Source organism: Porites lutea, chromosome 3 (assembly GCF_958299795.1).
Source record: "Porites lutea chromosome 3, jaPorLute2.1, whole genome shotgun sequence".
In the NCBI taxonomy this organism is placed as follows: domain Eukaryota; kingdom Metazoa; phylum Cnidaria; class Anthozoa; order Scleractinia; family Poritidae; genus Porites; species Porites lutea.
In genome coordinates this window covers 31,728,895-31,786,443 of record NC_133203.1, presented here as the reverse complement: position 1 = coordinate 31,786,443, position 57,549 = coordinate 31,728,895, and the positions used below count along the sequence as shown (strand labels likewise).

Below are 57,549 nucleotides of genomic sequence, written 5' to 3'. Positions count from 1 at the left end.
CCATTTTGAATCCCTACTTACCCCCAAAATCCGAAAATTTGCGACCCCATTCTAGTAAATCTGTTGAAAATGCGCCCCCATTATAGTCAATCCAGTCGTGAAAATGCGACCCCAAGTCTGGCAAGTCCCCGCAACCCAGCCATGAGCCCCCATAATTCCAGGTACCCGTTACACTGATGAAACAGTGGAAGGAAGAAAAATAAGGCATGGGAGGGGTTGGGGGGGGGGGGGGGGGGGAGAAGCTAAATGAACCGCTCCACGGACAACTGCACAAACGTTCTACGAAGAACTCACAGGTCCTGGCAGTGTACAAAGCTACCACGTACCATGTGGGCCTGCACTTATGGGATTGGCCTCTGGATGCCCGCAAAGCTCGTGGGCCGCTTGACCGCTAAGCTTGTGGACCGGTTAACCGCTAAGCTCGTGGTGGTTAGTTAAATTAGATTTAGCCAAATTAAAATTTAGGTAGAAATTAAGTCATGATGTTTAGACTAGAGCTCAAACAAAAAGATTTCTTAAATTCCATTTCCAAATTTGCATATAATTTACTCTTTCTGTTTGATTCACTTGGAATTGGAATGACAAATACGTTCACTTTATACACTCCCCTACTGTAGTTTTCTAGAAAAACCATACGACTCTAGACCAAAATGAGGAAAATCTATACTCGTTTTCAGACCGAAACAGCGCAAAAACCATACCCTTTGAAACGGCACATACCTATGTGGCTTATGTAAGGTAGTAACCCCCCCCTCCCCCCCGGGATATTATTAGCGACAAATTTTTAAATTATTTCCTTTATTTAGTTGCTTTCTATCAAAGACGAACTGTTGAAGGTTAGTTCTGAGTTTTTTTATTTAAATTCCAGAATGACTGTAACAATATAATAATTGTTTATTATTGTTTATAATTGAAACAGCAAATAAATGATAGATTGCTTTAATGAGACTTACTTTCATTGATCGCCCCATGTGAGGGAATCCAAGACAGTATTGGGCGTTTTTTTTAATCTTTTAAAAGCGTCTCTGATTCAGCGTTTATTCAATGGCGTCATTTAATACTTCAAAATCACATTGCTTAAGTTACTGACAACAATCACGGAGAATTGAAAGATGCTTTAAGAGTTGAATGTCTTGCTGTTGTTGCTGAGGTAGAAGCTAAGTGTGTAAATGGTGTAGATTACAAAATTGTGCCAAATTGTTTATTTTTTGTTGTTGTTGTTGTTTTCTTTATTTTTTTTTTCTTTTTTGTTTTCTTCATTTCTTATAATCCTCGAATAAAGGCCGCATTCGTCAAACTGGCTGCGGCTTTTATTGGTAACTTTGCTTCCATCTGCGGCGTTTAATCGAGGGCTTAAAGGTATTTTAAAAAGTGACTCTGCTGTGTGCCAACATGAGAGACGAGCGTACAAGCCATAAAATTCATGTTTGGCCTGGAAAAATACAAAATAAAAAACAACAACAACAGCAACAACAAAACAAAATGAAACAAGAACAAGAAGGGCGACAATGTTTCGCTTCACTTTTCTTTACATTGTCGACGGAAATTTTATTAATATGGCACTTATTTTTGTCTTCTTTCTATTTTTACTTCAACAGCAAACAAAGGGAGCTTAATGTGGCTTTACAGAAACTCGTACTCGTTGGGATTCAAGTAGATGTAAACGGTGCTTCTTTCTTTTTTTTTTTTTAGCAGTGAAGCATATTTGGATAAGTACAATACAATATACAATATTAACAAACAAAGAATGACATTACAGAACTAAAATAAAAGGAACAGACAAGATACAACTGGTTAATAGGATATTGCAATTATTAAGTACAAGAATGAATAGTTAATAAATAATTACGAAAGGGACAACTGCACCGCCTTCACTGTCTCCTATCTCCTCAGCCCACGGCGAGTATTTTTTTCTTTTTCTTTTCTTTTCTTTCTTCTCTCTTTTTTTTGCATCAGTTTTGACGATCTCTGAACATTACGAGCCTGGAGCCTGGAACGGGCTAACTCCGTTTTTAATTAGTAGAGGGATGCCTAAAACTACATCAATGCAACTGTTGTGCAATTCTTACATTTCTTATCTGCAATGGTGAATGGTTGGCTCAAGAGAGAAAAGTGCTGAATTGGGAGAAGCTCTTCTCTAAAATGATGGTGAGTATTGATTTGATGGTGCATGAATGTATACCGCATCTTAAATATTAAGCAATTAAGAATATCTTTAACAGCATGTCACTTTTCGTTGAATTCGATAAACCAAGACAAAGATGAGGGAGAGAATCAGTCAAATTTCCCTGGAGGTGAAATCTTTAAGAGCTAATCCGTAATATGGTCTTTTTCCGCCAGCAGCCCTCAGTTTTCCAAGAAAAAGATAAAGGCGCCATTTCGGACGGGCGACGACGATCCCTTCAGTGATGTTGAGATAGCGAGAATTACACAAAGAACCCCAAGTCCGGTCATATGACGTTCGCAGAAGCTAAGCCTGACGAGAATAACCATCATTCAGGAAATAACCAACATGAGGCGTAAGTCTAGAAAAATTGTAGAAATATTATTTTCACTCAAAGTGCTCATGGAGGCCAAAGCTTTAGAGAGAAGGGTGATCAGGTTTCCTGTGGAGTGGAAGCCCACCTTCAGAAGAAATTCAAGGGAAATTCCGTTAGACCTCGTCCACATCCGAATATTTTTGGAAACGAGGGGACTTTTTGCTTTGTTTTTGCCTTCCCACACACGTAAACATTGTTTCCTCAATTCTTGAGATTTACTCCGTTTCCGAAAATTCTTGGGAATCATTTCTCACAGGCTAAAAGATGTAAAGCACACAATTTTGATCCTTCAAAAACAGCTCATATGTAATAAATATTTTTTTCGAGCAACTACCCTACAGGTGGCCGTCTTGGTTTCAAATGTACCGAGTTTAGCCAGGGAAATCTACGTTGGGGGCGGAGAACCCAAAAAGGCCGTCCATCTAGACTATTCTTAGGGGATGCCCGGCGTACACCGAATGAAACCGAACCAAAAATCAGTCGAACTCAATCGAACCCAATCGGTCAGATTATTGTTAGGCCTACTCTGGGACCTTAAGGCGCCTAAAGTCGCCTTATTAAAGTCGCCTAAAATCGCCTTAAGTTGCCTAAAATCGCCTTAAGTCGCCTAAAGCCGAAGGTCGCCTTTAGTTACCTTAAGTCACTTTAAATCATTCAAATCTTAAAGAGGTTCAAATTGTCTTGTAGTTATTACTTTTTTAGTTTTCTATTTCCAGAATGCATGATTTCTCATAAAGTGTGTAATAACCCATGTTCAATAATATTAGCCACAGACCCAGGCCACCCCCCACCAAAAAACTCCCACGGTGACTTAAGACCCATTAATTTCTTCTCCAGCCCTCTAATCTAAACATCTCATTACTTTAGGCAATTTAATACACGTAATAATTAGTCGTAAGCAATACAAGAATAATCATTCCTGTATTGTTTATGCAAAAATGACAACATATAGTACACAACTTTATCCAATCACTTGTACAGGTATTTTATCAACTTCATCTACGAGGTTTGTCTCATATTTCTGAGTAAAAGTGTTGTTTACAAAGGCATTCAAAGGTTCAAGTTCTAGCTAAATTATATTAAACAGCATGCAAAGAGAGTAGACAGAGTAGTGTCCAGGTAATAGCCCTGGGGTACTGGATTTTATGATTGGGCTAGCTAGTGAACTGTGTTTTTAACTTGCCTGGCTAGCAAGCAAAGTTTTTTAGGGAATTTAGACTACGAGTAGTCCCCCATTTTTCCTCAGGGATAGTAGAGCCTGCGAAACTTGAGCGTGCGTGAAAATCACCCCGCCTTTTCTCGCGTGGGGTGATTTTCATGTGCGCTCGCCTTTCGCTTGCTCTCTACTATCCCTGAGGAAAAATGGGGGACTACTAACTAGTCTAAGGGAATTCGGATTATAGAAGAACTGTAATCAGTCCATTCATAAAAAAAATTGGGGTTAGTCAAAATGGCTTTCAGGCTAGTGTATGCTAGGCAAGCTGTAAAGATGAACTTTCTTTGCACCCTGACCAAATATAATTTAAAAAGTAAGTCTCTTTTCTACTGCTTTGTGAGAGTCCAACATTGAAAGACATTTCAAGTAACTAAGATCAAGCAGGGAGAAAAAAGAAACAATTATTGCCGCCACAACATTAATCCAAATTTTCTGGTAGTTAATACAAGCCTAAAGGTCTATCGAAAAAAGTGTCCATATAAATTACCGACCCAGATTTTAAGAGCAGCTAATGATAAGTTTTTTCTCCAGCACACAAGCTCTGATCGGTATTTACCGTCGAACTATATCCATCTATCATTGACAGAAACACAATCACTCTTATAAACTTAACCACTTAGCTTAGCTCATACAGTCGTCTAATTGAAGCTTTGTACATCGAAGGTGCGTAAAACTGCTCTTTGTTTATGTTGTCGTGATTGCTCCTGCCAAATGATTTGATGTAATCGACCATTATTGATGAAGAACGTAGAAAAGTGAAATAATATTGTTCTTTCCTCCACGTTATGGCCGCCCAGAAGAAAGTATTGTGTTTTGATCACGTGACTAACTGGTCTGGAGGCGGGGTAAGGGCGGGACCGAGAAACAATGGAAATTAGCTTGAGACTGCAGTGGAGTTCTGGGAGAAGCAAAATGGCGGATAGAAATGTGGTGTGCTTTGTCAATTCTACGTCGCGTTTTCGTTTGAAGATCTCCTTTTAAATGGAAATTTCTGAGATAATAATGGAAACATTTACACTTGGTACTGCCATCGGCTTAAACGTGACACATAATGCTTCCTTTTGTGCTGAGAGCGTAAACGCTCCCGCGTGGAACAGAGCGTGTGGTTGGTTGAAGCTAAGCTTAGTTGTTTCTCCTGGTGTATAAATGCACTCATGAAATCAACCCGACTGGGAAGTTTCCAAAGAGACCATGGATAAGAGAGTACGGTTCACTAGCGAAGCAAGTATTTGGAAGTGTTTTGTTTGACTGAGACAGGAAAAGAGCAATATATATATACGGCGAGAACTACAAACTTTTTGTTATTAATTCAATTGGAAAAACATCCTCTTAGCCAAACGTGTCAGGGGGACAAACATTGGCAGAGCAAATGCCAAGACATACAATGGGGATCGTCATTTCCGTAATGTGCGATATCGATAAGTGATTTTAGATGTTTTAAATTAATTACTTAAATGTTTGTTGTCAAATTATGAAAGAAAGACACTTCAATATAAAGTTTTTGCTACAAACCAGCTTACAGTATTTTACAGAGATGTATTGAAATACTCTACTTTTAGGGTCTTATTTTTTGGGAAAAGAAATGCAGGAACCATTGATTTTTTGTCCCTTGTAATGTAAAATAATGCATTTTAAAGACCAAGAGAAAATTTACCCTTTTGGTTGCTTCTAACTCAGATTTTGTCTCTGCTAATGTAATACTAAACCAACGCCCTTGATATTAGCCTGTGCCACAGATGGAACTAAACTCTGGGTTAAGTCCATCTACAAAACAGCGGTAAAATCCTAGTTCTGGCCGCCCTGTGTGTGTATCAGGATTTGAGTACATGCCAGGACTAGACCACAGGACGAAAAATCAAGTATCCGTAAACTTAAACATGGTGGAGACACGTGACTCCATTGCGGAAACACAGCGGCAAACGCGTGTTTCCATTAGCGGATACATTACGGTTTCTCATGTTTCCGTCGCTGCGTTTTCAAAGCAAAACAGAACACTTTTTTACATGTTTCCGACAGATTTCCATTTCAGGAATCACATATTTCTGCAATCGTTAACGTGTGCTTATGTTACGGAAACGCCATATTCCATACCAGAAACCTGTTATTTCGTTCGTTCTACTGGCAGAAACGTGAAGATACGGTCCGGCAACCTGACTTGTTTTTCTGTGTTTCCGTCTGTTTCCATTACTGCGTAAATATGTCAAAAAAGTTTCATATTTGCCGAAACCAGGTTTTCCAATGACAATTTTTCTTTACTCTTACATGAAATTAACCTTTGAGTATTTTTCCTGGTTAACTTACATGCAATGAAGACTTGTTCATTATATAAGTCAGACAAATAAATACCACCATAAAACTGAAATCCATCTGTGTTGCATTTAAAATTTTATTCCATTTCCTGCACATAGACTCGTATCAAACAATGCTTATTTATGGTCCTATCTCATACGCAGAAGTTGCAAAGTGAACATAATTGTAACGTGCTTAGAAGGTATAAAATAAGTACAAAGATTCAAATGCACAAATTACATCAACAAAAAATGAATGGCTAAACTTTGACATAATACAAGTACTGTTTTTTGAGGCAAATTAATTGTATACTTCACAAATTGAAAACCTAGCCTTTTTTCAACATACTAACAAATTTAACAGACACTAATGTAATCTTGAATTCAAATGCAGCTTATGGCTAGTGATAGTTTGTATCCTATAATATTTCAGCAAAGTGGAATATGATTTGTCTGGTGAATGTCCTGAGTAGGACTGTTGTTGACAGCAACTGACGTTTTATCAACAAGGTGATCATCAATTTCATGGTCATTGTCAAAACATCAGTTCCTGTTTGATCATTTTCCACTTTCTTATTTCAAATGAATCCTAGCGTTAAACCATTCAGGATAACAATAAAATTATTATAATAATTGTGTCAGGAAATATTCTTACTCTTCTGACATGGTGTTCTAAACTACTTACAATTCTCTACGACCAGTGCAAAGATTCAAATCCAAAAATACACCAACCAAAAAGTATGGCTTCAGTTTTACATAATTCAAGTCTGCTAAAATTGTTTATGTGTTTCATGTATACCCTTTTTTTACAACCTCTCACAAAAGCAACAGATACTTTTAAATGAATCTTATAAACTTGAACATAAACTCTGTTTCATTATCACACATCGATGAAGGTAATTATTATTATTTCAAGGCCTTGACAGTTTTTCAAATTGTTTAAGGGGCTACATGTATGCAGGGTGCAAAGAAAATCATTTTTACAGCTTGCCATCTGGGCAAGCTGAAGCTAGCATTTACTAGCCCAGACATCATTTCAACTAGCCCCAAAAGCTTTTTGATGAGCAGAATTTATTTCACAGTTCTTCTGTTATTTGAATTTCTCAAAAAACATCACTTGCCCGTCAGGCAAGTTAAGAACAGAATTCACTAGCCCGATAGCAAAATCCACTAGCCCTGGGCTATTGGACACTGCTTTCTTTGCACGCTGTGTATGTCACGAGGATACTGGTGTTTTAAGTCACTTCTATTCTCAAGTCATTACTTAGTGCTCAATCGCTGGATATTGGCCAAGCTCTGTTTAGTGAGGCCAATTAAGTTCCATGATCTTGCTTGCTTTGAGAGAACCTTCTGCACCAAAATTGCATACCAAGGTGATCTGACTGTTGTATGAAAAACAAAACAAAGTGCTTTTAAGTAAAACTTGACAGAGGCTATTCCCCAGGCAATCAGGGGGAGGAAAAACCTTTTTGCAGTAAGAAAACTACACGTAGTAAATGAATAATATATAAATCACAAATGTACATGTCTACAGTTGTGTTTCATAGTAATATAGTCAGGATGTTCCCTGAACAATAAGACTGTGGACCAAAGGTTTTATGCAAACAGAGGCTGTCTGTAATGCATCAGTCAATTCCAGCTGCGCCAAGCCCCCACCCCCCCAGGAATAAATGGAAGAGGGTTGTAAAGGTATGTTCTCGATTTTATGCATGCATTTCTTCATTGCATATCAAGCCAGAATTACATAGAGAAAACCAGAGCTATCGATGTGAATCAATGTCTTTTGGTTATTGAATCAAATTTCTGTTGATATTACTTCAAGAACATCCTTTCATATTTATAAAACTATTCGTAACATATAACGTTACAGCGTTCTATTAATTTTAATGTCAATAATTTTATATCAATACTAAAACCCTAAACTGGTGCATGTCATTGCGGCGTGAAGTCTTCATTAGAATCCTAGTGCTATTACAAAGGAAGACGTTAATTGGAACGAAAAATCACACATTAAAAAGCTTAAAACAAGATTATTCGACCGTGCGATCAATGAAAAATGTTGCAGTGTTGACAGCGGACGGGGCATTTGCCCTCTTTTTTTTTCCCAACCCCGGGGGATTTGACAGCTCAAGAGTCCCCATGCCCGGGAATTGACTGATGCATAATTCCTGATACCAGTAACAAAAAGCCTATTTTTCCAGGGCACAAAAGAGGAAGTTTAACCTATTGCAGGTGGCAAATTATCAACAACAGGGTCAATACCAGGAGAGGCAGGGGAAAGTAACTAGGTCTGGGACCAAGAAATGATGTTCTCACAACTTGTAAAGCAATCACCCTGGTGGGCAGCAGGGAATTGCAGTCATGTACAGTTTATAACCACCCCCCTCCCCTCGGTGTACAATGTATTACACAAAACAAAATTCCCATCAAACGTTTCTGAATACAAGCTATCAAACAATATCAAACACAGCTTTTTTGAGCTTGATGCCTGAACAAAATCAAAACACACCAAATTATATTGAAAAAAAAAATCAAATGTAAAAACTGAGTCACCCTTGGGAAAGCAAAAAAGCCAGAGAAATCTGACAAGCGCTAGATTCAGAAGGAAAATGCTTACTATTCAGGCCAATTAAGGAGCAAAGAGTAAAATTGAGATTATTTCAACTTGCAGATTTAAAGACCTTTTCCTTGGTAAACAAATGTACTGACATTTTCACAGAGAATATATATTTTAGAATTAACTCTGAAATGGAAATATTAAAAGAAGCAAGACCTTTCATCACCTAGACTACTTTCACACTGGATCAATAATTAACACACATGTCATCAAGAAATTGGAATTTAAACGTTTAATGTTGTTCCATTCAAATTTTCCTTATGTGAGTTCCACTTTGTTTGATAACTCAATGTTTGATTGACTTCGAAAATTGTACGTATGTACCCAACTTTTTTTGTGAGTTGGGTTTTGTTGAATGGCTAAGCTACATAAAACTCTTTCATGTGAAAGAGTTTGATCTAGCTTGAAAACCAAACATTCAGTGCGATATGCTGGATATACATGTAATTCCTAAACTAAAATATTTTAGCAGTGAGAGGCGTACCAACAGAGGAAATATATCAATAATGGACAAAATATCGTGCCTTTTGTTTTTCTCACTTGTATTTGTACCTTGGTATTGAAGTTGCAAGGGAAACTAAAAAACAAGTGACAGTCACTGCAACCATATAACATCTTAACCGACAACAATGCACACTGAGCTATGAGTGAGGATATCACATTACTTAAGTTGCGATGCTGATTAAAGAATTACTAGAGAAAGTGTCAAATTTAGTCAAACTAGGTCTATTCTATCTATTCTATAGAGCTTATGTAAATAGGAGCTTGCATATCTGAATAACTTTATAAAATACGATAAAAGTAAAAATTCTGCCAAACATCTTAAAATTTTAATGAGTAGATTTTGAGAAATCATCTTCTGTGTACCATTGCTTTTTTCACTGCCTTGTTGGTTTGTCTAATTTAAAACATGCACCATCACGCGAGTTACTGCTGACTGCCCTCAGAACTGTGTTTAGCCACCTTAAATTCAATGTTGTTTGCCACAAAACACTACTCCAGCTCAACTCTTTGGTGGCTATTATTAGTAACGTGTTGCATATTTCAAACTCTACAGAGGAAACTGTTTAACAGGAAATGTCTGAAAAGACACTTGAGAGTAACCAAACTATAATAAAGAGAAATAATGTCTGACCTTCAATTTCCCTTTTTTAGTTTTTTTTTTTCTCAAAACCACAGACCTTTGGTTATGTAAGGGATGATCAGTAAACAAATCTCCTGGTTGCTTTGCAAGTTGTGGGAGCATTGTTTGGATTTCATTTGAGAGAACATATAATGCACCTATCAATGTAAATCCCGTGGGGAGGAAGGGGGGGGGAGTGCGGGCAAGGGGCAGGGATTTGATGCCTGAGACTATCCCCTTTGTCAGGCTTTTGATCGTGTGAAGCGACCCCGGGGTCGGCACGTACATTTGACTTTGACCGACAAAAGCTTGGTATCAATTCAGAAGCGGTTACCAAGTCTGTCCCTCAAGGCTTTTTGAAAGTCACGCGGTTGGAGAAAGGTGTGAAGTTTTCATTTGTTTTAATTGCCGTAATCCAATACTTTAAACTGTCATCTAAACAGATAATGTCTATTGCGTGAAAGTTTTTATCTTCAAGTTCCCATCTGATTGTAAAACTCGATTGAAATCGAATTGGAACATCTGATCAACATGTCGGAACAGGTCGGATCAGTGACCCGCAAAAAATCCTCTGACTTTCATGGTGGCACCATGAAAGTCAGAGGATTTTTTGCGGTCACCAATCCGACCTGTTCCGACATGTTGAGCAGATGTTATAAAGATAAAGCATTGTACGTTTCATTAATATTATAATACCATGGTCAATCTTCGTGGAGGGATATTGTTGTTCAAAATAAGAGATGCTAGTGGAGAGAGAGGATACTTAATTACAGCAAGTAATTTAACAGAGCTTACGTTATCTTTAATAAATAAAAGTAGTAAGAACGTACTTTTGAAATGTTCTTTTATTCGTTTTACATAGTATTATAGTATTGTTTGTTTAGATTTTTTTCCCCTTGGGTGGGAGCTTTTTTGACACTTTTGATTGACCTTTCGTTTCCCACCCTGGGGAATTTGATCAAAAAATTTTAAAATTTGTCAAATCCCCACCCCTTGCCTGCACTCCCCCCCCCCCCCCCCACGGGGTTTACATTGATAGGTGCATAAGGAGTACCCCCTACCCACTGGTCAATATGATGCTTACATAGAACTGCAGCGTAATACAGGAAAATAGAAGTAGTTTTACCAGTTTAACTTCACTGCTGGTATTGCTGTCCACTGAGATGAAGACTTAAAGGGGCTGTGTCACAATTTTAGTATCATTCTGTGACAGTTGATTTCACACTATTTACCACGCCACATTGCAAAGTTCATTTTGGAAATTGGGTACCACATCATGAGGTAGCCAAATTACGTAGCGGGTTTATAGGAAATCAATTGCGAACTTTGAGATGTAGTTGTCAACTTTGGCATGGCTGAACTACACAAGTTTGCTCAACACCCGGAGTAGTCAATCAATAAAAATAGGTATCAATTTATCAATCGATAAATCAATAAAAATTGGTAAATCTGATTTGATTGACATTGATTGCATCGATCAATTGGTAGAAATCTGTGACACACTCATTTAGTTTATCGATTTATCTAGATTTTACCGATTCCAACACTTTTTATTGGAAGATACATCTGTTCTTCTGCTCATCCAAAAATGAAAACTGATTTCACGCAAACAGTGAATTTGTTGACAATTGAGTTGCAAAAATTGAGAGTCGAAGGATCAAACAATTTATTATCACTAGTCATTTAAAAAAAAGTTTTAAAAAACCTTATTTTTCCTTTAAACCTTGCTTTAAAGTCTTCTTCGGATGGCCGATATTGGCCAGGTTTTTTATTTTTCCCAGTTTTCCAAAATGTAGATCTACCGCCCATTCAAAATAACCTCAGTTCTGCATGCAGTTACTTCCCGGAGTAGCAAATAGATAAAAAACTAAATCGATAAAAATCGTTAGCGATCAAGTGATTTTATCGATTGATAATGGAAAAGGGTGAAAAGCTATCCAGAGAAATCTTTTAGTCTGAATTTTGGGCATCCCTTTGATGTAATAATTATAAAACCGAACCGTTCCTGTTATTTTGTACAAAAGGGTCCCGGTTTTAGGGAGACTCTTGTGTCTGTAATAGTTTCCACATTTCTTATTCTCATGGTTGTTGATCAGTTGTTACTCATGGATGAGTTTTCTCAGCTGCACTTATGCCAGAAAACAACAATGTTGGAAGTACTGTTATAAATTGTTAAAATCATGAAAAATCAATAATATCAATTTGACACAGCAATTTAGTTTATGGATTTTAACCGATTTCGGTTATCAATCGATAAAAATCACTTGATTGCCATCGATTTTTATCGACACCAAGTTTTATCAATTGACTACTCCCGGTCTAGAGTAACTTCTTTTCCCACTTGCATTAATCACTGAGTTCTTGTCAAAAAAGTCCCTATTCCTGGGATCACAGTTACTGCAAACATCTAAATATTCTTCAAGTTTTTCTTGAGAATTCTCAGTAAAGCATTATTATATTATAAGCACTCCTTTGGAACTACTGTCAACTTTTTGTATGAGTAAACCAAATCGAGTGTCACTACACGACTAATTGAACCTTTGCGGGTCAATAACCTAATTTTTGATGAACTGTTTTTGTATTTCCGTAGTATACATACTGTACTATTTGATCTTTGCCATTCACAAAACTCTGTGTAGGGCCTTCCTGTATGTACAAATTGATCGACGAAATTTGTTACTGTCTTTCCCGGTAAATTAAACTGGTGTACTATTTGGAATGGTTTCGAACCCTCTAACCATTTGCCTACTGTCAATCATTTCACAGGCCTCACATGGTAACCCTTGCCCTATTTAGTAAAAGGATTTGGGTTCATTTTGTTGCAGTTTTCTGTTTTTAAAAAAAGATATGAAGTTATGAAGTTCAGTAGCACCAAAGTTGACAACTACATCTCAAAGTTCGCAATTTGATTCCCTAACTCGCCATGGTATTGGCTACTCTGCAACGTAGTATCTAATTTGCCAACGAACTTTGCAACGTGGTGCACTAAGGTCATGTGAAATCAACTGTAATTACACTTAAACATGTCCATATTGCATTTGCTATGAAACTTGAGAAATTACCTATCAATCACAGCTTTGTGTCAACCAACATATGTCTCTCAAGAATTGTCAGACAGTTCGCCCCCCAGACAATTCGCCCCCAGTATACAGACAATTAGCCCCCAATGTGTCAACAAACTTCAATTACCCAATTTAAAACATCTTCGAATCACTCGTTTAATAAATGAAATGTTTTCAGTTCCTTTCTAACTGGCTAGTTTGCATTTAGAATTTTAAGAAGACTGTAATCCTAACAACAAACCCCTGAATATTTTCTACAACTCTTACTGTTTTCGTTTTATATGCCCTGCCTTTCTGTTTTGAAGGAAGTTCCAAAGCACGTGCTGAAGAACCATCACATGGTTGCTAAGCGTAGTTATGACCTAAACGGCATATCTTCACAATCATGTTTATTGCTAAGCGAATTACTGCCGGGGACGTGTTGGTGTTCCGAGTGACTACCGCCCCTTGAAAAACAAATTCTTAACTAAAGCTAAAGCAAATTACAGGCGGGGACGTGTGGGTTGTCTGAGTGACTCCCGCCCCTTGAAAAGCAAATTCTTATCTTAACTAAAGCTAAAGTGAATTACAGGCGGGGACGTGTGGGTTGTCCGAGTGACTCCCGCCCCTTGAAAAACAAATTCTTATCTTAACTAAAGCTAAAGAGAATTAAGTAAGTTCGCGATTGGAATATACTTAAACAAAGTCTAAAGTCAAACTTAAGCTAAAATTCTAAATAAGTGTGCGATTCGAAACTACTTCAACAAAGTCTAATGTTAAACCTAAGCTAAATAAGGTTGCGGTTTGAGCAAATTCAAATTCTTATATTAACTAAAGCTAATTGAGATCGCGATTAGAATCTATCAGAAATCTACTGTAAAAAATTCTAATGTCAAACTTGAAAAACAAATTCTTATATTAACTTAAGTCAAATAAGTTCGCGATTGGAATATACTTAAACAAAGTCTAATGTCAAACTTAAGATAAATAAGTTTGCGATTCGAATCTACTTTAACAAAGTCTAATGTTGAACTTAAGCTAAAGTAGGTTGCAATTCGAACCCTTGAAAAACAAATTCTTATAATCTTAAACTTACGGATACGACTTACAACGGATTAACTAAAAGAGAGCATGCCTCCAGCAGCTGTTTTGAGTTTTTCTGACCGTCTTCATAGGCTTTCCATAGGCTTTCGATAAGTCTTGCGCTGATGTCTTCTCAGTCTTCTGTCGGACACGAGTCTGATTTGAAGAGAGACAAGTGCTGCTTCCTTGTGCAGGAGCTGAATCAGTAAGTAGAGGGGCAACTGAGCTCTTCCCTTCGCTCGTCTGTTGAAGGTGTCGTGCCACCCCTCTAAGTCGTTGTTGGTTCTGACCGCTTCCATATACACGCTCCAGGTTGCTGGTGGGAAGGTACGGCTGATAATCCAGTTGTCATTGACGTATTGGCTAAAGGTTTTCAAGGCCTCTGTTGTCGCTCGTCGCTGGAGGTGATTGAAACGTCTTTCAATTTTTTCTGCTGGCAGGAATGGTAAAGCCATCATTTTTCTCACATACTCATATGTGCTAACCCAGATGTCGAGGATATTTTGCGTTCTCCAAGACCACCGTGAAGTTAATCGATAACAAAATCCATTGATTGAAACATCAAGAGAAGAGAAAGCAGGAGTATAACTGATTTGGTAAATTTTACTAAATCATAACTTACAATGTTGTGGTTTTTTAACTTTATATATCACAATGTGGTTGGGGGCTAATCGTCTAGAAAGTGGGGGCTAATTGTCCATAATGTGGGGGCTAGTTGCCGGGGGCTAATTGTCTGGGGGGCGAATTGTCCAGATTCCCTCCCAAGCATTATATCAAACATTGAAGACCACAAAAATGAAATCTGGAAAACTGTCAAGCTAACAAGTTTCAAAAGGACCAATTGCCATCCTTTTCAATTTTCTTTAATAAGTCTGTCCATCTGTTCCTCATTTTTACACTAACAAAAATCTTTACTTGTACTCATTCTTGCTCTTTGCGTTGTTACTTAAAACTTCTTTTCATATTTTGAGCAGTATTTTTATATTTCACTGAGATTGGTGGTGGTTTCCACTGCCGTAGTTTTGACAAATTTCGTGACACTGCTCCTTTAAGTTACTAAGTACTAGTAGTTATTGATCAGTGGTTAAAGAAACTTAGATTTGGTATCAGGGCAGCTTACCTCGTCGTGCTATCTGTATTGTCTATTGTCCATCACAATATTCAGTCTTGGATATCCTTGGCACAATCAAACACTCCAACTTTCAAATTATTCTTGGCCATCACGAGGTTTTTGTCTCACATCCTGCCAGTGTCAGAAAAGGGTCGCTTTACGAGGGAAGCGATCGGGTACTGAAGGCCGATGGGTCGACAAATATACATAACAACCCTTAGATGTCTTGTGGTGCAATCGGAAAGCAAAAATATACAGACTCCACGCTCCTAGAACCTACAGAAGCTGGCAAATTTGAAGCCGTTGCAATCACTTTCAAAATGGACGCCAAAAAGAACGACCGCAATGAGCATGAGCAAAAGAAACGTCCGCTGACCAGCACTCCGCTCTGTTCTAGGCCCCATTCTCCCCATTCTGACTTGTTTTCTCATAAGATGTCTAAGATCATTTTATGTTTTTATGCCAGTACTGATTGAGCTTAATCAGAATCTGGCAACTATCGACAGCTGTTGGTATTCTCTGCCATTTTAATCACTTAGAATTGAAAACAGTGGCAACCTCGCGCACTTCACAGTCGTTGCATCAATGCAACGCGCGCGAGTATTTAATGCATGAGCCTGACAGTTTAATGGCCCGATCTCGAGAGTAAATGTACCTTTATTCACCTTGATTGTACGCAAAGCCAAAATTTCTGAAACGTTTATCATGCGATCTTGGACATGGGTCACCGGAAACGTAATGGAAAGAAGAAAGAACGGAAATGTGCTAACAGAAATGTGGCGGAAACATGATCGTTCGTTTCCGACTCGGAAACATAACGGAAACGCGTCCCGTCCATGGAAAACTAGATCACCATGTTTCCGCAGGGCGGAAACGAGACGGATTTAAGCAACTTCACGTTTCAGTCGAGTTTACAAAATATGGATTGAATTCTACGCGAAGCTGTTTGCCGCAACTACACATGCACTTCTCTTACTAACAAAGCACATGATTCTCACTTACTGCTAACTTTTTAGAGATTAATAACATGGTCTGATTTGCAATCATTGTCCTTTCCGTGCAGAAAAACATTGGCCGATGAGCTTAAAATAGTCTACCGCCTCTTATGCAGTAGTCTAAGGACGTAAAATGTGTGTAATATTCTTTCATTTTACAAGTTAAAGTTACAGGGGCGGATCCAGGATTTTTTTTAGGAGGGGGTGCACTCGTCTCTTGCTCTACTTCAACACCAATAAACCACATAGTTTTTTTTTTGCTAAATACCAGTTGTATTAGAAAACCGCAGGTCATCTCAGGGGGGAAGGGTGCGCACCCCCTGCACCCTCCCCCTAGATCCGCCCCTGAGTTACTACTTCTTGTGCCATGCAGCATTATTAAATTTTGTTATAAAATGAGCCACTCAGTGTCCTTTCCTTGCAGAAAAACCTAATGGTCGATGAGCTGAAAATAGTCAGTCTTTATTGAAGCAAAACAAAGTCAGGTTTAGAGTTGCAGTCATCCATTACCTTTTCTTCAAGGTCTGCCGACTCTTTCCAGTATGTTCTAAGGACGTGGAATGTGTGTAATATTCTTTCATTTAAAGTTACTACTTCTTGTCCCATGCAGCATTATTGAATTTTGCTATAAAATGAGCCACACAGTGTCCTTTCCTTGCAGAAAAACCTAATGGCCGAATGAGCTGAAAATAGTCATTCTTTATTGAGGCAAAACAAAGCTGATTCAGGTTTAGAGTTGCAGTCATCCATTACCTTTTCTTCAAGGTCTGCCCTTCAGTGCAGAAAAACCTTGGCCGATGAGCTTAAAATAGTCATTCTTTGTTCAGGCAAAACAAAGGTGATTCAGGTTATCAGTCGCAGTCATCAATTTCCTTTTCTCATTTAAAGTCTGCCGTCTCTTTTCAAGTATGTTCTAAGGACGTGAAACGTGTGTAATATTCTTTCATTTTACAAATTAAAGTTACCACTTCTTGTACTATGCAGCATTATTGAATTTTACTATAAAATGAGCCACTCTCCCTTGACTGAATTCTACGCGAAGCTGTTTGCCGCAACTATACACATGTCTTACTACTAAGCACATGATTCTCACTTACTGCTAACTTTTTAGAGATTAATAACATGGTCTGATTTGCAATCATCATTGTCCTTTCCGCGCAGAAAAACCTCGGCCGATGAGCTTAAAATAGTCATTCTTTATTCAGACAAAACAAAGCTGATTCAGGTTTAGAGTTGCAGTCATCCATTACCTTTTCTTTGAAATCTGCCGACTCTTTCTAGTATGTTCTAAGGACGTGAAATATGTTTAACGTACTCAGTTCATTTTACGAAGTTACCACTTTCCCTTGATTGAATTTTACGCGAAGCTACTTGCTGCAAGTACACATGAAAGATTCTCTTACTAACAAAGCACATGATTAAAATAGTCATTATTTGTTCAAGCACGAAAACAAAGCTGGTTTAAGTCGTGTCTGTCGCAGTTATCAATTTCCTGTTATTTGGTCTAACACTCTTTTCAGTTTGTTCGCAGAACGTGAAATTTGTTTAACATAATTTCATTTTACAAACTTTTGAATTATCCATGCCCTGCGGCGAGCATTATTAGGTTGTGCTATAAAATGAGTCACCCTGTTTCTCAGTGACTATAATCTCCGACGCCGCTTGCTGCAACTACACTTGTCAGATTCTCACTTTTGCAACTGAGTGCTGCACGCGTTAGTATTCAGAAAGTAGTCAGACCTTTTCGTTAAAAAGTAGTTTTCGCAGTAAATAGATGTAGACCTTCATCTAACTTTGTAGACAGAAGAATGCACAACAAATGTTTCCTGTATTAGACAAGTATATTATAGTGCGTGAATGATTTTTTGATCAAGTTTCCTCACCGAAATACTGTTCGAATTCATGATCATACAGTCTTGCTTTCCCTTTGAAAACGCTAAAAGAAATTTTCAAATTGCTACATGCATACTTCAGTGCACAACTTAGCGATTACTGAATCTCTTTAATTCAGTGAAACAATATGTTTTGTACTTATACTCTAAATCACGTTCGCATTGTACACCGAGAAATTCAAAGGCCCATTTTGCCATTATAATCTGAGTTGTCAGTTACTGACGCAGAGCTGCGGTCGATAAAGTATTGATCCAACTTTATAACGTTCTTCTGCTTCTTCTGCTTTGTAGACTTCGTAGGTCTTCAATGAGTACTTTTTCATGTTAAAAAAAAAAGAAAAGAAATAGTTTGTGATCAGTTATCACAGATATCGGAAAATTATTTCTCTGTTTTACGTATCACGACTGACAAGTCCATGATCTACAGAGTCATAGCATTTAATTTTTTACAATCAAAAGTCAGGGCAAATAAAAACAGCCCATCAAGTTTCACGGAAAATACAGAAAAGCCTGATACTCAGGCTAGGAAAACCTCTTACAGCTTCTCAGATTTTGACCCTGTAAGAACCTTATTGATTTTTAGACTTAAAAAAAAAAAAAAAAAAAAAAAAAAAGAGAAAGGAGAGTGATTTGACCTTACTGCAAATTTCTTTGGACATTCCGGTTGTCTTGTGTAGCAATATCAATAAAGGAGCCATTAAAAATTCCCGGGAATTTACGAGAATTTTATGATGTCGCAAGCTTTCTCAATTTCTGAGATCTGCGACCAGATCGACATCTTAAAGCCCCAACATCTTACAAAAATATGTCTTCGACCTGGTCTCGGACTATTCGCCGATATTCACGTCGCCTGAGGCCCTTAATTGTTAAATAACATGTATCCTAGTAGTATCTCAACCAATCAGAACGCAGCATTGATAATAGACCACTAGTTGGATTTTACTAAAAGAGTTTATACATGTACAATAAACTGAAAGCTATTCGTTCTTTGTATGTTCGTCAGTTGCACATTATCTGTCAGTATTCATATATCAAGGATTCAAGATTGCTGAATAGCACTCCTGACTGTGGTCTGCAAAAGTGAAAAGGACTTCGCCATGTCTGAACTTTCGAAGAGATATGCAAATCCTTATTTCATGCAACTGGGCCTAACATTTTGTGCTTTTGAAGCTCGCCAAGATGAATCGCTTTAGATTGTCAATGTGCCTAGCACATAAGGTTGTGACTGCTTCCCTCCTTAGTCAGTGGAGACAGGTGTATACCTATAGCTCTAACAGTAAGCTTTCAGCAAGTTAATAACATAAGAAGGAAGACTGGCATCATTTAGGGAGGGTTTCTGAAATGCGGCCAGTGAAGCCACATCCAATACAAACCTCAAGCCATATTGGCGTACCAAAAGTCTCCAGTGGGATTACACTCTCTTTTCGAGTTCAAAAATTTCCTTTGTTCCCAAAAATTTACGAAGCTGATGTCTGAGCAGAGCTGTTTAGCAAATATGTTTCAAACTGATAATGATATATGAAATTTTACATGTTTCAAACTGTTCGTTCTTGACTGATTCACAAGCCGAGGCAGGAAGAATGAAAGCAGATGAGAACATCGTAAACCTTTCACTTTGTTTCAATGTCGCCCTTATGTTTACCATTTTCACAACGCGTGAAGCGTCATCATCCTTTGAAATTTCCGTGATGGGAAGCAGAGACATCAAAAATAGATAGTTATGACAACAACTTCTTGCCTTTTTCTCGTTCTCGTTACGTGTAATGAGCGGAAAAAACATCCTAGAATCAGTAGCCTCCTGCTAGAATACAATACTAATCTAAGAAAATACTTGTCCCTTCATGCCAACCATAAATTATTCACTTCCCGGTTGTCTCAACAACCGCGGGCAGATATGAATTAAAACTAAACCACATGGTTATGGGCATCAAAATATCGTCATTGTATAAGTGTTGTGATAAAACTGGTTACGGTTGTTCACGTCTTTTAGTGAATTATTTCTCTTCAAAAGGCGTTACGGTTTTTTCCTGAAACCCGAAGTTTATCAATCCTTTTACATTAATCTATTAAGTTATTTAATATTTTATTTTCTTAACAGAACATTACCCGGCAAACATGACACTGCGCATTATCCGTTTCATCATCTTGAGTGCTGCGATGTGCCTGATCCAGCCCACAACAGGTTCAGCTTTGACTTTTAACCGTCCATGTCTTAAAGATCTCTTGTTGTAGTCGCTCTGAAGTCCTTTGATCTTCACAATCGATCTCAACAAGATGCATGAGATATATTTTGTGGGCTTATTTTCTCCGCTTTAGCACATCCGCTTAATACGGACACCTCATTATTACGGATAGTTTACTTCGTCCCTTGGGAATTAAAGCCCTCACATGTTCTCTTAATTCAAGCCGCTTAAAACGGACACCCAGTTAATATGGACACTTTCTGTGGCCCCCGCAGAGTCCGTATTAATGTGGTTTAACTGTACTGTCAAATCCCCGCGCCTTACGGACACCTGCTTAATACGTCGGACTGCTCATTATTACGGACAGCTTACTTCATCCCTTGGGAAGGAAAGCCCTTTAATTTTCTCTAAATGTAACCAGCTTAAACCTTCTTTTGATAAACTGATATTTTCTGATGCAGGTAAACATGTTAGAAAGTATGATGATGGTTTTTGTGATGGAAAACTCGATGGCAATTACAAAGATCCTGATACTTGTTATGGCTACATCGCATGCTCCAATGAGATTGCATATAAAATGCCTTGTCCAACAGGCCTGATGTACAATGAGGAAAAAGATCAATGTGACTACCCCGGAAACGTGGATTGTGGTAAAGCACCGTTCAAAAGTAAGTTGACAGTCCGTTACGAGTCTCGATTCTCGACTCGATTGGCTATTCTCGATTCCTGCGCTAATCGAGAATCGAGAATCGAGTCGAGAATCGAGTCTCGCATGACAGAAAACAAACATTCATGTACATAATTATGAAGCATACATTGCATATATATGTATACCTTTTCGAACAGCAATCAACAGACATAGTGAACGGGAAACAGAAACTTACATTGGCTGAATAAGACCCCTAAAATCAATGCTCCTCACTCCCCCTCCCCACCCTCCCTCTCCCCATAGGTTTATAAGAGAAATTTAATATTCATTCTATTTTATTTTACCATTTGATTTTTGATTTCACTCTAGTTTATTGTATTTAATATACAAGAAATAAGGGCCTTGAGATATGATAGTCCGGCGTGTCTTTTTAACCAACAGAGCTCAGTATGTAGACTTTCAAAAAAAACTCATTCGTCTGATTTCCGCCTGAAAAGTTCGCTCCGCTCGCTTAGAAACTCGTAAGGTCGTCTAAGTGGTAGTCGGCTAAGCCGGGGTGAAATATGTCTTACAGATCTCTTGCTGTAGTTGCTTTGAAGTCTCATGAAGGGTTATATCCCGCTAAACTGATAAGTTTTATCCTCGTACGTACACACAAAGTGTTGCAAACACCCCCCCCCCCCCCCCCCGCCCAACCGTAGTACAAGGGAGACGGGCTTTGATAAAGGCCCTCCCTCGAGTTGGTGATATGTTGTTGCAGTATTTCGAAAATACTTTACCTACATTGAAAAGCCTCTGGTCTTCTCAATCGATCTCAACAAGATGCATGCGATATATTTTGTGGGCTTATTTTCTCCGCTTTAGCACACCCGCTTAATACGGACACCTCATTATTATACAGATAGTTTGCTTTGTCCCTGGGGAAAGAAATCCGGTCCTTGCAATTCTATAAATTTGAACTGCTTAATACGGACTCCTCATTATTACGGATAGTTTACTTCGTCCCTTGGGAATTAAAGCCCTCACATGTTCTCTTAATTCAAGCCGCTTAATACGGACACCCAGTTAATATGGACACTTTCTGTGGCCCCCGTAGAGTCCGTATTAATGTGGTTTAACTTTACCGTCAAATCCCCGCGCTTTACGGACACCTGCTTAATACGTCGGACTGCTCATTATTAAGGACAGCTTACTTCGTCCCTTGGGAAGGAAGGTCCTTTAATTTTCTCTTAATCCAACCAGCTTAAAACGGACACCCCGTTAATACTGACACTTTTTTTGGCCCCCTAACTGTCCGCGGTGTTAATGGTGTTTGACTGTTCATTTTCATTCTTTTGATAAACTGATATTTTCTGATGCAGGTAATGTTGAAAATTTTTGTGATGGAAAACTGGATGGCAATTACAGAGATCCTGATACTTGTTATGGCTACATCGCATGCTCCAATGAGATTCCATATAAAATGGCTTGTCAAGAAGGCCTGATGTACAATGAGGAAAAAGATCGATGTGACTACCCCAAAAACGTTGATTGTATCCTGCAGCGTTCATGTAAGTATTAAGCAGTCATGCACATAATTATGAAGCATACATTGCATATCTAGCCGAATTTTTGAAAACGTGCGTCGAAACTGCCCAGAATATTCGCACAGCCAGGTTTCTGGTCACTGCGGTGAGAATAAACATAGGGGGCTTCCTGTCCTGGTTGGTCTCATTGTCAAGCTCAGTCCCTGCGCTAACTCGCCATGGGGTGGGAAGGGGCCTCCATGTCAATCCCTAGGGGTGAGGGTGCTGCCAAAGCGTGGTACTGTCCGTTAATAGTCTGTTAGTCTTGCTCTGGGAGAGTCTGTGCACTCGTCATGTGTTTGCCTTAAGTTTGTCATGTCAAATTCTTTGAATGTTTGAGTCCCAGTGGCCAATGAAAGCATTCCCCTCAAGCACGCGCTAGGCTGGTGGGGGGGGGGGGGGGGGGAGTCAGGGAGGGTGATGTGGCGTTGAATTCTCTGCTTAGAACTTGCTTTAGGGTTGTCTGTGTATAGCGTGAGGGATAATTTATGGGTTTTAAAGTTAGCTTTTTGTTTTTTATGACATGTTTTATTCCTCTTTTTGCAGATGGTGAAGATATGTGAAATCCTGAAAGTACTATTGAGGGAAACATTTTTTGAGTGTCGTGTTGTGGAAAGGGATATATGTTTTCCACTTGTATTTTTTTTATGTTAGGATTTTTAGCTTCTTTTCCTTTATAGAAGTGCGATCTGGATGGCGTTTACTAAGCCGAAGTATTAGAAAAAGAGCGAGTGAGCGTAGCGTGGATATAGTGTTAACGCTTTCTTTTTGCTATTTTCTTTATTTTATGCAGACAAAAAAATGTATGATTGATTTAGTTTTTGTTTTATTTTAAATCTTGTTGTTAAGTCATTGAAATATTTTGTCGCTAACTAGTCATCGCGAAGTGTAAACTGAATTGGCACCCAGCGTAATTTGTTTTGTACCCTGGGTATGGTGGCAAGTTCGGGATCAGGAAGGAGTCATACTATCCAAAAAAACTTAAGGTTGTGTTTTGATTTTTGTAATTTAGGGAAATTTCAGTTTATAATATAATTAATGTAGTATGTTCCTAATAAAATGTGAAAAGCGCAACCTATGATAATCATTTGTTAGTAGAAACACTCTGAATATCTTAGAGGAATGAACGGTGACATTGTGAGCTTTTTTCAGCAGAAATTTGTAGCCAGCATTTATTTATTTGAAAGGTTATTTTACGGAACAAAAATAGTTGGTTTCCCTAATAAAAACGCTAGAAGCTTTGAAAACTAAAAGACTAGTGAAACTCACAATTAGAGTATTACAGCATGTTTGACGAAAGGGTTCCTTTTTTACAAATACAACTTATGTTTTGTTGTATGTTTTCACGGAAGACGGTCTAGATTTTTCATCTTTCACATGCAGCGGACTATACAAAGCTATTTTACTCCAAAATACAAACTGTTATCTTTTTTTCTTCAAGGAAAACCTCCTTTGGTCTAAACAATTTTCTCGTCTACTCCGTGAATCAATCCGCCGTAAATGTTTCGGTGCGGACTACTGGCAACTATAAAAGGCGGGAAACTCGGCGCAAAACTCCGCTCTTGCTTTCGATGTAAATACACGAAACATGTCATCTGTCTGTTTGTCTGCTCTCCTATAGATGAGCGTATATTATCCTACATTACAATTAATAAAACTCTTTTAAACCATGAAAAGAAGGTCAAAATAATCCATACAATGGTTTCAGTGCACAGATTTCAATTTCTACGGACTATAAGAGTATAGACCATAGCAAATTTACATTCTGTTTTTTTTTTTAACTCGAACAATTTTAATGTCCATTTCCGCCACGTTTTGTGAAAAATATCGTACAAGACACAGAAAAAAAATATCGCAATCGCGCCAGTTTTCTTGATTGTTAGTCGTTTCTCTTGTAAGTTTAATCGCTGTGCCGTTTGCTCTCAGTCGTTCAGTGAACATCATCACTTGCAGGGGTACCGCTATGTTGCCCAGTATCCGTACGGTACCAGTATCCGAACACTTAAAACAAAAACTCAATTTTTGAGGCGCCCTTTTCAGTTCTCGGTAAACGAAGTATACTGGGACTGGGAATAAGAATGGGGCCTGGTTGCGGGAAGTAAAGATGGCGATCCACGAGCAAGTGCCACCATAACCTGAGATCAGGCCCTATTTTCGTTTCGCTTTGAAAATTACATTTAGAGAATGTGTGAGAACCGCTAAAGCCGGGGACGAGGTTGAGGTTAGTATCACCACCGACAGGCGACGAATAGGCTCTCCAAGAAGTGAGGAAGTTACTAGAAGCGAGAGCACGGGGCGTACTTGAGCGGATGCAGAAGCCGGTCATCTCAAACACTGCTGAATCTTATTTTGACATGATTCTTTTTTTTGAGAGAGAGAGATGGTTCAATAAAACAAAGGAGTTAAAAAAAAAAAAAAGAAAAAAGAAAAAAATACAAAGATGCGCTACCATTTCAAAAACACAAAAGCGCGTGAAATAGAATCAAATCTCTTTGATCCAGCTTCCTGCTTTAATTTCAGAATTTCATTGCTTAATGAAGGAGTTTTAAATGCTTTTTTCAATAGTTTTGTCATCATCATGGAAGTGAAGTTTTTTTGTTTTCAAATTTTATTTCAGAACTGAAAGAATAATTTCTAATCATCGGAAATATGTCTTTATCCGAGATTTTGTGCAAATACTATTAACCAGGGGCTCCTTGTGGGATTTTTCAAACTCCGGCTCGGAATTTCCTTCGGCTCGTTACGAATTCCTCCTGATCATGAAATGTCATTTTCACGCCGAGGCGTTCTTAACCACAGAAAGCGACCGTCTTGGCTGTTTTAAGACGTTCCGGCCTTAAGTATGAACAGGAGAACATAAAGCAAGGCGGGTTATGGGCTAATGCTATCCCGGGGGATCTTTTGTATTTTTGGCTACTTTCTTCCACCGATCTCTAGATGTCATGAGGTTCCGTATTTCGCTCGTTACAAAGGAGTTCGGGCGCCCAAGAAGTTTGACTGTCGTTTAACTACTACATCATTGAATAATAGATTGAAATTATGCATTCAGTTTGTCTTTGGATTATCGAAAACGTTCAGAACACACTAAGTACTTGCGAAATATCAGCATGGAATTGATCTGGCCGGCGATATTTGAAGCTCCTTGTAGTAATAGAACTTGGTTTCGGGCGAGGCGTTGATGTTTCAACTGAACGGTGAGGCGAATATGGGATCGTGATTACTTATTGAGCACGGACTGTTTCACAAAAGATAACCCGGCGGGGATAGTGTGTGAAATTTGAATTCAGATATGAAGGCTTCAAATGCATATTAACTTTGATTCTGTTTGTCTATATCTTTTTTTAAGATTGGATGCTCTAAAAAGAATAAAGAAAGTTATCCAAGAAAATGCTTTTAAACAAAAGAAAAGAACAGTCGAATAAAACTTAGCCCCAGTCAGCGCTAATCGGCCTTATATTCGAATTCGCTACCCCGCTCAAACGAATATAAAACATTTATCATGTAACAAGCAACCTTAATTGGGGTGTGTCAACACGAGCCGTGTGCGACCCTCTTTATTATGCCTTCATCAACAGAATGGATGGAAATAATACAACAAACAGAATGAAAACTCGGAAATGTAAAAAATTACAGCAAGAAAAACAACCCTACAAAATGATCTAAACTACGCTCGTATAACAATGATTCAGTAAACGTACAAAACGTGCTAAACCTTTCATATAGCAGCATGCAAAAAACTACGTCTAAGAGAAACCCCTGGTCACTGGGTATTTAATTTTGAGGGCGTATAGGGACGGTCGTAAGACGCGAATGAATATAAATGAGAACAACTCGAATATATATAGCCTACCGCTAATGAAGCAATTGTAACAGCATACCATGTAACACCCCAAAGAAAAGGTTACATAACCCATGATAAATACATTTATATTCTAATTCGCTACCCCGCTCAAACGAATATAAAACATTTATCATGTAACAAGCAACCTTAATTGGGGTGTGTCAACACGAGCCGTGTGCGAACTAAAAGAACGGCAAATACGGAAAATTAAATACCCAGTGATAACGAAACCGACAACAATGAATGGACATTATCCTTAATGTAACCGTCTTTTGCCTTATCTGATTTCCAACGGCCGTGTCTTTTAAACAATCTGTCAGGCACTCGGGCATTAGCAGCAGCGGAGGCACCTCCAGCCCTAAGGCTATGGAGACCGTAGTCTTGCTTGGGAAGGCCGATGGAATCGAAAGCGCTAAGCACTATCTCCCGAGCTCTAGTATAAGACAAAGGAACGGACCCGCGCAATTTATAAGCTCCGGTACCGCGAAGGAAAACAAGAGGGCGAAAAATGAATTCTTTGCTGTCAGCTGAAAAAGAAGCGGCCACAAAATATCGTTGAACTAATAAATACGGACATGTATGCTTGAAAGTCTTAGCGATAACAACCCAAGCCCCATCCCTGTAAACGTCAGTCTTACTTCGATGAACAAAGATTCTCATAAAAGAATCCTCAAACTGAAAATCACACCTGCGTAACTGGACCAACTCGTTAAAGCGAAGAAACCCTGCATAACCTAAAACGCAGAAAGTAAGCACTCGTAAATCAGACAAACTAGCTGAAGACGATCCATACTTAGCAAATAAAAGCTGAATAGCCTCGGGGGTCACAGGCTGAAGACGATCCATACTTAGCAAATAAAAGCTGAATAGCCTCGGGGGTCACAGGCTCTTTCTTTTTAACAGGGATACTGAGAAGCCTCTTAGCAGATTCTATTAAAGGTAAAACTAACGAGGAATTACAGGGGTCGGGTAGACCTGCCAACTAGTCATGCACCCACTTGAGCCCAAAATGGACTTCATCAATAGTACTGCAAGAAGCAGATTCTTGAATCAAGCTAAGAAAAAACAATGAAGCGTACACACTAGAAGCGGGAAATATTACAATTTCTTTAAACTGAGAAGCCCATTTTCTCCACGTATTGAAGCCCTTTTCGTACTTCCTCGCGGTACTGTCGGCTTTGGATTTACTAAGAAGAACTGCGGGGAGATCTTGAACCAGTGCCCGGAGTCGCCTGTCTTCAACCTGTTGAAAATTAGGCTGCAAGGCATCTTTGAGAACTTCTACGAGGATAAGAACAAAAATATATGGCAAAATTCTTCAATACACGCACTGGGAGTCAATACAGCAATAAAAAATGGACGCTTGGTAATGCCGCTGACCGGATGCAAAACTATTTAAGGCCATATGGGCCAACTCAAAAACGAAGGTAAACAAGCCACTCGGCGAGCTAGTTTCATGCGAAACGAGAACAAATGAACTAACAAGCGGAATAAAAAACACGTGGGCCAACCTAAAGCCACTCGGCTTGAAAAAACTAAGGCCCCTTAGCGCCAATTCTGACTGCCAGGACCGCGCTGTTAAACCTGTCTGAACCAATGAGTGAATCTTTGTAACACCCGAGGGCAAAAATCTCTGAGGGGTTGGGAAAATGAATGTACTCAAGGACGTACGGTTGGGATTGAGTTGCATTTGCCAACAAGAAAGGCCAAAACACATTAGACGGCCAATAAGGGACGACTAAAGTACCAACCGCACCGCATACAAGGAGATGCTGAACCACCCTAGTAATGCAGTGGACGGGAGGGACTAGCCAATTATTCTCTCCATTCCACGAGATTGAAAATGCGTCAACAGCTTCCGTGCCGGGTACGCGAAACCTGGAATTGAATCTGGGAAGATGGGCGTTGGCAGCATTCGCAAACCTGTCGACTGTATGTGGGCCCCAAAGGCGGTCCAAGTGTGCGAAGAACTCGGGGGTTGTATACCAGTCATCGAAGTCTACAATGTGGCTAATCGCATCAGCACAAGCATTAAGTTCCCTGGGAACCCACTAGGGAATAAGTGTAATACTGTAAGCTCGACAAAAATAGAAAATATCAAGCGCAATAGAATGCAATTCTGCACTAGGACTCCCTATCTCCACAACACGAACGGCCCCTTGGCTGTCAGAATGCCACTTTACACACTTACCCCGAACCGAGGCTTTGAACGCACTTAAGGCAAATTGTATAGCCTTAAGTTCTCTCCAGGTAGAGCTCTTAGCTGCTTCGCAAGCAGTCCACATACGATGGGACACCTCATTAGTGCCCACAACAAAAGCCCCGCAGGCGACGTTGCTAGCGTCCGAATAGCTAAACAAAAGGGGAGCATTATAAGGCAAATAGCTCTCATATTAAGACTAACGATATTGTTTTTCCAGAAAAATATTTCAGAGAGGCAATCATTATGAAGCCCGATATTAAAACGGGAATCCCAACTACGGCAGGATTCTATGACCTTGTAAAGAAAACGGGTTTTGAGACGAGTCAGGTTACCCAAAACTGGCGACATGGACATAATATGACCTGCGATAACGGCACAATCCCGAGCCGTAACATAAGGTGCGGATAGAAGAAATTTGTCAATCAGAGCGATAAATTTGCAAATACGTCTATTGGTAATAGAAATGGTACCGATAACTAAGTCACAGTTTAAACCCAACCAAACAAGCACCTGAGTGGGGTTCCATAGTGATTTGGCGGAGTTCGCAACAAACCCCGCACTGCTTAAGGATGATTGCACAAACAATGAATTTTCCTTGGCCATAGGCAGTGAATCCCCTTTTCCGCACCCAACGTCGAGGAACACAACAATTTTAATCCCGTAAGACCTCCAAAATTAGTGGTCTGAGACACTTGGTGAAGACGTATGGGGCTGAGCTTAGACCGAACGGAAGTGATGCAAAACAAAAATACCGAACGGTACCAGAAAAAACCCAGGAGAAACCCAGAAAAGTTTGGTGATCCGGAAAAATATCGATATGGTGATATCCAGACTTGAGATTGAAACTGAAAAGGTAATCGCCCTTATTAACATGTGATAATAAAACTCTCCAATCTTCACACCTAAACTTCTGTTTCCAAATGAAATGATTGACATGACGTAAGTCCAGAATAAGCCTCTTCTTGCCTGAAGACTGTATCGAGACAGAGAGCGGATTAACTACATGTGGAATAAAGGGCACCTCAACGACGGCATGAGTGTGGACTAATTCAGCGATAGCCGACTCCACGAAAGACGCATTATTAAGAGCTGACTGATTGTTAGAAAAACGCGCCTGACAAGGTGTGCTAATGAATGGGATCCGATAACCGAATTTAATAGTGTCGATAACAAAACTATTGGCACCAATAGCGTGCCAATAACTTAAACAGGACCTAAGTCTACCCTTAAGTACTGGCAATGTAGAATTCTGTTCAAATTCAAATAGATTGCGATCATAATCGAAATCGACTAATGAACTAGAGTCTCTTTCCCTGAAATACTCCAAATAGGAAGGATACATGTCTAATAAATTGAATAAAGCTAATATCTAACCTTGGAAAACAAGTTTTCAATTCTGTGGTCCTATTTACCTCCAGTGCCCGAAAGACCAGAAGAACTAGGAAAGGACGGCCCCGAGCTTGAAGATCTGGCTTGAGGATTAACTTGACACTGAGACCTCCAATGACCTTGCTGGCCGCAGGCGAAACAAATATCACTTGGTCTTGGTTTGCTGAAAGCGCCAAAAGTACGAGGAATAGGTCTGGAGGATGATGAATGTTGGCCAGCAAACGCGGTGGTTGCGGTAGATGATTGGAGTTGTGAATAACCTTGCTTGGATGGCTTCGCTTTCTGTTGGCGTTGGTTGCGTTTACGAAGGGCCCTCTGTTCGGCACGGCGGATACGCTTTTCGTCCTCTGACCCGCTAGCCAGCTCGTCAGATAAATACTCGTTCACCAAATCCCAACCGGCGGCGGACTTGTCTGCCAGTCTGATAAGTTTGTTGCGCTTCTTTATGTCAGAGTCTAGTTCTTCCAGGTGAGTTTTAACAAGGTCTAATTTTCTCTTCCCGAGAGCAACTGACGCTGACTTCACCTTCTCTGCAAGGTCGGAGTTGAATTGAAACTGTTTCTTATTACCTTCGAATCTAAACGTGATCTTGGATTCTTCTTTGAGCTTTTTGGCCACAGAATCGGTATTACTGCACGACTCGTCTTGAATATCGCGCTTCAAGGCGCCCAACTTCTTGTCGAAATAATCCCTAAATAGAGAGAACGCGGACGCTATATCACTGGATTCTGAAGACTGGATTGGTACTGACGCTTCGAGAGATTGAGACAAAGGTTGTTTAGGAAACGAAGGCAGCAAAACGTCGCTGCTAGGAAAATCTGTGTTTGCTGGAGTAACGTCTTCGACATCAGACATAATTTTGAGGGCGTAGGGACGGTCGTAAGACGCGAATGAATATAAATGAGAACAACTCGAATATATATAGCCTACCGCTAATGAAGCAATTGTAACAGCATACCATGTAACACCCCAAAGAAAAGGTTACATAACCCATGATAAATACATTTCGATTCGAACAACTGGGCGAAGGTTCTCTATCGCATATGAAGTGCTTTCAAACGATAAGGTCTTTAGACAGCAAAATAAACTTTTAAACCAGTTCGTTTTGCGTTTTAACAGCGAAATATCAAGCTTCAGGTTTCAGTAAGGGAAAAAGTCCTGGGGATGAGGTGCGGCGATTCCCGTTCTTTGAGCTCGCTATTTGCTTTTGCACGTTTTGCACTCATTGCGAGCCTAACAAGATATGGGCAGCCGCTGACGGGTTAAATAAACACCGTTTCTATGGCAACGGAAGTCAAAAGAACAATCATGGCGCGGTGGCATGAACGATTTACATGATCGTTGTTTTGAGTACTGTTCGAATCACTTCCAAAGCTTAGAATGTGTAGAATGAAGTTCAGAAACGCTTACATATCGATTTCAAATTAAATTTTCACAAGATGGTAGAGAAATCTAAACCCACGGCTGCCGCGGAGAGGTTGGAGAGTCTGCCGAAACGACCAGGTAAGGCATCATTCGCCATTACTATTTTATGACAAAGCAATTATCCCTCATTGAAGGTTTTATTGACCGCTGAATTTTTTAACACTATGTTGTTGGGAATTTCTCTGTCATGTTCAGTGCATCTCTAGCCTGTTCACGGGCTCTCTGTTTGGGGAAAGGGTGAAAGCCCCTTCCCTCTCCTCGCTATTGTTTCACTCTTTCCCCACACAGATAGCCTGTTCACAGGCAAGTGCATTTCGAGCAATAAAATTTGTGAAAACATCTTTAATCGGTATCTTGATGGTACAGGATAGCGACTGTAGCTTTGGTATCAGAGTGGTGATTGAATTAAAGATCAACCAGAAGCAATAGTTTAATAAGTTACTTGTACATTCAGGGTGGTTTATACTTACACGTACTCATGTTGTTGTTATAAATATAAAGTACTTACTCTGCCAAGCACACGGCTTTTTGAAAGAGCAGTCTCAGGCCTACATCACTTTATTTACAGCGGGGTAAATAAATGTACATCTCACTTTATTTTCGTTTGATTCTGGTTTAAGATTTTAAGTTTTCTGTTTTTCCTAAAACTGGATTTTTCTCAGTGGTATTAAAATATTGCCCATTTTTGTATCACCCAGTCAAAGTTAAAACTATCAGTGTCATATATAGGGCTTCGCTTGAGATAACTAGCACAACCTAGAGGCCCCTGATACTTTACTTTAGCTCTTGGACGACTTAAAGAAATCTCAGTTTTTTTTTTAAGAAAATAATCATGTGCTGGGCACCCTTGATTTTAGAGGTTCAGAGCACTGGGCTCCCTTTAACTGACTGAGGGTGTGCACAGAGGCCATTGCAGGGAAAGCTCAGACTGAGGTTAATGCATCAAGGCGGAGGTCTGAGATTTCCCTGTAATGACCGAACAGAGGAGGTTAATAAGTTGTTTATTATATGGCCTTTTTAGTGCTATTCTTAAATTGAATACAATAAAAACAATTAAAGAACACTGGAAGTAATTTTCAACATCTGTGTGTGAGAGGTCATGTTCACTGAACCAAAACAAAGCTGGTGATGCAATCAAAACCAAAAGGCACAGTTTCTTTGACATGAGAAATCTTTGATCTGAGCCTGCATTCAATTCAAACCAATAACTGGTCAGCGAATAACTTTAAAAAAAGCATGCCACCTCAATGAGTTGCACATTTGAGCTCATGATACGTCCGCTTGACATTGGTCAGGCGATATACCTTTTTTGACAGTCAATTGACCATAAGATGTCCACTATCAAGTTAAATGCAGATTTTGTATGGTCATAACAAGACACCTTGCCCGCTTAGCAGCCAATCAGAGCAAGTGTGCTATTGTAGCCATGTAATTAATGATAAATATTGTGATTTCCCATGCACTATCTTTAGTGGTTTAGAGTCAGGAAATGCTACTTATTTGAAGATAATATACTTAATGTGAATTATTTTCCTGTTAGGACCTGGTATTCTTAAGAAATCAAGCACCTCATTGCAGCCAGTGCCTGAGTTTGCAGAGTCAAAAATTCAGAGAGCAGATTCTAACCTGGAAACTGTTGAGAGTGAGGTACATTATTTTTGCAGTATATGTAATGTGCAGTCTCACTTTTACTCTACATCTTACAGTACCTAATTAGGGGGTGGGGAGGGTTGACTTCCCTAAAAAACAAAACAAAACAAGACAAAACAAAGTAAAAACTGTTGATGATAGGTTGCTAAATTATTTTTCAGATTAACAAACATAATTCTTCAGGGCTTCTGATATTTTGCAGAAAAAAAAGCAAAATTTCGCAGGATTTTCAGGGGCAAATTTGCTGAAAAATCGGTCGATTTCGCGGGAAAAAAGTCAACATTTGCGGATAAATCGGCTGATTTCGCGGGATTTTTGCGGGATAAAAGTCAAAATTCGTTGGAAAATCGTTCAATTTCGCGGGATTTTAGCGGAAAAAAGTCAAATTTCGAAGGATTTTCAGGGGCAAATTCTTAGAAAAATCGGCCGATTTCACGGGAAATTTCGGGGGGAAACTTCGCCAAGAAACAATCAGTTAAAAACAGCTGATTTTGCTGGATTTTTTTGGCAAATTTCGCTTAAATCGATCAATTCTGCGTCGATATGACCAGCGTTGTTTAACGTTGTTTTTTTAACAGGGATAATCATTTGCTCTTTCAACAACAGTTTCCTCGAGAAATGAGCGAATGCTTAATGGTTAGTGCCCAGTTTTTCGCAATATTAATCTAAGAACACCTGGTAGTTTTGGGACGTTGCTTACTCGTTGCAGTGACAAAGTTTCAAGATAAATTTGGACATTTGGGGTGAATAAAACAGGTCTAATGGCCAAGATAAGTATTAAATATGTTTTGCCGACAAGTATTTGGAAATATTTCTGGCAGATTTCACGGTATTTCGCGTTTTTGGGGGAATTTCGCGGGATTTCGCGGAAATACCTGAATTTCGCGGGTCCGCGACCGCGCGAAATATCAGAAGCCCTGATTCTTCAACACTACATTATTTACAGATGTACATGTATATCATAGGAGGAGTATTACCATGCTAATTTTAATCATTGTTGCTCAAATTTTTTTTCACCAATAAGTATTAAGGGGTGCTAATATTTATTTTCCAACAAAAAAAACACATTGTCTAATTAAATTGGTGGGCACTGTAAATTTTTTGATATATGAATCACAAGATAGACAATTTGTGAGTTATTACAAACATTGTGATCTTACCAATTTAATTTCCCCATAATTCTATTATGAACTTTTACATTGTAGATTTGGTACTGCAAATTTTACACTGAAAAATGAAAAGCTACGTATACCATGAAAGACTATTTGCAGCTTTCTGACTGCATCTAAACTATGAAATAGATCATATACAAAATTGACCAGTAATACATACAGCTGTATACAGCGTACAATCTATACCTATAAAGTTATTGGGACACTATTTGTCCACAGAGAACTTCAACTCCACATGAAGAACAGCAAAAATTTAAGACACTGTGTGAGGGTGTACAGAATTGTTTGGCTTTATTCCAAACTTCTTTGTCTGAGGTGAGCAACTATAATAATAACTACAGTCATATAATTTCTATAGCTGTTTGGTAAACAGCTTGCGAGAGAGTATACAGACTGAGACAGTTCAAATCGGTATCTGCAAGCAATATTGTTGTTTTTTTTTTTACTGTACAATAAGTGCTAAGCTTGTGTAGCAGATGCCTGTTTTAAATTTTTGGCTCTACCAAAAACAACAACAACAACAATAAAAACAAGAAAGAAAGAACAAAAAAAACAGATCACCCTGTAATTAAGGAAAACCTCTCTGGGTAACTGAGAGAACCACATTACACAAACTCATCCATCATATGGAGACCATGATATGGAGTTGTTGCCAGAACTTGAGACCAGGCCACATTAGTGGGAGACAGTTGTTCTCAACACTGCACCACCCTTGCACTGCAAATGCTTGACCTAATTAAAAGGTGCGTAGGTGCTGTAGCCTGACTCTAATTAAATCTACGTGACATTAAATATTAAGATTGTACACTTCACAATTAGGATTTTTACATGCTGATCAATTTTTATGTGAGATACATATATCTTCAACTGGGACATTCTGGAGCTAATTGGCAATTGATTATTGTATGATGCTGTTCTTGTATGTCTCTGATACTCATCTCTCATTTAACGTTAATTTGGTCTGTCTGGTCCTTGATGGGGATATGGCCGGATATACCGGTATTATTCCAGGGGTTATTCTCGGGAATTTTTGAGGGTGAGGGTTATATGCCTTCCAGTTCTCCAAATCCTTGTCCTATTTCAGACTAAAAAAATGTTATTTTCTTCACCCCTTTTTACACCTGGTACACTGTAATTAGGTAGAAATTAAGTCATCATGTTTAGACTAGAGCTGAAACAAAGATATTTCCTATTTTCCATTTCCGACTTACGTATTACTCTTTCTGTTTGAATCATTTGGAATTGGAATGAAAAATACGTTTTTTACTTTATACACTCCCGTACTGTAGTTTCCTTGAAAACCATACCCGTTTCCAGGCCAAAATGGGCAAAATCTATACTCATTTTCAGACCAAAACAGCACAAAATCTATAAAGTTGGCACATACCTTTGTGGCTTAGTACCCCTCCCCCCCCCCACCTCCGAATATTATCAACATCACCTTATGAAGTAATATCATTATTTTCAACCTTTAGTTGCTTTCTATCAAGGATGAACTGTTGAAGGTTAGTTCTAAGCATTTTGATTTGAATTCCAGAATGACTATGATGTTCAATTTTTTTTTTTTATTAAAACAGCAATAATGGTAGATTGCATTGACATTCATACTAATTGAAAACCTACTTTGTAATATATAATTAAGTCATTCCCATTATTCATACTTTTTTTGCACAATTGGGTTTTGCAGTGTTCTCCCTAGGTAATGATAAGGATAGGCTGGGCACCTGGCGTTATTCACTGGAAAATTGTTGACGCCTGGCTTAAAAACCAAAGATTTAACCCAACAGAAGCTTAATTTGTTGACATCTACAGAACTAGGATTTAAGAGACAAAATCACTCAATAAAGTTTATGAAACACTGTCTGGTGTTGTTGTTGTTGTTGTTTTTTTTGAGGTGCGGGATTTAGATATTTCAATCTGCAAGTACATGTAGTTTTTTCCCTTGATTTAAGGTAATCCAGGTTCTGGAATCTGGGAAATTTTTTTCCAGGAGTCCAGGTCTTTGGAATCTGCAATTTAGCTCAAGGAATCCGGAATCTCATTAACGACTGGAATCCAGAATCCCTGTTCCCATCTCAGGCAGTTGTTGACCAATATCCACTCGTTTTGTTTCTTGTTTTAAAACTTACAGCTGTACATGTAATTACATTCCTTCTCAGCATGCCCTTCCACCAAGTTTGCTCTTGAAAGTTGCTTTGGTCACCGGCAAGCTATTTAGAAGGTAATTTGAATTCAGTTTCTGTAAAATATAAGTATTCTCAGTACATAATGTTGCAATTAACGGTGGTCATAATGCGATCAAATTTCATCGCTCCCAGCGAAGGTACCCTGATGGGGGGCATCGATAAGAGGCCATGGCTGTATTTGCAGGCTACCTCACATGAATTAGTGCAAAACATTTGCAGCTGATCAAAGCCTGAGCCAGTTATCCCAGAGTTGTGTAATTGTTCACTTACATGTAAGTTATGAAAGAAATAGTTTTAGGGACTAATGTTAGCTGCATTGCATGTAAATATGTGTGACCTCTCACGCGATAACGTACACTACGGTTTCTCGTTAAATGGCTGAAGCCGTTGGATACCCGTTGGGTACCCGTTGAAAACGTTTACTAAAGCGTTGGAGGCGTTGAGAAAAGCCGTTGAAATCATTTGTTCCAAAGCGTTGGAAGCGTTAGCAAAAGCCGTTGGGTTTTTTTTTAGAGGAAGACGGACTTAACCTAAATGGTGTCAATTGTTTTTAGTTCTTCAGATTTGAGTGTTCCAATCACAGAGTTGGTAAGGATGGTGAAACTATACTCAACACCATGGGAAACTAAGAGTGCTGCGCTAAAGAAGCTTCATGAAGACTACGAGAAGTAAGTAATATAATTCCTGTGATTACGACCCAAAAAGAATAACTCTGTTTTCGGGTACGCTGTACACTACATGTGTACACCTCTAGGTGAAATCCGGTCAAACTCGCCACAAAACCATCTCGCCATCAACGAAATCGCCACCAGGTGAAGTCGACTCGCCACCAACAACTAATGAGTCCACTTACCCAAGAAAATCGATATGATTGGTTTATATTTAAACAGCATAAAAAGGCGCCTCTTTCCATCACTGCAGAGCCTGATCCGCCTGCATTTTGTTTTGTTTTGTTTTTTTCCAGTCTTAAGCGTTTGTGATGCAGCGATTATTTTAGAGCGACGTTCAATACTTCAAAATCACATTTCTTAAATCACTGACAACAATCATGTAGTATAGAAAGATACTTAAAGAGTTCAATGTCTTGCTGTTTTTGCTGCGGTAGAACGTTAGTGTCTGGATGGTGTAGATTACAAAGTTGTACCAAGTTTTTTTCTTTCTTCTTTACAATCGTCAAGTAAACAGGGCCGCATTCGTCTGACTGGGTGCGGAATTTATTGGTAACTTTGCTTCCATTGTCGACGACAATTATATTTATATGACACTTTGTTTCCTTTTTCTACTTTAACAGCAAACAAAGACAGCTTAATGTGGCTTTACAGAAACTCGTACTCGTTGGGATTCAGGTATGTGAACGGTGCTTCTTACGTGTGCATTTCGCATGAATCTGCAATTTACGACAGTTTGGTTTAACTTTACGAACTTGTCTGATCTCTCATCGTTTTCCTTTTGTTTTTCCTTTTTCTTTTAATGATAGAAAATTATTGTTTTGCTTCTCAAAATTCGTGATTCAGGAATCTGTTTTGCTTGTGTAAAAATAAATACTTGTTAGACCCTGGTTACATGGAGTGGGGGACCCCGGTCTAGTGGGGTAGGTTTCTTTTGTTTTGTGTCCCCCAGAGCGTGAAAACAAAAGAAACCAACCCCACTAGACCGGGGTCCCCCACTCCATGTAAACAGGCCCTTAAAATTGCATCTTGTCTATCTCATCTTATCTATTATTTATTCATCTATGTATTTAACACTCGCAATCTATTGTAATCACCAAGCCCGGCTGTGATTTATGTTCCATTTGCTCTCACCAAAGCCAATAAAGTGTCCGCATTTGATTTATTATTACGTTTTATTATATGAAGGAGAGTGTTTTACTGGGAACTAAACCACTCGTAGATTCCATACGCCACTTCATCCGGGACCCGAGTGGCGTATTTTCCGTATGTCACCTTTGTGAGTGTCGTATCGTTCAATGGCTTCACGATTCCCGCCTTTTGCTTTTGTTGAATTGGTTTCTCCATATAATAAAAAGAACATTACATGTTGGCTCGAAGATATGAATTTTATGTTCTCGTGGCAAGAACAATATCTCACTCGTTCGCTTCGCTCACTCGTGAGATATTGTTCTTGCCACTCGAACATAAAATTCATATCTTCTCGCCACCGTGTAATATCCTCTATAAACGTCGCTTAGGGGAGGTAGATGTATAGTTGGTAGATTGTTGGAAGTGCTCTATTAGGTTCGAATTTTGGCGGGTCAGTGTGGTAGTGTAGTCCTAAGGTAGAGAGACTAGGATACGAAGATCCAGGTTCGAGGTGCGTGTTCTACCCTGGCTAACGATTTTCTTTCGTTTTAAACGGAACACTCTCAATAACCGGTCAGAATTAGAAGTGGCAGCAACAGTTTAAGAAAGGAACGACTGCACCTCATATTTCCCCATTCCCCTCGCGTTTTATTTATTTATTTATTTTCATTTGCATCAGTTTTGACGATTTCTGAACATTACGATCTTAGAGCATGGAGCCTGGAGCCTGGAACAGGCTAACTCCGTTTTTGTTTACTTAGTACATAGATACCTCGAACTAAGTCAATGTAACTGTTGTTCGGCCATGCTTACATTTCTTATCTGCAACAGAGTGAACGGTTGGCTCAAGAAAGAAAAGTGCTGAATTGGGAGAAGCTCTTCTCTAAAATGATGGTGAGTGTTGAGCTGACATTTAGTGCATGATTGTGTGCCACCTTAAATATTAAGCAAAAGTATATCAGTATTCTTAAATAGTATGTCACTTTACGTTGAATTCGATAAACCAAGACTACGAGGTAAGGCGTTAGGTACAGCCTTGGAGAATCTTGCTTGAAAAACTCCGTGTCTCTCTGTAGCTTTTAATACAGGGTGGTGTTAAACTTCAAGCAAATTCAACAGTGATACAACTGTAAACTTCCGCTTGTACTGCCTGGGATTTTAGGAGGGCTCTTAAACGGGAGGTCTTACATACGGAAGGGGGAAGAAGGCGAGAGGGCGCTTATTACCGGAGTAGAAAAGTTTTTCAAAATTGGGTACATTTTTAGCAGTACTGATCAAAATACTCTTTTGAATTTACTCGCTTTTTTAAGCTTAAAAACCGGGTGTATTTTCTTTTCTTTTTTTTTTTCTTCCTTTTTTTACAAATAGACGGGTCTACAACTGATAGCCTTAGCCACAAGTTGCTCCAAAGTTTCTAAAAAGTTGCTCTGAAATTCTTCAAAAGTTGCCTGAAGTTGCTCGACTTTTCTGAAAGGTTGATCAATAGTACAGCCATCTGTTGCCCTTTTTTTCATAAGACATTTGCCGCTGATGAAGTACAATAACGCTATTTTTAACTACTGCCTTTTGCTTTTTAAAAATGTATTTATTGTTGTTTTTGTTTGTTTTTGTTTTGTTTTGTTTTGTTTTGTTTTTTATCAAGCGCATCTACCGCGGGTGACGTTCAAATTTACAACAACTGTGTGATTCATTTGTTTTTTCTTAAAAAATCAAAGAACCATCTGATATTTCACGCTGGCAAATATTGACATAGGGAAACTAAAATTATGTGTTTTTCATAGTCCTCTTGTTATCGAAAAAACTGTATTCCCTGTTGTTTTGTTTAAGCAGACCCTTAATCAGTCAGTGTCATTTATGTAAACAGGAAGTTGTGAGACAAAAACCCTTTCAGATCATTTTTTTTTTCTTTTTGGTGTTTTTTGTAATGCAGCATTACAGTCTTGTCTTTTTATTACCGTCTCCAACAGTTTCTTTATAGTTGCGTTCTCCTGTTCTAAAGGGTCGCTTTCATGCGAGGCAAAGGAGTCGAGATGGAAATTTCTTCTCCTGAACTATCTGAAATCTCGATGTTTGTCACCAGTGTTGAAAAGCATGGTCTTATTTGCGAACCACTGACCTCATGGAGTGGGTACTCCAACTGAGGGGATGGGCGTGGGGCACAAGGTTGAGAACTGCAATTTCCTTACTAGGATAAATAAACTGTATCATAGGGCTTTGTAATTGCCATAAGTTGCTTTTTTTTAAAATTTCATTTTATTTATTTATTTATTTATTTATTTATTTATTTATTTATTAACGGTAGCATCAGCCTCTTTGCTCTCTCTTTCAGACATCAAAAGCTCATGGATACCGTTGGAAATTTCTAATTGAATCATTCAAAGAAAAAGTGAAAACTGGGTGAGAATGATTGTCTGTGGTACTTAAGTGACTCAGTATTTATCACTTAAACTCGACTAGTTTATGGGTTATTTGCATCATCATCATCATCATCATCATCATCAACATCATCGTCATCAATATCATCATTATCATCATCATCAACATCGTCACCATCGTCATTATCATCGTCACTGTCATCAACATCGTCATTATCATTATTTTGTTTAATTACTTTGTATTTCTGTCTAGTGAAGTCTACGTGGCCGGCTCAAGTACTGATGAAGAAGCTGGTATGATAAAACCGTTTGCATTAAGATCGTTTTTGTTTGCGTTTGATATTGTTGGTTGGTTGTTTTGCATGCTTTTCTTTCTGTTGTTGTTGTTGTTGTTGTTTTCTCTCTCTTTTTTGTTTCTAATTTACTATTTCCTTACCCTCTTCCAGTTGGTTTATCGAACTTGAAATTTTGTTTTAGTCTGTTTCGTTGAAACTCTGGTTGGTTCATTGGGTTGTGTGTACCTCATTTTATTGCTCAAATAACTATTTTGAAATATCGCTAAACTGTTTTAACTTTAGAACGAGAAAAGCAGAAAAGTGATCGTGCATTGGAGTTGCACCGAAAAAGAAGCATGATCAAGGACACCGCTGCTAAGAGGATCATGAGAGAGTCACTGGCAGGAACAAGCGGGGAAAAAGCGGTAAGTTTTACACGACGCATGTGTTATGGAGCTGCATCTTGACTTGGTTCGCGGCATTTCTTGGGGAAAGGGAAGGAACACCGTCGTTCGCGGAAACAGTTTCCGAGTACTAACGTCGCTTTTTATCGCTCCGTTTTGTTGATGTTTTTTATTATGTCCATTTTGAAATCGATGGTGATCCTTGCAATCTGATCGGCTCTCAGCAGTGTGATTTTATTCACGAATCACACTATTTTTTAGCTCTAAATCACATCTGTTATAAATCGCGACACTCGATCATGTTCTAAATTGCGTCATTTCTGTTTTATATCCCATCATTTTTCCTCTATATTACATCATTTCTGTTTCGAGTACAAAATTCGTGTCGTTCAAATTTGGTCTGAAATCATACTTGTGATTTCAGACCAAACTGCACTCCACTCAGTTCAATTCCCGTTATAAATCATTCCAAGCACTCGATCAAATCAGTCAAATTTCCCTGGAGGTGAAATCTTTAAGAGCTAATCCGTATATGTTCTTTTTCCTACAGCAACCTTCAGTTTTCCAAGACAACGATAAAGGCGCCATTTCGGATGACGATCCCTTCACTGATGTAGAGATAGCGAGAATTACTCAGAGAACCCCAAGTCCGGACATACGACGTTCACGGAAGCTAAGCCCGACGAGAATAACCATAACTCCGGAAATAACAAATGAGGCGTAAGTCTAAGAAAAACTTGTAGAAATACTATTTATACTCAAAGTGCTCATGCAGGCCAGAGCTTTAGAGAGAAAAGTGATCATGTTTCCTGTGGGTGCCCACTTTCAGAAGAAATTCAAGGGAAATTCACCTAGGCCTCATCCGCATTTATCCGAATATTTTTGGGAGCGAACGGACTTTTTGCTCCGTCTTAGCCTTCCGCACACACGGAAACGGCGTTTTTGGCACCAGCAAATACAAATATTTCGAAAACGGTACTCTGCAGAATGTAGTCTTTTGAAAACGCTGCCTTATCATTTTCGCCTTGTGGGCGGACTCACAGAGTAAAAGGAAGTTTTAGAATAATTATGATAATGTAATGTCATATGAAGTCATACGGCGCGTGCTCTATAACGAACGCTGAAGCATTGTTATCGCCTTTGCGTTTTCTTGTAAAAAGGCGAAACGATTCGAATACGCTAAACGTAGTTTTGGACCATTAATTATTCGTTTTCAAAATATCCACTGAGTGACTTGTTAACGAGACCTTAATCTGTTATAGTTTTAAAGTTTAATAGGGAAGCATGCCTCAGTTTTCAATGTCTTTATATTTATCAGTTTGCTTACTTAAATGTTTCAGTTACTATTCAGAGTAGCTCGGGAAAACAGCCCACATTTCGCGATGTCACCATGGGTTTCTCCGAAAATGATGTCTGAGGAACGAGGGCAGGAACTCTATACTGATGACGTGTCACTACCCAGATCAGGGTAGTGCTTGCTTGTGATTGGCTTAACCAAGTTTTCAACCAATCAAAAGCACCACCCAGATCTGGGTAGTGACGCGTCATCAGTTTGGAATTTCTATGCTCGTTTCCCCCGCGTCGTTTCGCGGAGAAACCAGTGGTGGCGTCCCGAAATGTCGGCTGTTTTTCAGGCTATTTCTATTTAGTTATTTATCTATTGTATTTTTCATTTGTCAGGAGGCCAGTGCAATCACCGACAGGCGTTAAAACTGGTAGGTTGCCGCTCTACAGTGGAACCTCGTAATAACCCAAGCGACTGGCAAAATTTGTTTACTATAACGAGGTTTCGTTATATCGACGTTCTTTTTCATATCTTTTATTATTACTGGGGTAAAAAACTTGTTTGTTTTACCGAGAACGTCCTGATGAAGAGGTTCGTTATATCGAGGTTCCACTTTGCTTTGCGAATCGCGTAAACTATAATGCTCTTGTTCGTTTGTTTTACTAGTCATACTTGATACTTCGCCGAATATAATAGTTGTGGGAACACTGACATGCTTGGTTAAACTAGAAAACTTTCTTTCGGCAACGGAGCCTTTAAATTTCTTTTGTACTATAGAACCCAAGAAATATTCTCGGCCACGAATAAAGTTCCTTGGTGCTTCTGACGACGAGGACTCAGATAAAGAAGAACAGCTGGAACAAGACAAGCGGTCTGCTGTCAAGCCGGCTGAAAAGTCGAAGCGCAAACCGGTTTTCGCTGATGAGGTGTTCAGCCGCCCAAAGGTGAGTGTTCATCTTTATAAAAGACATTCCACATGGCGATACAATTTCTTCCTTTGTTACGGACACAGTTGTGATCGTGAGAATATCCATAACCCTTTTTTCTCCAAATGCATTTTAGTGGTCCCCCAAAAATTCTTCCCCCAAATTAAATATATTTCGTACAATCTTGTATTATGGAATAAATAGTTCCACGACTCGCGGTTTGACGTAACACACCGCCGATGAATTATGTCCCTTTCTTAAGCAGGCCGGAGTTAGGTTTTTCCAGTCAGACGACGAAGACGAGGAAGAAGACGAAGAAAATGAAGGGAAACAACCAGTGAAATCAGTTCCTCTTGTTGTGAAGTTGGATAAACAATGCTGGACTCACGAACCGGAATTTGACCGGTATGTGATGTATCACTACCCTTCCTGTTGTTGTTGTTGCTCTTGTTGTTGTTGTTGTTGTTATTCGAACGATAACAAAGAACGCCACGTCAAAAGAGGACGCGAGCACGCGTGAAAAGGACCGGGCGCCACTTGGTTTAATCACTTAGCCGCTCTGTCATTGGTTTAGTCGGTTTTCAGGTCTGCATGCGCTGTTGAGACTGTTGTTGCGTTGTCTTTGCTAAGTTTGCCTGGGGCCTTTCCGGCTTCCCACTCCAGTGAGCACACGCAATGAAACCTGTTCCCGTCTCGGATGGACAATTTCGTCTAAAACACTGCATTTCTGTATGTAATTGGTGATATTAGCAAAATGTACTAAACAGCCGTGATACAGCCTCTTTGAAACAAAACACCTTGAAGAAAGCTACCCGTCGAGAGACCTTGGCCGTATATTTACACTAGAGACGCGCCAGACAGATAATACGCGTTAATTTGAAAAGGGAACGGTCATAATTTTGGATGGACAATCCGCTTGACCTTATCCATTTGTTTTCAGTCAATTTTGACGGATTTTGAAGGTGGATTATCCGTCAGACGGATAATCTGAGTCTAGTGTGAATACGGCCATTACAAACAAACGATGTGGGGGAGGGGCAGATAAGTGTGAGATCTGTGTGACAGAAAAGTGAAAAGTACTGCCATGGAAATGTGTACCAGACCGCCCCCCCCCCTCCTCGGATAACAAATAAATTTCATGGCTTTCAATATAAAAAGTCGAGACATCGTTCTATATTTGTGATTTATCAGCTAAAAGGGATGCAAAGTTCTAAACAAGGTGAGTGAAAGGGGTGCTATTTGTCAATAGAAGGTATACGAAAGGGGTCCCTATTTTCGTGAAAAAAAAAAAACAACAAAAACAAAAAAAAAAAGGTATATAAAAGGGTAAGAGGTTAGACCTCGAGACAGAGCCTCCCCGTGTAAACATTTGTTGAGTACCGCCCCTCCCGCTGGGACCCGACCTGACCTTTAACGCCGATAAGGTCTGTGCAGCGCCCAACCTCGTAGTGCCAAGAATTTTTAAAAGTTATTTCGTGTTTTTGTGCCTTGGTGTTCAACAGACAACACATTAAATTCTTCCGGATTATTCTAAAACTTCTTTTCTTTTTCAGGTATTTGCACTTAAGAATATACAAACCCGAATGCAAGAAAGGTACTGATATGCAAGTATTGTTTCTTGTTGATATTTTTGCTTTACAAGTTGTATATGTATACTCTTTCATGCAGTTTTAAGTTGAAGTTATGCGGACGTACATGCACTTTTACGTGCGTTTAGATGTTGGTGAAAAATAAAAGAAAGAATGTACTTTTGTTGTCAAACAATTTTGAGTCATTCGATTTTTGTCATTTATTATTTCATAACCGTTCTAATATTTTGGTGCATCGTAATAATCCTTTGTAGCTAGAGGGGCAAACTGATTCTCGTTGGCTTTTTTGCAGCTCCAACTCCATTTTGTAGCGTTGCTTTTCGCGGACAGCTTTTCAAAACCGACGTATTTGAGGAAGTAGAGCCTGAAGAGGAGCCTGGGACCGAGTCAGTCCCCATGGCTCCAGCAGAAAAGATGGGTTCAGCAAAGAAATCGGAGAAGACAAAGAACGAGAAACAGAAGCCAGGAAGAAACACCAGCGAAGCTAACGCTGATGGTAAGAAAAACACCTTGGCCGGGTCACGTGGTAAGAGCAGCCGTGGGTCGTCTCCAGTTCCTTCTTCACGACCAACGTCCGCGGTGTTAGAGGAGGAGACGAAGAAGCCTAGGTACAAACATTTTTTTTCTTTTTCTGCGATAGTTCATGAATAGTTCATAAGACTGATTGTACTTAATGATATTAATACAAAACACTTTAGAGAAACCCTTAATAGACTTCCCGTTTGTGTATCCTAAGCGATTAAGCGTGGTGCTTGCGTGGTAACACTAACCATAAACAAAGTTCAGCCCTTTGGCCAGGGGATTCAGAACCATAAAACGGCATGAACGCAACAAAAACAAATTCTGTGACCACTTAAATAAAACTGTGTCAGATAGGCACACACCCATGGCAGTTTTTCTTTTTTTTTACATTAAAAATCTGCGATATTCCTAGCCTCCCTAGCTGACATTCTTAGGGGTGCGTCACGCGGTCTGTAGGGGAGGCTACGATGTTCCTGGATGTTGATGTCAGCATTGCGTGACGACTCTAAAAACGGCTGTGTAGCAGACTACATTGAAACTAGCCCAATATGGAATTATATTTACTTCTACATTAGCGGGTATCTCTGTATACATTGTACTGCTTTTCTATTGACAGGTTATTTGAGGAAATCATGTTTAAGCTGCCTGATGACAATGGCCGTGTGGTTGGGGAATTTGTTGAAGATCTCACTCACGAACCCCTGCGATTTGCAGTACACCCCGCGGGAGATCGTCCGATGATTGCTATGGCAACTGTAAACTATGGGGATCTCAAGATAAAGGTTTGTCAATTGCGTTTTAGCTCTTTTTTATAACTTTTTTTTAGCACCAACATAGATTATGGGAAAACTGAGAGCAGGAGTGTCGTGTTTTATCCAATCAAGCACGCAATGATCTTTCTAAGCCTCTTGGAGTTTAGATGATGCAAAGGAAACAAGAATAAATAAATAATCAATTAAAAAAGGGTTAAAAAAAAAATGAACACGAACATGAACCGTCCTGCTTGCTGAATTTAAGATGGTGCCTTAACTCACGGGCAAGTTGAATACTATAGTACATACAGTACCCTAACAATTTCCTTCCCCCACCAACAATGGATGAATTAATCAAAAACGTACCTGACAGTCGAACCCCGCTTCACGTACGGACAGTTTGCATTGTACCTGGGAGAAGAAAGCCCTACATTAGAGAGATTAAGAGTCACGTTTACGGCAAACGTCAAACGTCAGATTGAAGTTGAAAAATTCTCAGAATAGAAAATAAGCAGGTAAAAATCTTATGGATAAAACAGGCGTGAAACTACTTATATTTGTTGAGAAGTAATAAACAGTAAACGACAGTTGAGCGAAAAACTTGGTCACGTGGTAGAAATTCACGTTTGTCGTTTGGCTTAAACGTGAATCTTAATCTCTCTATTTTCTGAACTTAACCCGCTTAATATGGACACCCCGGTAATATGGGCACGTTCTATGGCCCCATTTGTGTCGCTGTTAATAGAGTTTGACTGTGCAGCGTGCAGCCATTATTCAGCTTTATTTATTAATTGTATCATTATCATTATCATTATCATTATCATTATTATTTTCATCATCATTATCATTAATTGATAAAAATTTTGATGAAATAAAATATTAAAAAGATCCGAAAGTACTAATTTACAAGCTCACGCCATTATCACTTTCTAATTATTATTATTATTATTATTATTATTATTATTGTTATTATTATTATATTTATTTATTTATTCTTTTTTTGTTGTTGTTTTTTTTTCCTTCTTCTTTTCAGGATAAGGCCGATAGTATTTCATTACACGCTGACAGCGATGCGCCTGCTCAGCAATTTCCACTCACATCTGTTGTGTCTGACCGTGAAATGCCGTTTAACTCCACTTGTGGTCAAGTGTCTGTCGTTTCTTACTTGGTAAGCTTGTGATGCATTAATTATCATTCTCATAAGAGTCATCACATCTTTGAAAATCTAAAGAAATTGTAAACCTCTGTGAATAGCACTTTTTCGACTGGCTGTTTATAGCTGTTTTCAACCAATTTTTGTGAACCAAAATTATTTTGCTATAAGTTATTTAGATAGAGCTACATATATATTATGTCCGGGTGAAAAATTATCATAATTTAACATACATCTCAAGAAGAGAATCAAAACCTTATCGATTCGGTTTCCCATGTTACTACTTTTGAACAAAGAACCTTTCCTTTATATTTGCAATAAAATTATTTTATTTTATTTTATTATTGTTTATTTATTTATTTATTTTTTTTGCTTTTTTATTTCGTGTTGCTTTTTGTTGTTGTTTACTTGATTTCATTTTAGTTTGGCTTATGCTTATTTCTCTCATTTTTACGTTTTATTGTTTTTATTACTTTCTTTTTTCAAACTAGTCTAAAATAGAAAGGTATGTAAGCTATCTTTGTTCTTTGAATTCATTTGTTTTACTTTTACTGTTCAGTAACTTTCCCTTTTCTCTTTGCAAAATGTATTTTTATTTTGCCTGTCCAAGTTGTGGAGTGAGCTATATGCATCAGCCCGCTTGCTCTACCTTGCTCTTTACTCCCCGTCTATAGCTTTAAGTAGCTTTAAATACCAGTAAAACGAGCGCTTATGGTGAGGGGCAGGGCGTTAAATGAGCGCATCGTTTGAGGTTTGTTAGTCGGTGGTAAATAAGCACGCTTGACCTTTAGCACTTCCGTTGGAACGTTTCGCGAGAGAGACGTTTGTGTTTTGTCCAAAAAAAAACTCTACGATGACGGAAAACTTTCCAAAAACTGGTCAGGATAGCTCATTCTCTGATTAGATATCGTCGTCATTGAACTCTTTCAGTGAAACTGTTTACATCATGACGTCACGAACATAAGACATACAATTTGCTGAATCTTCACTCAATTACCATGAACAGAAACTTGAACTGATTTTCATTTGATACCTAATGTCTACAGATTAATTATTTCAATATGACTTACCCATCAGTAGGCCAAAACGCAGACGTCTCTCCCCCCCCCCCCCAGCGATCCAAAGAGAGGGTAGTCGGCTGTATTCGTACCCCCTTGTTCTGACAGGGACAAGGGCACCGACCTTACTTGTCAAATTAATTACCATGAATTGCTCTAGATATTAGTTATGACCCCATTTTGCATTCCTCGTTATTCTTCCAGGATGAGAAAACTTGAAAAAACCACGGAGACAATTCCATTCGTTGAGTGAGTATTTCCTGACAAAAGTTTGAAAAGTTAAGGTCTTCCTTCTTCAATGTGCACAGTTCCTAAGGGATGTACTATGGTACGACAATCATAGTTACCAACAAAGGAAATTTTTAAGTCAGTTGTGTAACTTTGCAGCACCCATTCTTAGCTTATGTGTTTTTCCATACTCATGCGAGAAGTGTTATAAATGCGCTGTTCTTTGCTGATATCTTAAGCATTTTTATCCAAAAAAAAAAAAATTCAACAACAACAACAGACAAACGAACAAACAATCCACATCAGGGCCCCAGTTTATAATAGTTTATAGTAGCTTTTACGTGGTGCCAGCAATTCACTGTAACTTTTATGTCACAGTCGAATCAGGTTTTACTGTTGCTCGCAAGACGTTTTGTACCTACTCGAGGTAACTATTAACTAATGTCTTGTTTGTTTGTTTGTTTGTTTGTTTGTTTTCAGCCTTGTAAATGCAGCGATAGAAGCACGAAAACAGTAAGTACACATAATCGTACAATTATTTAAAACTTTGCCAACTTCTTATGCAAAGTGCTCTGAAAACTACGGAGATTTTTATCCAAAACTTACCGAAGACCTTGCCGTTTTGTTTTATTTAGAGAAGAAGAAAAAGACGACATCACAGAAAAGACTCAGGAGGTGAGAGTAATATTATTTGACAGCAGATATGAAATGTCTCAGGGCATATTCAAGTACTATGATACATGTTTGTTTCACTTCTTATTTTTCAGACACCCGAGCTGATGTATACTGAAGGTGATGTGAAAGCCTTGAAAGAACAACATGCTGTGGAAATCCAGTTGTTGCAGGAGGAATACGAGTAAGGAAATGCAAATGATGTTTTAGCCATCATGTGTTCGACCCTCACGTTTGAACGTGGAGATTTTGGTGGGAAAAATCTTGGTATAACACAACACTTGATCCTTATTAGAGTGGTGGTGGTAAAGACATTCTCCAAATATTTAAAAACGTTCTAGCTTTACGCCCAACGATTTCATTCTTAAAAATGCTGTTGTCGAATTGAAGGGGCTCTAACAGCGTGTCTTGCTAGTTCATTGGCACTCCACAGAGATAATCATACAGTAAGCAATACTCAAATTAGACACAATGTAATTAAAAAGCCCAGCAGGTGAGCGGCAAACTCGTTGGCTTTTTACAAGCATTAGCCAAGGAGCTGAACTCGGGAAAAGCGAGAAAAACTCAAGCCAGTTATGGGAACGCGACGTTCTGAAGGTCTACCGTCATGCTTGTATGTGTTTTGTTGGACTATGCCACGGCAGAGGAGATTTCGAAAGTTAAATTAAGGAGCTCAGTATCACGAATTTCATCAAATTTCTAACTGTGGGAGCTGCCACCAAATTAAGTGAAACATAAAAATATCAGTTCAAAATTTTAAAAAGGTATCAGTAACACCAAAGGATGCGCGGATGGACAAACTTGAAGAAGAATAAAACGGATTGGACATTTTTGTTTTTCTGACGTAGTACAACTCACTTTGACTCTGAAGATGACTACCGCACAGGTTGTCGAAACGTCAGTCACTGTCAACAACAACAGTCCTATTCAGGACTACGTTCACCCGGACGATCAAACTCAACCTACTTTTGAAATGACTCCTGGGTTCAAACCTTTCACAAAACTTGTAATGTTAGCCTAACAATTTTTTCAATTTTTTTTTTTCTCTGACGTTTAATTTTTAATGCTTGGGTGACATATTCAGTTTGACATGAAGCTCTTATTTTATAAATTCCCAGTAATTTCATCGTCAAAGTTAACTTTCATTCATAATATAAGGACGTGTTATTGGTAGTAATATCAAAATAAAGTAGACAGTCGTGACACCTCCCCGCTGAGATTCTGTAATATTGATTAAAAAAGTTGGTCATCTTTCGATTCCATTTTTTTTTTCTCCAGGAAAAGGTTAAACGAGCTGGCTCAAGGTTTGGGACCATACCTAGCTGACTTGGAAACATCTCAAAGTTTTATTGACGGTAAGCGTGTTCATGCTGCTAACAACTTCTTGAAACCAATTTACAGTGTCCCCGGTAGTATAGCAACCCAGGGTGCAAAGAAAGTCATTTTTACAGCTTGCCATTCGGGCAAACTGAAGATAACATTTACTAGCCCAAACATCATTTCAACTAGCCCCAAAAACGTTTTGATGAGCAGATGGATTTCACGGTTCCTCTGTAATTTGAATTCCTCAAAAAACTTCACTTGCCAGAATTCACTCGCCCGATAGCAAAATCCACCAGCCCCAGGCTATCGGACATTACTTTCTTTGCACGCTGCAACCCTTGGACTCAGGACAGTCAGAACACTACCGTGGGTACCAGAGACTTTACAGGCGCGTTTTCCTCCGGACCAAGATCTGTTAGCCTGCGGCCGACACCGCAAACATCGCGCTACACGCGGGTGGAGCTTCCCCTACCCTCCCCACCCCTGATCCCCTCGAAGGTGACTTTCATTTCCCAATGTTTGGCTATCCCTCGGACACAAACGTATTTCTATTCGTCGCTTCCCTCCACCCGAAAAGTTACTTTAAGCTACTTTTCGGGTGCACGGATAGAAGCGACGGCCGGAAATACGTTTTTGTCCGCAGGCCAATGTTTGGTTCGCCTTATCCTTTTTTTGTTTGTTTGTTTGTTTTTTTTCTTGCAGCCTCAACGTCACCTATGTATGTGAGTTCCCCATTGCTACACAGATCACCTTCCCCTGAACAAGGGAAAACTCCAAGACCTCCATCAGAAGCAAGGTTAGAACATCTGACAAACGCGTAGTGCTATTTTTATCCGTCATCTGTAACTGTAATTATGTACTTTGTCTGTTCTTTGTAGACCTTCGCCGCCTCGGAAGCCGAGGACGCGTATCCCTAACCTACCAGAATGGGGAAAAGATCTACCAGAAGATGTAAGTAATTTTCCACTCACAACCAAAATCATGTAGCCTATTGGCTACCAAGAAAAAAAAAAAACGCCACATATCTGCACCTACTGCAATCGGCGACAAAAGTGTTGACACATTGTACTGTCGAACCTCCACTAACGACCACCTGTCTACAACGGCCATCTTTTTTTTTGGCGGAAAGCCCAAACATTCACTCTTGTTTCAACCTCTTTACAACGGCCACCTCTTTACAATAGCCACTTTCTTCTGTACCCAAGGTGGCCGTTGTAGAGACGTTAAACTGTACTCAAATAGGGTAACTTCAGAGAACAAAAGAATCCACACCTCTCCCCCTCCCCCTACCCTCCATTCAATGTTGGGGTGTTTGTTGTTTTCTTTAGGTAGCTCGTACAGCGACACAACATTGCATGGAGGGGAAATAGGAGGAAAAGTTTTATTTTCCCCTTTGTGAAGTCGGTAAAACGTCTGAAAGCCCCTTTAGGGCGAAGTGTCTCATCTGATTTTGTCGCCAATGAAGTGTCATATTATCCAATCAGATGTGTTGACCGAGTTTCACAGTCATAGACATCAATTTTGTTGTAGGAACCTCTGTTTCTGTAAACATAGTAGATACAGAGCGCTTTCCATTTAGTCAAAATTTTCGGAAATTTCGGTTCGGTAGAAAATGGAAAACGTGTCGTTCGTTCGTCCTGCTGGAAAATTCCCGGAAAAAGTGGAAAATCTAAAAAGGTTGGCCCGTTTTCCCGGTTGGAACTTTCCGAACGGAATTTCGTGTTCCATTATTTTACAAGTTTCTCGTACTTTATACCAGTTTCAATTGTTACCAACTCAGCAGCCATCCTGGTGTCCCATCGGGTAACGGGTTAGGCGTCGTTTCGGGGGTTTACGATCAAATGGAACAACTTTTTACCCATCGGAAAATCCATTTTTGTTCCCCCAGAAATTCCCGGATTTTTTACCTGAATGGAAAGCGCTCACATTGCATTTTCCATATATGAAAGACAAAGTGTCCCAAACGTTTTGACCTATTGCACTATTGTATTCGTTGCACATATTTCAAAGGCACAAAACAGTGGAGCTTAAGCCAACAGCAGAGTGTTATTGACCAAGGAAAAGTGTACCCAGTCCTCTTGCCATTCAATAAAACTATCAATAATTGGACAATTCTGGTATACGCTGACCTTATGTTGTTTTTTTTTACCTTTTAGTTTCTGGTTCGTCTCCATTTGTTCAACGAGAATAGCAACAAATATCGTCAGGAACTCAGTGAAAAGACCCGCAGAGCGGTGCGTTCTTGGACTCGATGTTCTCTTTTCATACTTACAATTTTAAGACATGCTGATCACCAACATGTTGTCTCCAAACAGCGGTTGTCTGACAACCCACGCAGTTGAATACTTTAACAAGTTTATCACTAGGGCCACAGGTTTATTAGCTTTAAGCTATTTAGTAATGCTCTCACTAAATAAAGTGTTAACTAACTTGCTTGCTGAAAAATCACTGCCTTAGATGGTGATTCGCCCCACCATGTAAGGTATCCAGATTCCGGTATTCGAGAAGATTTTCTTGTGCAATCGGAAATCCTGGGCTTTGGAATCCGAAATAGAGCTCAAGAATCCGGAATGCAAAAAACGATTGGAATCCGCAATTTAAGTTCCACTGACAAAGACTGGAAATAAGTACTTGTAATCCGGAATCCACAGATGGAGTGGAATCCAGAATCCAAGACTGTCTGGGATTAACTTACCATGGGGAGTTAGTGAATGTCCGCTGGTTATTCATAGTATCAGAACATTACAGTTTAAGGAAATAGAAGAAGCAGCTTTTGCTTCTTTCATCTGTAAGGCCATGTAACATTTTGGAAGAAGTTAATTACTACACAACCATATTGCGGTCGTAGTTCGCCCGGGAATTTGTCTTAAATGAAATTTCCCGTATCCTGGCAAGAGCGAAAGCCATTTTCAGCATTTTTTGCCACAGTTTCCTCTTATCGTTTCCTTCTCGCTTAGCTTACTTTATCTATCGGATTTCGTTTTCCTGCTAACAGATACAAGAGCGGTATGAACTTCAGATGGCAGTACAAAATAGACTGGCCCACACTGATGAGGAACGAGAGGAAGACTTAGGTAATTCATTGTATATATTTAGTACCTAATTTTATTTTTTCGTAACTGTCATATAGTGTCTTTATTGCCGCGATCAAGCGCTTACTTAGAAATGTACCCAGGGCTTGGGTGTCTAAGCTGTCATGTGGAGACTCCTTGTTTTCTGCAGTGTGCAAAGAAAGTCGTGTTCAATAGCCCGGGATTAGTGGATTTTGCTATCGGGCTGGTGATTTTTTTTCTTAACTTGTCCGACGGGCAAGTGCTGTTTGGGGGAGAAATTCAAATTACAGAAGGATTGTAATCAATCCTGTTAATCAAAAAGGGTTTTGGGGCTAGTTGAAATGACTTGTGGGTTAGTACACAGCTTGCTCGAATGGTAGGCTGTAAAACTGACTTTCTCTGCACCCTGTCAGGCTACCCCCCTTTTGAAAGTATACACCCCGACACCCACCGCTCACGCCCCATTTTTCTTGCCTAGGGCCATTTCTTGCTCGCCTTAGTCAGAGCGATTTTCGTATGACCTTGAAATAAAAAAGCGCGAACAAAACAAGAACAATAAACGAACGGAAATAGGGTGATTTGATTGGTTTATAGAACGGATACAAACGTGCGTAGCTTTTGGTTGGTAAAACGAACGCTCAGGTCAAAAAGCTTCATGCCCGAGAACTTTCTAGAAATTAATCGATACTTCGCCTTGACGTCATACTGCAACGCGATTGGCCAATCGAACAGTGACTTCCCCATATTGGGGTTTTCTTTGGCGGGAAAATGAAGAATCCATGTTTTGATCTTTTCACCCATTGGTTGATAAAACAAATAACGAACACTTACCGAAGGTCATGCGAAAGTCGCTCTAATGATTTTGTTAGTGGTTTTCTGACGTGCCTGGATTTTTGCCCATGGGCAAGTAAACTTTAAAAGTTACTTGCCCGGCAAGAAAATCTACTTGTTCCAGAGTACAGGACGGGACTAATTTTCGAGGCCTGTTAAGCAATCTTTAATGAAAAATGGTAAGGTCACAAGAAGTGGTTTACAGTTAGGTCCTCAAAAGAATACTCGGAAAAGACTAAAAACTAGTCTAAAAATGTAAGACTATGGATAAATTAAAAAACAAAATGAAAGAAAGAGAGAAAGAAAATAAATACATTTAGAAATATTTGATTGAGTACATATAGATGTCCACATACATGTCACAAAATTGCTTTAGACAGGCCCGCGCTCCTCTTCGCATTTAAAACGAAAATGGCCGCCCTTTCAGTTGTTGTTGTAAGCTTCTTGGTTGTGGGAATCTTTCGGATAAACAGGGAACTGTAATACAGCCTATGACAAAAAAGAAAACACGATTGTATACCAACATGGGTCATCCATGTTTACGCAATTTTTTTCAGATGTGTGTCTGCCAGCGGTTTTCATGCCAACACGCACTAGTCACGTGTTCTCGCCGAAGGCTCATTCGTACTTCCACCCACCAGGTAGCGAACGAAAATAGCAAATGATTTTATCTCCGTGGTGATAATTCACTCTCAAACAATGAGGGTTTTTTTAAACCGCGACTTATATTTTTATCCTTAAACTCACAGTGAATTATCTGTAAATACACATATTTGTTGTGATTCTTCAGAACGGTCGAAGGGAGCGGAGGAGGTTTGTAGGAAAAGCGTATGTAATGAGGAACGGCCCAACTTGGGTGGACAAAAACAAAAACAAGATATTCGCCACCTTGCCATACACCTTGTCTATCACCCTCCCCCCCCCTCCCCCCGCCCCTTACTCCCCAAGAGCATTGAGAACGAAATCGTTGTGTTCGAAGCAATGACGAAAGCGCTTCCTAGAAAAGTAGATCTCCGTTATCAAATATACCGCCTTTCCTTGTCTTCACAAATTGTATTCCGTAAACCAAACTGTAAAAGGAAAGGAAAGGTTGATCTGTTTGTTAGACGAAGGGGGCTTCGTTAAGATGGGGATGTAGGGTAACTAAAGAATACCAAAATGTATGCTCAAAGTAAAGTTGGGATTTTATATAACACCCTAAATGTGTGTTTTTGTTGTTGTTGTTCTGTTTTCAGGTTCATCTGAAGGCCGTCTTACCCAAGCACCCTCTATGTTTAAACTACCAGCAGTTGCACAAGAAGCTGTATCCTAAATCGTTCGTCTTTCCATAAGTCTTATGAAAACAAGAACGATTGAGTACCACTTTAGTGAGATCGCTTGACCGTATTCTTAAACTGGAGTAGAAAGAAAAGGTTACGACGGATTATTTATATTAAACCTCGCTACGTAGGTGTTGTCCTTTGGATGAACAGAGATGCAGCGCAGTCCGATGGTGATTTGACCCGTACTCTGCTAGCTGTAGCCACTTACCTCTATCAATCCAACATTAGTTCTGTACAGTTCCCGTGCACCAAAAGCCTGGTTAAACCATGTTTGAACTAACCTGGGTTTTACTCAAACCGGTAACGCAAAAAACCCTCCGTTAAATCGCCCCTCCAAATATAAGCCCCCGGGGGCTTGTACTTGGACAATTGCCCTCAAATACAAAGTAAAACAAAGCAAAAACGGTAACTTTCTTCTCAACTGTAAGGCTAGCCCAATCGATTTTGAAACGCAAATTTCCCTCCGTAGATAAGCCCCTCCGAATATAAGCCCCTCAAAAAGGGCCTTTGAATATATAAGCCCCGGGGGTTATTTTCGGAATTTTACGGTATATCGGAATTGGTCTATTGAGTTTTATTATTTATTGTATTTCCCTTGACTCTATAATCAGCAAGTATCTGTTCTAAACTTGTTCGAAATGAGCAAAAAATACAGCCAAACAGGACCTCTCAAGTCTGTGATAGATCAAGCAAGGCCTCACACAATAGCCAATCCTGAACAGCAACTGACCAACCCACCTCCTCCCACAGCGTGTGATGTGTGGTCTCCACCACCCTACCAGAGTAGAGCACGCACGAGATAACGAAAGGTTTCACCACGTGGCTATGAAAATCACGTGACAGTTAATTGGACGTGGCCCTCCAAGTCAGAATAGCAGAGGGTCACTAGTGCAGCAATGCAGCTATAAATAACTTGCGTGACGTCCCCTGTTACTTGAGCATGAAACTAGCTGTTTACAGCACAAAATTCTTTGACCATTTTAGTGTGTTAATTTTAAACTGGAGCTTGCCCTAATGTGTAATTTTTGCCTTTAAAGGTTGATTAACATATTTGCCTGAGAACCAATCAAATGTTGCATTAACACAAGGGGGGGGGGGGGGGGTTGATTTGAGGGAAGAATTCAATGTCTAAGTCATTATTATTATTACCTAAAATTAATTAGATTGTGTTTGCAAAAGTTTTTTTGTTTCCTTCTCTTTGTTTGCTTGTTTTTTGTTGTGTTTAGTTTTTGCGTGTTTTTTTTTTCCAGAATTTCTTAATGGCCTCACTATTGGTCAATAATAAAGAACAATTAGAAATGTTAAAGGATTATGCTCGCGGGCTATTAAAAAAATCTCTTATTCGTCTACAATTGTTTTTATAGCTTCAACTGAGAAGTGTGTCAACCATTTTACGGTTTCTGGCGACTTGGGTGAACATGATCGTAACGCTAACAAACGTATCTAGCTGCGTAGCTGTAGCTGGTGGGATCAGAGTGTGCAACCTCTCCCTTTCCTTAGAAAATGCTTTTTGGCGTTAGAGGCGAGAGGAGGTTTGGTAAAAGTCTCGATTTGACAATTCTTTATTCTGACTTGCAGATTTTCAGGCTAAACAACAACATCAAATGCATCCCGCAAAAACGAAATAATAACGGGAAAAAAGATCACTGGTATTGTAAAAATATAGAACATTTATTATTCTGTTACTCTTGAAATAAATTTACGAAGTTAAATTGTCGCTTCCTTCAATTATTCACTCCGCGGATTACGATTTGTGGACTTAGCTCACTTTCAAGAAAAAAAAAAACAAAACTCTTTTTCACCGAAGTTAGAG

The 57,549-nt window shown here is 39.2% G+C and overlaps 2 protein-coding genes and 1 long non-coding RNA gene across 3 annotated transcripts; 2 read left to right on the top strand and 1 right to left on the bottom strand.

Moving 5' to 3' along the window:
• The first annotated feature begins 17,652 nt into the window (after positions 1-17,652).
• Positions 17,653-20,755, top strand: LOC140929626 (uncharacterized). The gene is made up of 3 exons (XR_012164756.1): positions 17,653-17,729; positions 20,005-20,088; positions 20,551-20,755. It is a non-coding gene; the product is annotated as an uncharacterized lncRNA (long non-coding RNA).
• Positions 20,756-26,351: 5,596 nt separating this feature from the next.
• Positions 26,352-26,990, bottom strand: LOC140932158 (integrase/recombinase xerD homolog). The gene has a single exon (XM_073381803.1). The coding sequence runs from the start codon at positions 26,988-26,990 to the stop codon at positions 26,352-26,354; it is 639 nt and encodes a 212-aa protein (XP_073237904.1).
• A 4,036-nt stretch (positions 26,991-31,026) lies between these two features.
• Positions 31,027-56,807, top strand: LOC140930934 (uncharacterized). Its single transcript, XM_073380649.1, is given in 31 exon segments — positions 31,027-31,239; positions 32,702-32,808; positions 34,203-34,298; positions 35,459-35,488; positions 36,143-36,204; positions 36,724-36,837; positions 37,461-37,515; positions 38,800-38,862; positions 40,298-40,365; positions 40,597-40,637; positions 40,922-41,043; positions 41,573-41,761; positions 43,060-43,251; positions 43,496-43,638; positions 44,787-44,827; positions 45,115-45,430; positions 45,961-46,126; positions 47,130-47,264; positions 47,741-47,754; positions 48,512-48,556; positions 49,016-49,048; positions 49,171-49,210; positions 49,303-49,391; positions 50,486-50,562; positions 51,233-51,326; positions 51,409-51,481; positions 52,687-52,764; positions 53,526-53,604; positions 54,972-55,055; positions 55,650-55,717; positions 56,348-56,807. Coding segments are annotated over 31 exon segments (2,970 nt in total). The 5' UTR covers positions 31,027-31,175; the 3' UTR covers positions 56,540-56,807.
• Positions 56,808-57,549: the final 742 nt, after the last annotated feature.

Bases quoted from the DNA above. Each gene is read 5' to 3' on its own strand.
- LOC140932158 (XM_073381803.1), bottom strand. From the start codon at position 26,990: ATGGATCGTCTTCAGCCTGTGACCCCCGAGGCTATTCAGCTTTTATTT.